The sequence below is a fragment of the Myotis yumanensis genome, unplaced genomic scaffold, assembly GCF_028538775.1.
Source record: "Myotis yumanensis isolate MYYU_CA2020_CCGP unplaced genomic scaffold, mMyoYum1.0.hap1 SCAF_7, whole genome shotgun sequence".
NCBI lineage: Eukaryota > Metazoa > Chordata > Mammalia > Chiroptera > Vespertilionidae > Myotis > Myotis yumanensis.
Genome location: NW_027223758.1, coordinates 66,009,403 through 66,072,748, shown reverse-complemented (window position 1 = coordinate 66,072,748; position 63,346 = coordinate 66,009,403). Strand labels below are relative to the sequence as shown.

The 63,346-nt window shown below is 45.5% G+C and overlaps 2 protein-coding genes and 1 pseudogene across 2 annotated transcripts in view; 1 reads left to right on the top strand and 2 right to left on the bottom strand.

The window, feature by feature from the left end:
• Positions 1-4,140: 4,140 nt before the first annotated feature.
• Positions 4,141-40,838, top strand: RUVBL1 (RuvB like AAA ATPase 1). Its single transcript, XM_070421585.1, has 11 exons — positions 4,141-4,363; positions 7,748-7,834; positions 10,172-10,304; positions 16,783-16,934; positions 20,534-20,623; positions 21,391-21,540; positions 23,736-23,799; positions 25,122-25,320; positions 34,808-34,910; positions 39,208-39,299; positions 40,454-40,838. Exons 1-11 carry the CDS (start codon positions 4,223-4,225, stop codon positions 40,611-40,613), a joined length of 1,371 nt encoding a protein of 456 aa, XP_070277686.1. The 5' UTR covers positions 4,141-4,222; the 3' UTR covers positions 40,614-40,838.
• A 1,196-nt stretch (positions 40,839-42,034) lies between these two features.
• On the bottom strand, positions 42,035-43,677 carry LOC139013502 (non-POU domain-containing octamer-binding protein-like; annotated as a pseudogene).
• An 11,334-nt stretch (positions 43,678-55,011) lies between these two features.
• SEC61A1 (SEC61 translocon subunit alpha 1) overlaps positions 55,012-63,346 on the bottom strand; it is a 16,420-nt gene continuing 8,085 nt past the window's right edge. The window contains exons 6-12 of the mRNA XM_070420752.1: positions 62,591-62,700; positions 62,149-62,302; positions 60,443-60,603; positions 58,568-58,765; positions 58,102-58,293; positions 57,680-57,756; positions 55,012-56,999 (exon numbers count right to left, since the gene is read on the bottom strand). Coding sequence (XP_070276853.1) covers positions 56,813-56,999; positions 57,680-57,756; positions 58,102-58,293; positions 58,568-58,765; positions 60,443-60,603; positions 62,149-62,302; positions 62,591-62,700 — 1,079 coding nt within the window. The 3' untranslated portion in view covers positions 55,012-56,812. The remainder of the gene's footprint in view (positions 57,000-57,679; positions 57,757-58,101; positions 58,294-58,567; positions 58,766-60,442; positions 60,604-62,148; positions 62,303-62,590; positions 62,701-63,346) is intronic.

The following is a 63,346-nucleotide window of genomic DNA, read 5'->3' as shown; positions in this document are numbered from 1 at the left end:
TTTTGCCTACTTTGCCATGTAATCTTTGTCCTACCTAATATAAGCAGCAGGCGTATGGGGGGTTGGAGAGCAGATTTTTTGTGGATCACCTGCTGCTCTCCCATACAGCAAGCATTATTGGAATAAACACTCATATATGATTCAACCCTATCTCTGCTTAATTGGCTCAAGTAGTGACAGGCAGCCCAGACCCATTGGTTGTCTGGTTACAATATAATCACAAAGGTCCTTATAAGAGGAAGGCAAGAGCGTCAGAACCAGAGAAATGACATCAGGAGAAAGACTCTAGTAGCCATTCCTCTTTTTGAAGATGGAAGGTCATGAACCCAGGAATGTGGACAGCTTGTAGAACCTGGGGCGGCAGTGGGTGGGGCTGGGAGAACAGGTGCAGGGTGGAGGGATGAATGGGAGAAAATAAGGGGACGTCTGTAATACTTTCAACAATAAAGATACATTTAAAAAATTATGTTATCTAAGAAGAGAGCTAGTTTGACTTCTTGCTTTCCAATTTGGGTGCCTTTATTTTATTTTTTTCTTGCCTAATTGCTCTAGCTAGAACTTCCACTACTGTGTTAAATAGTAGTGGCAAAAGCAGGCATCCTTGTCTTGTTCCTGATCTTAGGAGGAAAAAAATTCAGTGTTTCAACATTGAATATAATGTGTCTTAAGATGGAAAGGGTTTAGTAAGTTTATATCCTGTGGGGAATTATCAGGGAGAACAGATGAAATACAAGAAAAGGAGGATAATAGGTATATTGAGGCCTCTGAGAGATGAAGTGGGGCCCAGATTGTTATCTGAAAGCCAGTTAGTAGAGTTACCTTGACTAGGAGGAAGACATGTCTGTACTTAAATCAGTATACAAGAATAATCCAGCAGTTTAGGATAGAGATTAAGAATTGTTTCCCGCCGAAACCGGTTTGGCTCAGTGGATAGAGCGTCGGCCTGCGGACTGAAAGGTCCCAGGTTCGATTCCGGTCAAGGGCATGTACCTGGGTTGCGGGCACATCCCCAGTAGGAGATGTGCAGGAGGCAGCTGGTCGATGTTTCTCTCTCATTGATGTTTCTGACTCTCTATCTCTCTCCCTTCCTCTCTGCAAAAAATCAATAAAATATATTTAAAAAAAAAAAAAAAGAATTGTTTCCCAATCTAGCTTCTCCCTCTTTTTACACGGGAAAAGAATTTTCAGTGGGGCACATATCTTTCCAGCTAAAGACTACATTTCCCAGACTCCCTTGCAGTTATCTGATTAAGTCTGACCATTGGGATATAAGTAGAAATGATGGTGCAACTTGAGGTCAAGGTTAAAGGGAAGGAGCATACCTTCCCTTCCCCCTTTTCTCCTTGCTCGTTCAAACATAGCCTTTTAGGAGAAGCTAAAGCAGACATCCTGGACCATGGGATAGAAGGTATGTGTGGGAATATCCTAACTAAACAACACTTAATCATTAGTTGGCCAGCTCTGAGTGCTCAGCTCAAGCTGGAGACCATAACTGTGTAATGGGCCATTGAATAATTACCTGCTGACATGCACAGCAGCCTTCATGAGGCAGTGGAGAAGGCAGAGGTAGGTTTGACCTGGGACTGTGGGTTCAAAGATCAGGTGTGAAAGAAGTCAAGTCCAGGAGGGAACAAAGGGTTGGAAACCAAGTGGCTGAAATGAACTTACTTGGACTGGAGAAAAGAAAGATGGATGGATTGGAGGTGAAAGAGCAAGGATCATGGGAGTGAGAGAGTTGGTAGTCCTGGGGTTTTCACACAGCACGATTCTGGAATGTAGCAGTCCACATCATTACTTGCATATGTACCATTGTACTAATACGGATTTTCAGTACCCAGATAAAAACCTAATTCAGACTATTTTAAGCCCCAATTTCAGTGTCGTATTACATTGTAAGTAGGACAAGGCTGGATAAGGGAATGTAAAGAATTTCATCAGAAATCTCTTTTCAGCTTTCCTCCTCTGTGTTGGCTGCATTTTCAGGCAGAGTCTTCTCATGAAGTAGCAAAGATCACTTGGACACCCATGAACCAATATATAAAAAATATGAAAGTGTCAGGACTGTCATTGGATTGCCCACTCACATTCTCAAACCCATCTCCATGTCCAGGAGGATGGGATACGTTGATAGGCCAGGCCAGGGTTCTGTGTCTATTCCTGAAACAATCCTGGGGGGTAGGGTCAACCCATCCAAACCACTTAGAGTCAAAGGATGTGGTTCTCTAAAAAAATTAGTGATGAGAGCCAGAGGAAGTTGGTTGGATTCTGAGTAGGCAAAATAACCCATGTCCACTACTGCAGGCCTCACCTGCCCTTCATTCAGCTTGTGTATCTCAGACACTGGCCCACCATATAGACATCTGTCTAAATAAAAGGCACTATCGGGATCTGCAACCAGGTCTAGCTTTTTTTTTTTTTTTATTGATTTCAGAGAGGACAAGAGAGAAAGAGAGATAGCAACATCAGTGATGAGAGAGAATCATTGATCGGCTGCCTCCTGCACACCACACACTGGGGATCAAGCCCGAAATCCAGGCATGTGCCCTGACCGGGAATCGAATTGTGACCTCCTGGTTCATAGGCTGATGCTCAACCATGGAGCCACTCTGGCCACCCAGGTCCAGCTTCTTTGCACCCCAGATCTGGGGTTTGGGACTGTCAGACAATTGATCAATTTGTGACGTTGGACAGTTTCCATCCCCTTTTAGGGCCTCAGTTTCCTTACCTGTAAAGTGAGAATGCTAAGTCAGATTGGTGATTTTTTAAAAATACATTTTTATTGATTTTAGAGAGGAAGGGAGAGGGAGAGAGAGATAGAAACATCAATGATGAGAGAGAATAATTGATTGGCTGCCTCTTGCACGCCCCCCACTAGGGATCAAGCCGCAACCGGGGCATGTGCCCCCAACTGGAATCAAACCCAGAACCCTTCAGTCTGCAGGCTGACGCTCTATCCACTGAGACAAACCAGCTAGGGCCAGATCAGTGATTTTTGAACTGTTCTTTAGCAGTAAAAAAATGGAAAGAGCTTTGGTGGAAGGGAAGGTAGGGGCTTGGAATTAGTATCCTATACTCTCAGCCTTCCCCCTTCCCATTCATACTGGCCATGAAAGAATTCTACAACTCTAGGAAATGTGGTTTGAAAACCACTGCACCAAGTGCTCCTACGGATTCCTCTGAGCTCCAAAGTCCTTATCCTACCACCTCCTTATATGGCTGAAAGAAAATCTTTCTCTTTACTTTGTGCCAAAGTTTGGGGCTTAAAATAATAAATGTATAGTGGTCTTCTCTCCTAACTGGATAATATGTAAAGAAGTTAGTTTCTCAGAGTGCCTCATTGTGACTACTAGATGAAAGACTCCCTCCTCCACAAGGTAAAAGCAATTACTATTCACCTCTGAATGACTAGGAATGTCAATGAAATGTTAAGTGATCTTTTGGAGTGGCCTAGAGGTGATAACTATAGGGTTAATGAATCACAGGCCACCAGTAACAACCTCAGCTTTCCAAGACCTTGCTTCTGCTTTTTCAGGCTCTAAAAATGCCAAAGGTTCCATTCGCTGACAGAAACCACTACCAAGTCCCTTAATATCCAGTGTGTAAAATACATGCAGCAAAACTGCATGACTTCCAGCCGGGCCGGTGTGACTCCGTGGTTGAGTGTCAACCCATGAACCAGGAGGTCATGGGTTCGATTACCGGTGAGGACACATGCCCGGGTTGCAGGGTGGGAGTGATTGGCTGGCTGAGTTGGGCCTCCCTAGAGAGACACCAAAGTGTGGAAGTCAGAAAACTAGGCAAAAGTCAAAGCTTGTTTCTCCAAATCCAAAACGGAGGTAATTACCTGAGCTTCTCTGAAGGATATGACGTTGCAATACGAAATGTATCGGATAGCACGATTATGACCCTGACCTCCTGGCAATGCCTCAGCCCCAGATCAAACCACAGGCGCGGCTGGCCAGTCTGTGTTGCACCGGCGTCTCTACCCCGCCCAAGCGCCGGCTGTGGGGAATGGTAATCCGTGGACACAGACGGAAGTAGGTGGGCGGAGCCAGCCACGAGCCAATGAAGAGCGGAGGCGTTTCCGTCTCCGCCAATAGAGCGCCGAACAAGGCGGGCCCTGACAAACCGCCTAGTTACGGCCGCATGGTAACCGGGGTTCCGGGCGTGGGTTACTCCCTGCTGGTTTTCCACGCTGGTCTTGGCTCCCGACCTGTGCAAGATGAAGATTGAGGAAGTAAAGAGCACCACGAAGACGCAGCGCATCGCCTCCCACAGCCACGTGAAGGGGCTGGGGCTGGACGAGAGCGGCTTGGCCAAGCAGGCGGCCGCAGGGCTCGTGGGCCAGGAGAACGCGCGAGAGGTGGGCTGGCGGGCGGCCCGGGGTTGGGGCGCTGAGCAGGGCCGCAGCGGCGAGGAGCCGGCGTGTCCCGCTGCAGTTTCCTCAGGGCAGTGAAAGTCGACCTTGGGGGGCGGCGAGGAGGCACCTCGCTGGGACGGGAGCGGGGCCGGTCCAGCGGAGCAGGTGACAGAGGTTGACTGCTTGCTTCACCTCCTTGACCACAAATCTTGAGTGAACCCCCCTCCCTGCCATGCTCTGTTCGCGGGGAGCAAGATAAATCAGGTCTCTGCTCTCGTGGAGCTTCCATTTTAGTGTGGTAAGAGACAGACGATAAACATTTACTAGTAAACCAGTAAAGAAAATAATGATCACATTTTGTTGGGGCCACTTCCTGCGGGGCTTTGCCGGCGGTGATAAGAAATTTGGATTTTTGTCAGTGCAGTAGGGGGCTGTGATTATTTTAAAGTAGGGGAGTGATCAGCCTTAAAAAGCTTACTGTGATTCCCAGGCCCTGGGAGCCGAAGGAGGGAAGTGAGAGTTACAGGGAGGAGCAGTCTGTTTACCTACACTCCCAGCATCCTTTTGACCATTCCAATTCAATCCACTTTTTTTTAAGTGGCAGTGACGTCAAGTTCTGTCACCTACATTATAATCACAGAACTGTTTGAGCTCTTTGTATTATTATTTTTGAAGATTAAAAAAATTGAGGGTAAGAGAGAGGTCACTTCACCTATCCACTTGCCACTCAGTTTAGCAAGTGTCATGCTGGGGTTTGAAACTACGTGTCATTCTGACTCCCAGTTTAGTACTGTCTATGTCAGTGATGGCGAACCTTTTGAGCTCAGCATGTCAGCATTTTGAAAAACCCTAACTTAACTCTGGTGCTGTGTCACATATAGAAATTTTTTGATATTTGCAACCATAGTAAAACAAAGACTTACATTTTTGATATTTATTTTATATATTTAAATGCCATTTAACAAAGAAAAGTCAACCAAAAGATTGAGTTCGCGTGTCACCTCTGACACTCGTGTCCTAGGTTCGCCATCACTGGTATGTCATTACATCCACCTGTCAGTTTGCTGTGCTCTAGGGTCAGATTCATGCCCCTTGGCCGTGCTGTGGTTTAGCAGCTACAGAAACCTTAATATGAGATTGAGATTGTTTCCTCCTAGCCTGATTGTGCTAATCGAAAGGGCCAAAGAAAAGCCGCTGGTTTCCTTTTTGAGCATCGTCTTTTCAAAAAGGCAATGTTGACATGATCAAGGTGCTTTTCAGATTTCTCTTTGTACAGCTTCTGCTTACTAAGGGCCTGCTACTGCAAATGGCTAACATTGGTTGAGTTAGCCAAGCACTGTACTAAACAGCTTTATCTCCATTGTCTTGTTTTCCCCTCCACCCTAATAATTGTCTCTCCCCCACTTTACCATGACGCCTTTCAGATATACAAAAAAGTTGTAAGACTTGTATAGTGAATACCTGTGTGCCTAAATTCTACAATTAACATTTTATTCTGTTGCTTTATCATATATCCGTTCATTTATCAATCTACCAATCCACTTTTGCATTTCAAAGTAAGTTGCAGACAATAGCACACTTTACCCTTAAATCGTTTAGCATGTGTGCCGCTGTTATGAACTCTGTTGTCAGATAAGGAAATTGTGGTTCACAGAGGTTAGGTAGGTAGGCCCAATGTCACTCGGCTGGTAGTGGTAGAGCCAGGGTTTAAACCCAGATCTATTGAATCTAGAATCGGTGCTCTTAACTTTGATGCTGTAAGCCTCTGTACAACTATGAGCTTCCTGAGGCTAGAGACCAGTAATATTATTAAGTACTCATTATAGGGGCCCAGTATTTATTGAATTAATAGGCATCCCAACTCAGCTACCAGATTCTTGTATGCCTGGTCACCTCAGCCTTCTTGCAGGTGCTTAATATCCTCATCTGAAAAAAAAGGAGAGAGTTTAACTAGGTATCTTTTAAAGGCCCTTCCAATTTTTACTTTTTAAATTTTAGTATTCACTGAGCATACCTTACTGGAGAGAAGTTGGAACTTAAGCTGAGGAAGAGTAAATAGAAGAGGTCCTAGTCTGTGAATAAGAGTACATATCCAAGGTTTGGAAAGTCTCTTCTACCTCTTTTGAGTTTCCCAAAGGCTTTTAATGCTGAGGATTATGATATAAAGCTCTATAGAAAGACCATAATGGTTCTGTTTCTTATAGAGATGCAACATCTGAAGAATAGCTTGTAGGCTCTATTAAGAGCACTGTGCTTTCCAGGTGAGTCAGAAATGGAATATAGTACATCTACACACATTCTTGAATCCACAGTTTTGAGGGGCTGTCTTAAGTGTGGTACCAAGGTACTCTCCACAGTCTAAGGGGAATAGTGGTACAGAAGATAAAATGTAGTCACAAGACCCTGTCAATAGTGTACAGTGTTGTCACTGCCCAGAGAAGCGCTAAGGCAAGGAACTTGATCTTGAGAATTTGAAGGCATTCAGTAAATCTTATGATGCCACAGGTTTAACCTCACCTGCAGCATTTTTTGCAGGATACTGGGATAGTTAACTGATACCAACTAGTAGTGTATGTCATTGATTCTTAACCCTTAGTGGGTTAATTAGGGAATCTGATCAAAGCTGTGAATCAAAAAATGCACATGTGAACATATAAGCATAATTTTGTTTCCAATTTAATTTTCAATTTCAGGAAGTGTGTGGGCTCCTGGAGTCTATATCTGGTCCCCAGGCTAAATGTCACTGCTCCCATTTGCACTGCTACTGTCTATTCTCTACACAGCAACCATGAAAATCTTTTAAAAACTAATCATCGTAACATGACACATAGCCCAAGACCTTTTCAGTAGCTTCCCATTACAAGTAGTATAAGATCCAAACTTTAATGTGGACACTAGAATTCTGTTCTGCGTTCTGGCCCCTGCCTGCCTCTTCAACCTCATCTACCCATGCTCCTTACTCCCTGTACTTTGGTCACTGTAGCCTTTCTGTCCCGTGGGCATGCTGTTTGCTTTGAATGCAACACTGACTCCTGCCCAGATATGCCTAGAACTTTGCAATATATCAAATATATTGTCATCAAAGAGGCCTTCCCAGATCACTCTGTAACCTGTGCCTCAGACACTGGCTCTGTCATTACCCTTTTTTCTTCATGGTAGTGATCTACAATGTTTTTGTGATGGTCTCTGCCCCTGGAATAGGAGCTCCATGAGCACAGGGTTTTTCTGTTTTGCCCTCCATTGCCTCCAGCACCTAGAACAGCGCCTGCAGTGTATTGGCTCTCAGTGTTAGTTGAATGAGTATGTGAATTGTTTGGACTAGAGACTGGACTTTTCCCCTCGTGGAACATTTTAATGCTGATTTATTATTTCCATTGTGGTGTCTAGGCATGTGGTGTGATAGTAGAATTAATCAAAAGCAAGAAAATGGCTGGAAGAGCTGTCTTGTTGGCAGGACCTCCTGGAACTGGCAAGGTACTCATTTTCTCTCATTTTTTTTTAATCTACCCAAGAGAATGAACTTAGTGTCTAAGCCAAATTAATCTTTTGTCTTAACTAGCCTTTTTTAGCTAATTTGGTTAGATGTATGTTTTTAAAAACTAATGTGCAATAATACAATTGAGTTTCTAAAATCCAGATTATCCTGGACTACCTCCAGAGAAGAGAGAATGAAGTCCGTGGAGGGGTCTCATTGTCTCTGGAATTTGTCTCCTATCTCTTTCGAGGCTCCTTTGCTTTGGAAATACATTTCTGTTTGCCTAGGGCTTCATAGAATCTTCACAGTGACATCTTACTTGAGGAGGGCAGAAAACCACTCAGCAAGCATTTTTCTGAATGCTAACTTTACCTAGTACTCCTCTGGCTGTGTGAGAGATTTGGGGGGGGGGGGGGGGGAGGGGAGGTAGAATATAGGAATTGGAGACATGATTTTTATCTTCAAGAGGCTTTCAGGGCAGAGAGAGGAAACCATGACAGCACAAAATGCTTTAGTTGAACACTAAGCTGCATGGTATTGATTGATCTTAAATGCAGCTGGAAGGTGAGTAGGAGGCAGCACTGAGGGCTGGTAAAGCTGGAAGGGTTGATCTTGACATTTGCCCTGCAGAGTGGGGAGAAGATTGACTTTGCCGGGAAGAAAGGGGCCTTTCAGTCAGAGGAGGCAGTATGGCTTGTTGGAATCCATAAAGGGACTGGCTAGATATTTGAAACACCCCAGAGTCCCCAGTCAGCCCTGGCTCTTTGAAAGGACCTCTTGGTAGAGGAAAATAGGCTGCTCGGGCCAGTGCTTTATGGGCTACACTGTACGCTGATTCTCTAGAGCAGTGGTTCTCAACCTTCCTAATGCCGCGACCCTTTAATACAGTTCCTCGTGTTGTGGTGACCCCCAATTTCATTGTTACAAATTGAACATAATTAAAGCATAGTGATTAATCACAAAAACAATATGTAATTATATATGTGTTTTCCGATGGTCTTAGGCGACCCCTGTGAAAGGGTCGTTCGACCCCCAGAGGGGTCGCGACCCACAGGTTGAGAAACGCTACTCTAGAGGATTCTAGTGTCTCAAAAACTATCACCAAAGGAGTATTGAAAAGAAAATCTAAGCAGAACTTTCACTGGGACAATTTTATAACACTGTCTCAGAGAGCCACTTTGTTGCCCTGGCCAGTTTTGCTCAGTGGATAGAGCGTTGGCCTGCAGACTGAAGGGTCCTGGGTTCAATTCCAGTCAAGGGCACATGCCCAGGTTGTGGGCTCAATCCCCAGTAGGGGGTGTGCAGGAGACAGCTAATCAGTGATTATCTCTCATCATTGATGTTTCTATCTCGCTTCCTCTCTGAAATCAATAAAAAAAAATTCTTTTTTTTTTAAAAAAAAGGAGAGATCGAGTCACTTTGTTGTTCTTCAACACCAAGCTTGTTTTCTTCCTTAGCCCATACACCTTGGGAACTGACCTTACTCAGACTCTTGTTGAGGAAAGATGAAATGGCATTAAAAGGTCACGGCACTTCTCAGTCCTGTACCAGCTTTAGAAGACTGGCTTTTGCTGCTTGATGTTTGACCATACATCTGTTAAGTCTGCTTCTGTTCAGCATCTCACAGCTGTGGTTATCTGGCTAAAAATCAACCTGTAGTTTTACTAGGGCATGTTCACGGATAATTTAAGACCTGTTCATAGCTTCAGAACCTGACCTCGTGTTCATTATGTGTGGGCCACTTAATATAAAGTGAACATCATGTAATTTATTGATTTCCGGTGGGTTGTCTTCCTGTACCTGTATAAACAGGCAGCAGTTATCTCAAAGATCCAGTATGGTGTTCTGAGTGATTAGGTCAGGACCCTGTTTTAATACTGAGGGAACAGTTTTGGAAGACTATACTAATTATGATGGGAATATGATCTCTGTAACCCTGCTACCAGCATTTAAGTGCCCCCTCCTCCATTTTCTAAATTATGGTACCTAGGATATGTTATTTAATCTCTCTGTATTTCAGTTTCCTCATTTGTAAAGTGGTGGTAGTAGTAGTATCTAATTCATAGGGTGAGTGGGAGGTCATGTGAAGTACTTAGAGTTGGGCCTGCACTGGGTCTCAATGAATGATAACTAGTAATTATAGGGATGATTAAAAATGCCATTTAGATTATAAATACAGAAGAGTCATCAAACATTTATTGTGTGAAACATACCTATTGATGTTAAGACTAGACTAGATTTTCATTTTCTGGTTATAACTTTTTTAAATAAAGTATGTCTCTGAATGATCATATTTTCAAGAAGTAAAACAAGTACATTTTCATTTTTTTCTGTAGACAGCTCTAGCTCTCGCTATTGCTCAGGAGCTGGGTAGTAAGGTACCTTTCTGCCCCATGGTGGGGAGTGAAGTTTACTCTACGGAGATCAAGAAGACAGAAGTGCTGATGGAGAACTTCCGCAGGGCCATTGGTGAGTATCATGTTTGTGGGAGGAGGAGTTCTCACATGCACGGTGCACTAAAGCCTCCTGGTTGTGAAAAAGACTTCATGATTTGTATTTGTTGTACTGCTCTTTTTCTTTTGACACCATTAGTGTTATCTTGCAAATAAAACAAAAACCCAACTTTCTAATTGAGGTGCTTTAACAAGCAACAAACGTGGGCCCTAGCTATGGGGTTGGGGTTTTTAGCCTGACAAAATAAATGTGGCTATAAAGTGATTTTTAAGAAACAAGTCAGGCCCTGGCCGGTGTGGCTCAGTTGGTTGAGCATAGTCCCGTACACCGAAAGGTCGCCAGTTTGATTGCCAGTCAGGGTACAAGCCCAGGTTATGATATCGGTCCCCAGTTGGGATGTGTATGGGAGGCAACCAATCAATGTTTCTGTCTCTCTTACATGTATGTTTCTTTCTCTCCCTTCCTCTCTCTCTAAAAAATCAATAAAAACATATTTAAAGAAAAAAGTACTTAAAAAAAAAAAGAAAGAAACCAGTCAGATTTTCCTAGAAGCCTTTTTATGTTTTTAGAGATGACTTTCCACTGGAAAGGTTTTGGACTTAAGCCAAAAGAATTGTGTGTCATGCTGCCAGAAAGCCCCTGGTTCTGGATGTTGAGCCAGAAGAACTGTGGCCTGTCAGAGAGTGATGATACTATTTGGTCACTGGCAGAGCTTTGAGGCTGGTAGTGCCAATCTCATAGGGCTTGGAGCTACCATGTGGAGTGTTTGTTATGTGCCAGGCCCCTGCATTGACGAGAGCCTTTCCCCCTGCCGAGAGGAAGCTCTCCGTCTCATTTAGCATCTTATAAAACAGACTCAGGAAGTTCAATAGCTTGTCCATAGTGACCCAGCTAGGAAGAAGCAGAGCTCTAGTTTTAACCTCATTTGTCTGATTCTAGGGCCCATGCTTTGAAGAGCTGCTGTGAGGAGAGAATGACCTCTCTCCCGAATGTTTCCCTCTTGCCAGCTAGGACTTGTGGGGCAGGCTCCTGTCCTTATTTCTTCTGGCCTACCTCTGGGAAAATCTCAGCTTCTCTCACATCTACTTGTAGAAATAGTTTATTCCTTTTAAACTGTTAAGAAATATTTAATGTTTCTGCAAATGTGGGAGTCTGTCTCTAGGATATAGTTAGTTGCTGAGTCGTCATGGGTTATGAACACTTGTCAGTGCCTGCACCATTTTTCAGTCCTTTTGCTTGTCAAAGATAAATATTCTGAAGAAGGAAGTTTACTAATTTAAAAAAATTCAAGGAGCCCTGGCTGGTGTGGTTCAGTTGGTTGAGCATCTTCCCGTGTACCAAAAGTTCCCCAGTTTGATTGACAGTAAGGGCACATGCCCAGGTTGCAGGTTCAATCCCTGGTCAGGGTGTCTGTAGGAGGCAACCGATTGATGTTTCTCTCTGATATTGATATTTCTCTCTCCCTCTCTCTAAAGTTAGTAAAAATATGTTTTTTAAAACAAGAAATTATTTTTTAAAATTTCAAGGAAAATATGAAAGTTTAAGCAAGAATAGATTTGTCTAGCCCAGGATCCTTACCTCAGAACAGCTAAAGTCTGGTTTGGGGGTAAGATCCTATAGGGCCTTAGGCCATGGTTAGGGCTTTGGCTTTTTTGCTGAGTGAAAGGAGAAGTAATTGGAGAATAGTTTTGGTTTTATAAGAATCTCTGGCTGGGGTATAGAGAGTAGACAGTAAAGAGGGCGAGGGTACAAGTAGATCATAAGTCGTCTGAGAAAGAGATGGTGATAGCTTTCAGCAAGGGTGGTGATGGTAGAGGTGATAAATGGTTGGATTTGGGGTATAGCTGGATGATAGAGCTGACAGGATTTCCTGAAGGATTAGGTGTTGGGGCTGAAAGAAAGAGGCAAGGTTGTCACCTCTTCTCCCAGCTTTGTCATTTTGGGAGTTGGGAAGTTATGGGAAGGAACGGATTGGACATTCATTAAATGTCTACTATAGATATAGGGGGCACCAAAGGTTGCCCCAGTTGCTGACACACAGTAGGTGCTCAGTGAAGTATTTGTGAGTGAAAGAAGGGGGTGGACTTAAACAGAGAGAAGACAGCCGTTAGCTAAAGTAAGATAGCCCTTGGTCTGTGTCTGGCAATAGACATATTCTGTTTGATTTATACAGTGTTTTTAAAAATAAAATTTGAGTTAGGTAGTTGCCAGTATTTAGAGATTGAGAGATGTCATATTAAATCCTTCTTTCTGGCTTGAAAGAAGCTTTCATTTCCACCAGGAGCAGTCGGTCAAAGCTAAGTGGGTCCTCTCCTGTTCAGAGCAGGCTTGCACTCCAGCTTGCCCCAGGCTCTGTGAGGCTTGCTCTGCTTCTTAATGGTCCTTGCCAGGTCTAAGTAAGCCTGGAGTTTGGGACTCTTGCTTTAGACCAGAGACACTGTGAACTGTATCTGTAGGCTGCTTTGTGTTATTTGGAATATGGACCTTTTTTTTTTTCAATCCTCACCCAAAGATACGTTTTTATTGATTTTAGAGAGAAAGGAAGGAAGAGGGGGAGAGAGAAACATCAATGTAAGAGAGAAACATTGATTGGTTGCCTTGAATAGGCACCCTGACCAGGGATTGAACCCGCAGCTTTTTGGGTGTACAGAATGATGCTCCAACCAAGTGAGCCACGTGGCCAGGGTGGAATGTGGACTTTTTAATTATTCATTTATTTACTTATTTAATATATATTTTTTTATTTCAGAGAGGAAGGGAGAGGAAGAGAGAGAGAGAAAACATCAATGATGAGAGAGAATCATTGATCGCTGCCTCCTGCACGCCCCACACTAGGGATCGAGCCCACAACTTGGGCATGTGCCCTGACCAGGAATCAAACCGTGACCACCTGATTCATAGGTTTTCACTCAACCACTGAGCCACACCAGCCGGGTGTGTCTGGCTTTTTTAGCAACATTTGTATTTGTAAGGTTTAGCTTGTGTTATTACATGAAGTGTTGAAAGGCATTCAGTGAATCTTATGATGCCATAGGTTTCAAATCTTTTGAGAACTTTTAAAGAATTTAATGAACATGTGTCATAGATTTTATTTAACTCATTAATTAATGAGATAATCTGTAAGATTTTACAACTGGTTCAAATATGTGTACTAATAAAATGCATTTTTACAAATTTGAAAAATATTTTACTGACATTGATAAAATCTGACAAAACTGACCTTTACGTGAGTGTGTGTGTTTAGGTTGCTTAAAGGTAATTTAAATGCTTTAACTTTGAAAAGATAAATTTTCTAGGCATCAGTTTTGTGATTTGCCCTTTTTTGGGGGGAGGAGAGCAACACCGTTCTTTTGATGGCAGCCAAGTGAAGAGAAATTTCTTGATCCTGCCACTGAATAAAAAGGCAGGTCATTGACAATCTTCAAAAAGGAACTCTGCCCATCTTTCTCTGCCTTTGAGTTTCTGTGATGTTGACAGTGGGGGTGGGAGAAAGCTGTAAGCTGACCAGAAATAAAAAGCAAGGAGTCTGTGCTATTTCCTTGATGTGATGAAGGTCCCTGTCAGGGATTTAGAAACCTGAGCCAGCAGATGAAACCTGTGTCATTTGCGTTGTTGTTGCCAGAGATAGTGCCAGCTCAGTCCCTTTCCTGGCTAACAGCCTGTTTCATTGTCTGTCAACCATATCCCCTGTCTGCTTGTCAGCACAGAGCAACTTCTAAACAAATATGGAACTAGTGAGAGATGGGAATGCCTTTTCCCCCACTTGAGGAATTTCATGTCATAGTCGTCTAACCGTAAATATAGGAAAACATTCCATTTGGAGGACTTTATCTCTGGGATGTAAAAGTTTTGAATTAAAAAATCAAAGTTCAACCCTGGCCAAGTGACTCGGTTGATTAGATCATCATCCAGTGCACCAAAAGGTTGAGTTTGATTCCCAGTCAGGGCACATACCTAGGTTGTAGGTTCGATCCCCAGTCAGGGCACGTATGGGAGGTGACCAATCACTATTTCTCTTTTACATCTCTCTCTCTCTCTTTCTCTCTCTCTCTCTCTCTCTCTCTCCCTTTCTCCCTCTCTCTCTCCTCTCTCTCCTCTCTCTTCCTCTCTCTCTGAAATCAATAAAAAAATCATGTCCTCCATGAGGATTAAAAAAAAAAAATCAAAATTTTATTTAAAAAGTACAGAATTTTCCAAGTTTGTCACAATTTTTTTTTTTAGTAAAGGTGGAATTTTATTGAAGAACAAGTACAGACTCCCACATGGGGAGGGGGAAAGAATCTTACTGCACAGACTCCTACGTGGGGAGGAGGAAAGAGTCCCCTGTCACAATCTTCTGATGCATTCATTTTATTTAGAAAATTTTGTCATGGTGTTCAGGAACTAAGAATTTGGTGAGGCAAAAATGAAATGCAACCTCTATTTTGGGGCTATTCCAAAACTTCCATTTGTAGGCTATCAGATTGAGTGAAGGTAGAATAAAACGTTTCCTTACTTGAATATCTGAGAGAGTTTTTGCCCAAATTGGGTTTCTAGGGAAAGAAGTCAGCGGACCCAATGTTAAGATAATGACCACATTTAAAAGTGGGAAGTAATTGACACCATTGGCAGTGTTGTTGTTTTTGCCATTGGGTATTCCCATATCAGAACAGAGGTGGCTCCATGGTGAGGACACCCAGATCATATCAGGGCTTCCTGCCATCAGAAGTAGTTTATGTCTCACATTTTGAGTAGAACAGAGTTCATTATTCTTTAGATGAGTGGTTCTCAGCTGTGGCTATACATTGGGATCATCTGGGGAGCTTTAAACTAATAATAATGGCAGGGTCCCAACCCCTGAGATTCGTAGGTAAGTGCTCTGAGTGTGGCCAGGGTATAAGGAATTGTAGAAGCTCGTCAGGTGATTCTAAAAGGTAAGAGCCATGACTGTAGATTCCAGCTAAGGCTTAGAGCAGTGTTTCCTAAACTTAAGCCATCAGTGTTGTTCCTTTACCAGGTCCCACTAATAGAATATTATTTATTTAAGTATTTTAAGGTGACTTGATAATTTTGTGCAGACATACAGAAAAGTACATGTATCATAGATATAGAGCTCAGTGGGTTATCATAAATTAACAACCCACCCAGTCAAGAAAAATAATATTGCCAATACCCTAAAGTATAGTTTGTGTCCTCCTCTATCTCCATCCTTTCTTTCCTTGTCAAATTAATGACTGCCTTGAATCTAACATTACAGTGTAGTTTTACGTGTTTTTAAACCTCGAATGCAATTTTGCAGTATATATTCTGCCACATTTGGCTTCTTTCCCACAAAGTTATGTTTGAGATTCATCCATGTTGTTGCATGTGGTCATAATTCTTTTTCATTGCGTTGTGATATTCTGTTGTATGAGTAAACCACAATTCAGTTGTCTCTTCCACTGTTTACAGACAGTGGATTTTTCTCAGGGTTTGGCAAGTAAGAACAATGCTTTTATGACTACTACTGGCTGTATCCTTTGGTGCACACGTGCACTCATGTCTAGTGAGTATAGGAGTTGAATTGCAGAATCATAGGATATTCAACTTTAAGAGATAATACCAGCCCTGACCAGTTTGGCTCAGCGGATAGAGCGTCGGCCTGCGGACTGAAGGGTCCCGGGTTCGATTCCACTCAAGGGCATGTTACCTGGGTTGCGAGCATATCCCCAGCAGGAGGCATGCAGGAGGCAGCTGATCGATGTTTCTCTCTCATCGATGTTTCTAACTATCCCTCTCTCTTCCTTTCTGTAAAAAATCAATAAAATATATATATTTTTAAAAAGAGATAATACCATGTTGTTGTTGTTGTTGTTGTTTTTAAATATATTTTATTGATTTTTTACAGAGAGGAAGGGAGAGGGATAGAGAGTTAGAAACATCGACGAGAGAGAAACATCGATCAGCTGCCTCCTGCACACTCCCTACTGGGGATGTGCCCGCAACCAAGGTACATGCCCTTGACCGGAATCGAACCTGGGACCCTTGAGTCCGCAGGCTGACGCTCTATCCACTGAGCCAAACCGGTTAGGGCTACCATGTTGTTCTTAAAGTATTTATACCAATTTACACTCCCAGTAGCAGTGTAACCTTCCTGTTGTTCTGCATCCTCACCAACTCTTGGTATTACCAGCCTTTAATTTTAGTGATTCTGGAGGTTATAGAGTAGTATTTCATTGTTGTCACCCCTTGAACATGTAGCAGATATCTGAAACAATTTTGAGAATTATAGCTTGTCTGTTTAGTTCTAGATTAGAATCGAGGAAGTCCCTCTGAAAGGCTGAAATACAGTTGTTTTTCTGCGTTCTGTTATATTTGTGTTTGTGGTGCTTTTCTACCCAGGAGTACACCCTTGAATGTACGTCAGTAAGGTTGACTAGTCAATTCTTGTGACATGGAAGTTTTGTGGCAATAGAAGTTGTTAGGGAGTAAGAAAATTCTGCTCTGACCAGAGTTCCTCTGCCATCTCTTCCAGGGCTGCGGATAAAGGAAACCAAGGAGGTTTATGAAGGTGAAGTCACAGAGCTAACTCCGTGTGAGACAGAGAACCCCATGGGAGGGTATGGTAAAACCATTAGTCATGTAATCATAGGACTCAAAACAGCCAAAGGAACCAAACAACTGAAAGTGAGTACATGTTTGTGGACTCTTTTTCTCTTGCCTTAGAATCTCTCAGCACTGTGTGGCCTTGGGCAAGTGGTATAACCTGTGTTCCAGTTCCCTTGTCTGTGCACTGTGGTGATGATTATCACAGGGCCATCTGAAGATGTCATGTATATAGAGCAGTAACAAGTATAGGGCCAGTACACAGGGGACTTAATAAAGATAGCTTTTTCTTATTTACTCTAAGGAAATTGTATATGTTGAAACATGAGCTGCGTGGCTGGTCGAGTATACCTTCTCCACCTATTTATGTTATGACCATTTGTCAGAGCCCTGGGCTACTCTCTGTACCTGGGCATTACTTTTTCAGTTACCGTGTTCATGCTTACAAAAAGCAATGGTATTAAGTAATTTGGTAAGAGTTGGAGAATGGATGATGAGTTGCCTTCAAGAGACCAAATACTGTAGGTATATGTCAGGACCTAGAAACCTGGGGTACTTCAGTGGTTGGTTCTGCTTAGGCCAGGGCTTCGTAGAGAAGCCATAGTGCTGGCACTGTGGGAGGCCCTAGAAGGCCCTCAGACCCCTATCCTATAAACCTTGAGGATGCTGGCAACAGGGGTGCCTGGTGGGAAGAGCAAGGATTTTGGAGTTAGTCTGAAAGGGAATTTTGGCTCTGCTGCTGATAATGGTATGACCTTTGGGAAGTGACTTTATCTGTTAAATGGGAATAAAAAATTGCCTATCTCACGGAGTTCTTTTAAGGATAAAAGTTGTAGCTTTGGATGTGGCACTTAGTTACCTAAGAAGTGGTAGCTTTTGATGTTATTGTCAGAGCTTTCAGTTAGAGAAATGGAGCAATTTAGATTGTAGGCTTTGCTTTATTATTATTATTATTATTATTATTATTATTATTTTGTTGTTGTTAATCCTCACCTGAGGATATTTTTTCCATTGATTTTTAGAGAGAGTGAAAAGGAGGGATGGGGGGAGAGGAGAGAGAAACATCGATGTGAGAAAGACACATTGATTGGTTGCCTCCCGCATGCGCCCCAACCAGGGCCAGAGATTGAACCTGCAACCCAGGTATGTGCCCTTGACTGGGAATCAAACCCTCAACCAACTCTTTGGTGCGTAGGCCAATGCTCTAACCACTAAGCAATGCTGGCCAGAGTGGCTTGCTTTATTAATAATAATAATATAACATTATCATCATAGCTCTTACTTATTGTATGTACCGGGCCCTGTGCTACATGCTCCAACAAATATTTATTAACACTTGGAGTGGGGGAAACGAGTTAAGTCGGCTCGCGTGAATTGCGCGTACTCCGCGGGAGCCGTCTTAACTCGGTTCATATAGATTTGCGGTGGAGTGCGGGAAACGTGTAAACTCGGGCCGATTGTAACTGCGTATTACCAAATATTTGTTTGTTTGCCGTTCACAAAGATACCTACCTGCGTATGCGAACCGTTTCATACCCATTGGGGTAATAGGTATCATAAAAATCCCTGATTTTGCGCGGGAAACCTAAATAATTGCCCGCGCCATCTTATATTTTGGCGGGAAATTCACCCCACACCGGAGTGTTAATATTTATGATGTGTGTATTTGTTTGTATAATTTCCCACCGATAAAGGAACTGAGTCTCATAAAGAGGTTAAGCGGTTATCTTAGGATCATACAACTAGTTAAGTGGTAGAGTACCCTCCAACCTACTATGTGACCTTTTGAAATCAGTTGAGCTCTCTGGGCCTTCATTTTCCCATCTGCAGTAGATAGATCTACTGCAGTAGATTGATCACAATTTGCAGTATAATTTCTCCATCTTTGTTCCTGTCTGTGATTTCATGGTTCTTTGATTCTGTGAGGTGGTTTCTTGGTCACTGCTTTATGGAGATCATAAAAATGTCTCTTCTTCAAAGAGCCATTTTTCTTTTTCCTAACAGGGTTTCCATCTTAGGGGCATGCCTCTGCAAATAATCTCTTTTAAACCTGCCCTTCATCTCTCCCATTCTGTATTAATTAGATTTCTTAGTAGGACCTGCCACCTTGCAATAATTACATCTTCAGTCAATTCATTTGGGAAATTAACCAATATAAAAATGCTTAAGGCAAAAAAGTAGTGTGTGCTCTTCAATGTATGATAGATAAAATAAGGCATGCAACTTAGATTTCAGCTATCCATAAGGCTGCTTTGCACAGTTTCCTTAAGAAAATGACATAGAGGAGAGGTGAAATTTTTCTTCTAAAATGAGTACTTCCAGCTACTTTGAGTGTAAGGTATTTGGTTAGATGGAGCTTAAATACTCATGGATATTTAAGTGTGAAGGAGAATACCATACTTGCAATCAGTATCGAGTGCTTCCCTCATCCCAAGCCCAGTGTCAGAGGCCGACCAACCACTGTCCCTCCTGCCCATGGCAGTGCTCCAGGAGGCCATCAGGCCCCACCCAGCCAGAGAGACAGAGCTTTGTTTTTGTGGTTACCATTTGCAGGAGCTTTATTGAGATATGGTTTCAAATAAACTCACCCATCTTAAATGTACAACTCAAGGAATTTAGGTCTATTTACAGAGTTGTACAACCATTACAACCAACCAGTTTTAGACCATTTTCATCACCCCAAGAAACCTCATGCCCGGTTACAATAGCTTCCCATTCTCACCCACAGCCCCTGGCAACTACCAATCTACGTTCTGTTTCTATATACTATTTGCCTTTTCTGAACATTTCGTACTAATGGAATCATACAATATGTATTCTTTTGTGTCTGGGTTCTTTTGAATCCCGGGTTTTTACTCTTTAATATTATTTGAGACAAAGCCCAAGTGTTTTTCACATTATAAAATGAAGTTTAATTGAGAGAAACTTATTTCTAAATGCTAACTCCTTACAAAAGTTGCTGTCCTAGAATATTGATCATCAGGGGTAGCCTGAATCTGGACGATCTGGAGAAAAGCAGCAGTTCCCCAAATATGCTACTTTCCTGGAGATATAAACAGGCAGGCAAGTAGGGAGCAAAAACTGGGATTTCAATCAAAAGGCTTGGGAAAGATCCTGGTTTATGTTTCCCTTTGAATTTTAAACATCTGTGATCACATCTGGGTGCTGTTATATAGCTGAAGAAACTGATAGCCTTGTCCAAAGTCGTAGGCCCACAAAATGCTACTTACAGAAAGAAAGCTTTAGTTGCAGAAGGTTCTATCAGTACCCAAGGTGAGAGGAATGTGAAGGATTGAACCTGCGACAGCAATCTTTAAAGGAGTTCCTACTCCCAGGAATAGTGTAGGCCACCTAAAAGTAGTCAGAGCCATATTTGCCAGTCTGCAACTTTAGGAGTAAAGGGGAAAAGGAGACTAGGTTTCCCTTATGTCCCTCTCTGCCTGGAACACAGGTACACTCACTCTTGCTTTCTCTCTATGACACTCAAACCCTCAGAGCCAGCCTCACACATTCTAATACACACACATATGCACACATACACATACACACAAATACACTTTCTCCATACAGTCATTAGCTACCTCAAATCCCTTATGGAAAGATATCTTACAGTTTGTCAGAAATAAATATAATATGTATTACAGTTCTCTGATTCACATATTTTTTTTTTTTATTTTAAGCTGGACCCCAGCATTTTTGAAAGTTTGCAGAAAGAGCGAGTAGAGGCTGGAGATGTGATTTACATTGAAGCCAACAGTGGAGCCGTGAAGGTAATGCATGATTTGTCTGCCATGAGGAGGCCTGGGTGACCAGGAAGTTGCTTTTTTTGGGGATGGGGATGGAGTGTCTGGTGCGATGCTGACAGAAGGTCAGCAGTTGCCCCTTTGTGTTTAATAAAGTTTGCTTTCCCTTTATCTTCATTCTAAAAAGTCTGTTAGAAAAATACTAAAACCTGTTTAAAGGGGGCATACAGGATGAGAAAGCAAAACAACTGTAGTCATTTTTAAATTGAAATGTGCAGTGTATTTAATCTTCCTTTTATCTCTTTGGTATTTTCTTCTCAAGATATATGTGTGTGGAAAGGAATGCTGCATTAGTTGGCATTCCTTTTATATCTGATTTTCAGTGTCCTGTACAGTGTTCCTCACTGTTTAATGGATGCGCATAATACTTCATATCATACAATAAATCACCCACCTACAAAAGAGTCTGAACAACTCCCTCCGGCTCCAGTTAATCTGTTGGATTTGCCCTTTATCGGGAATTGCATACAGTTAAAAGAGAGGAGGAAAAATATTCTTGGAGAAAGTATCAGGTGTTTTTCAACTGGGTTTTTGGAGCCCAGCGATGAGCAGATAGCTTCCTTCTCTTGGCAGCAGAAGAGTGGGGGATGCTTGGAGTTGGTCGAGTATGAGTTAGTCGAGTATGCTGTCAGGCCCACACTTGGGAACTGAGACTTTATCTCACTTAGCAGTGTGCCATTTGGGGACTTGGCAGTGAAAACTCACCAGGCACTCAGGTTTCTCTCCCTTTGCAGAGGCAGGGCAGGTGTGATACCTATGCCACAGAATTCGACCTTGAAGCTGAAGAGTATGTCCCCTTGCCAAAGGGGGATGTGCACAAGAAGAAAGAAATCATCCAGGATGTGACCTTGCATGACTTGGACGTGGCTAACGCCCGGCCCCAGGTAACTGCCTGTACCCGGGCATGAACTGGCACACAAGCCCTTTCGCATGTGCACAGAAGCTCTGCGAGTGAATTGTCAGTCTTGCTGCTGCCCTTTCTTAGGGAAACAAGTCCTTTTGTGTCTGTAATGTTTAGCAGTGAACAGCGACATGAGCCTTTGTTCCAATTCAAATGCTCTAGTCACAGATGATTTCACATGCATTGTTCCTTCTCCCAGCCAGGCCTCTGGCCCTGAGTATACAGCTTCTGTGGCTTCTCTCCAGCAGCGGCTCACACCTGGGATTCTCTGGGTGTTAATGGTGGGGGAACAGGAGTGTTCTTGAAGCCCTTTGCAGGAGTTTAGAAAGCCTGACAAGGCTGTGTCTTTCCCCCTGCTTAGCAAAATCCACAGTTTTATAGCTTTGGATGGGATCTGTATGTGCTGCTCATGCTGAGTAGAAGATGGATACTTTGTGGGAAAATACAGTATGACTTTATGACAGCTCTGGGAAATGTGCAATTTTAAAATCCCAACTCTTTCCTGCTGGTAGTCTTTCAGTTTGCTTTCTTCATCCCAAGAGAGGCCACCTCTTCCCTAGCAGGGGATAGGCTTTTGAAATTGAAATTGGATCCTTGGGTGTTTTGTCCCTTGGAGCCTTGGCCAAGAGATTGCTGAAGAATCACATTGTGGACCAACAGGTTCGCTCTGCTTGTGGAATGGCTGTCCCCAAACTGACCTCCTAGGAGCTTTTGACTTGGAGAGAGTGCAGGGCTGAGAATTGCAAGTCAGGGTTTGTGTTGCTGTGATGCTAATGAGCTTGGCTAATTAGTCACTTTGGGTCTCCAGGTTTTCTGTGACTTAGGACTCTGATTTTGAGTTTCTTCCTCTGTGAAAAGGGTATAATAGTTCCTGCCTGCAGGGCTGTTTTAAGGATCAAATGTTGTAAGTCCTCAGGAAACATTTGCTACCGTTTTGTTTTTTTAATATATTTCTTTATTGATTTCAGAGAGGAAGGGAGAAGGAGAGAGAGATAGAAACATCAATGATGAGAGAGAATCATTGACCGGCTGCCTCCTGCACAACCCCTACTGGGGATCGAGCCCGCAACCTAGGCATGTGCCCTTGGCCGGAATCGAACCTGGGACCCTTCAGTCCACAGGCTGATGCTCTATCCACTGAGCCAAGCCGGCTAGGGCCATTTGCTACCTTTTACTAGTGAACACTTAGTGAGTGCCTCTGTGTACCAGGGTCTGGTAACCAACAGGTTATCATGAATTGCTGGGTAAATGACAAAACAGCAGCTTCTTGCTGACTGCACCCCAAGGAGCTAGTGGGGAGGGTTCAGGCAGGGGGTGAGCCTATTAGGAGCCAGCGATTATGCAGGGATGGGCTCATGGACTCTGAGCAGCTCCAGGTTAGGACTAGGTTAATGTGACTGTGTCTCTGAGTTTAATGAAAGGAAATACAGCAACATAATTAAGTACACCTTATACCTACTTGAACAGTGTCCCCAAGGGAGCTAGAGCACCAGGAGCGGGTCAGACACCCCCCAGAGGACCTTTGACCTGAACTTTAATGGATAACTGGGAGCTTCCCAGGAAAGAGAATGTGGTTCCTGGCAGATAGACTAGAAAACAAAAGCATCTGTATCATAAAAGCCCTGTGGTCGACACGCTGTAACACCGTCCTAACCAAACGAGCAGTAGCTCTCGCAGCGGGCAGGGTGAGCTACTAGCAGTGGAGAGCTATGAGCAGCGGAGGGCGGGGCAGCGAGCTTAGAGCTGCGATGGCGGGGCGGCCAGCTGAGGCAAGCGGAAGCGAGCTACTCTCGCACAATTTAGTGCGTGCTGGGCCTCTAGTTGAGTCATAAAAGAACTTGGGTGTTTGGGGAACGGTTAGGAGTCCTATGTGGCTAATCAAGGGGTATGGGATTGGAAAATGATAGGACTGGAGATGGAGGTTGGGCCAGGCCCCACAGAGCTTGTACTTCCCATGAAGGGATTTAATTTTATTCTTACAGGTCAGGGGGAACCCCTTAAGATTTCCTGTTTTAGAAGCTTCTTAAGCTTTCCACTGGAGCTGTTCAGGATCTGTACACCTCAGGACCCTGTCAAGTTGACATTGGGAACGGGTGGGATGAGGGATTGGGGATGGGTGCGGCTTTTGCAGCTGCCTTAGGAAGAAGGACTGATTCTGTTAAGTCTTCTCTTACACAGGGAGGACAAGACATCCTGTCTATGATGGGCCAGTTAATGAAGCCAAAGAAGACAGAAATCACAGGTAAGAGCAACAGCAAGGCCTGTGAGCCAGAAGCAGAGCTGGAGGGCCCTGGATTCTGATATCCTTCTTGTGTGAGGCTCTGTGAGTGACTCTTCCCAAAACTGAGGAAGAGCCTGACTCCATGCTAATAGTCTGTGGCTGATTTAGAGAGCCAAAAGCATACCGTGTGCCCTCTGGCCCTGCTTGCTAGCACACCCTCTTAACTGCATTCAGTATCCTTGCATTCATCTTTGGAGATGGAAACTGTCACAGATTCTGGTCTGTTGAGGTTCCAGAAATGTGGATTGTGTCACCCCAGCTCTGTAGGGTAGCTCCGACCAGAGCACACCTGAGCACAGCAAGCTCTGCTGTCTGGGTGCCAGGGGTCCCCGTTCCACCCGCTCAGCCTCCTGAGCACTTCCCAGAGCTTGGTAGGAATGTTGCTGGTCCCTTGTGGACTTTTAGTTTCCCTTGCTTCTCTTCCCAACGGGTACGTCTCTTCACTTATTTTACCCCCTATAGCTTTGTCACTGTAAAGTGTTAAACATTAAAGCATCTTATTTTCTTTAACATTTTAGCCAGTGGAGTGATCTGAGGCCTTTCTGTTAGACTTACCAAGAGCAGTTTCTGTATTTTAACATGATTTTGACCATGCCTGCGTCATGGCTTTGGTGGGAAATGCTGTATCAAATCTTCATGTTCTGTTTATGAGTAGCTCTCTCCAGATGATAGCACAGGATCTGGTTTGGAAAATGAGAACTGACTTTAGATGGGTTCTTTAACTTTTGAGAGACTCATCCATCTTGGAACTCTGAGATTGGACCTTTTCTCAGAACCTTTCACTCCTCTCAGGTTTCCTTCCCGAGAGGATTCTACACATGCTTTCTATTCATTTCTTTGTCCAGCCACTTGAATGAAAGTTAATTAACCTAAGCTTTGTCATACAGGGCCAAAAGAAAGGGTCATTTACCAGTGCAGAACAGGATAATTTGCATATGGAAACTCATATCATCCAGGGCTCCCAAACTCCAGGATCTATGGGATCAGGCAGGGAGCTAAGTTTGGGTGGGTGTGAGTAATAAGGTCTGGTGGGGAGAGTGACTTAAAGCACATCTTTAGGGGAAGCTGCCTATTTTGTGACTTCTAGTGTGATTATTCCTACTTTCAGATGATAAAACCAAAGCCTGGAATAGGGACATAACTTGCCTGGGATCACATAGCGAACAGCAAAACCAGGATCCAAACTTGGGTTTGGGTTGAATTCAGGTGTGGGGAGAAGAGAAAAGGTGACAGTTTTCCCCACCTGGTACTGACCTTGCATGTCTACCCTTGCTGTCTCCTAGACAAACTTCGGGGGGAGATTAACAAGGTGGTGAACAAGTACATTGATCAGGGCATTGCCGAGCTGGTTCCAGGTGTGCTCTTTGTTGATGAGGTCCACATGCTGGACATCGAGTGCTTCACCTACCTGCACCGGGCCCTGGAGTCTTCTATCGCCCCCATCGTCATCTTTGCATCTAACCGAGGCAACTGTGTGATCAGGTAGGGGGCTGTCTGCCAGCCATGAGTGTTGTCCACCTTCCATCTGGGTTAACTTGTTCCTCTGGGATCACTTTAAACATTATTACATCATGAGTTGGGCTGGGGATGAGGGAGCTCATGTTCATTTTGAGAGAAACATGCCAAAGTGGCTTGCCTTCAAAGGTAGTTCATGTGTCAGCCTCAATCTGTCATGGTCACCAAAGCCAACAGTCACCCTGTTACTGAATATGAGGGCCTCCTATGGGATGTCTGGGGTTAGTGTGGTATGATTTGGTCATTCAGTTAGAGTGGGCAAAGATCAGATTAGACAGGGTGGTCTTGGATGATATTATATATGTTAACTTCTATCCTTACTCTAGCTCTGGGAGTAAGTATTCTTGGCTTCATTTTTCAGATGAGAAAACAGAATGGCAGCTTAACTTGCTTGTGGTCATAAAGATAGAATGAGAACCCAGGTCTTTCTCATAGTGAAACCAGTAACAAAACCAGAATTTTCTCTCTACTCCAGAACTTTTTGGAGCCACACTGGTGCCTTTCCTTACCCCTATTCCTATAATTCTGCCTTTGAAAAGGGGAGGTGTTAACACCTGGAAGGCAAATGCTCATATGATGCTTACCCTGCCAAGATGGGCCCAGAGCTGGAACAGGGACTTGTTTGATAAACTATTTTCTCCTGAGTATTCTGTAGGCCTGTGAGCCCCAGAGGACACACTTCTTCCCAGCTCATAAGCCTAAATGTCAGTATCCCATACTTGGTACTTTTTTTGCTGTTTTGGTTTTCTGTCCTCCTGTTTGAAAGTTGAGGCCTGCTAGTGGCATGAAGGGGATGGTGAGGAGCCCCTTTTTAAGTCCAGCAGAATAGTGAGAGCAACAGAGCCTTGGAGGCTCCGTGCTCCTGGCAGCAAGGGTGCTAGGAATCCTGAAAGAGACCTGAAGGCCCATGAGTATTAGCGCAGAGCTGGAGCCGCACTATGTTAGGAATCCAGATTGCTGATTCACCTGGAGTTGGCTCCTGAGTGGCAGTGGGTCATGTGCAGTTTAGCTGGCTCTTGATGGAGCAGCTTTGTCTCCTCCATTGAAGTTGTCCAGAAGCTGTGATGTTGGCACTGGGTTAGGACCCCCTTAGGTTCCCTCTCAGTTGACTAGGAATTAGAACGTGTGTTTATGATTCAAGTTTATATAGTAACTAGTGGCCCGGTGCACAAAATTCATGCACCAGTTGGGGGGGCGGGGAGGGGGGTTCCCTCAGCCCAGCCTGCACCCTCTCCAATAGGGGACCTCTTGGGGGATGTCTGACTGCCGGTTTAGGCCCCCTGTGGGATCGGGCCTAACACGGCAGTCAGACATCCCTCTCACAATCTGGAACCACTGGCTCCTAACCGCTCACCTGCCTGCCTGCCTGATTGCCCCTAACTGCTCTCCCCTGCCTGTCTGATCGCTCCTAACTGCCTCTGCCTGCCTGATCACCCCTAACTGCCCTCCCCTGCTGGCCTGATTGTCCCTAACCCCCTGCCGGCCGGATCTCACCCCCAACTGCCCCCCCCCTACTGGCCTGATCGCCCCTAACTGCCTCTGCCTCAACCCCCACCACCATGGCTTTGTCTAGAAGGAAGTTGGACGTCCAGAAGATGGCCGGTCAACCCGGTGTAATTAGCATATTACCCTTTTATTAGTATAGATATCTTGTAGTCACTTTGAATCCCTGAAATATGCTGTCTGGACAGCATCGTTGTCCCAGGTTTTTTCTGCCATCTTGGAGAGAAGGTAGCTTGTACAGGTCCAGGACAGCTGTTGGTGAGAGGAGCCTGGCTACCTAGGCAGCTTCTGGAAACCAGATATGTGGTCTGGTGTCCATTGAGCCTGGTGTCCCTGCCACACAGATCCTGCAGATTTACTGCACTTGCCGTGGCTACAGTGAGACAGCTGGTGAAAGGGCTCAGCCTGGACAGATGGCACCCCCTGCAGAACTCTGCTAACAGGCTTCCTTCCCTCACAGTGGATAACCCAGCCCAGTAGAGCCTGGTAGCTTCTGGCAGGAGCAAGATCTCTTGGACTTAGAGTATCTCTTTCAGTCCTGTCCCATCCAGGAAAAAGGTGCATAGGAAGGTGGCTTTGATCTCAGAACTTCCCAGTAGGGACAGAGCTCTGGTCAGTCTGCAGCCTGGGAGACATGGCCCAACCTTGTCCTGACTGATTTGATCAAGGGCTCCTTGAGGCTGTGGCTGCTCACTGCTGTCAGACTGCAATCATCCAAGTGGAGGGAAAATGTTCAGAGTGTGGGTCTTGTGCAGGCCACTGAGGTAACCAAAATTGGGGTGTGTGCTCTACAAGAGGATTTTAATGCCAAGCACTAGTGGGAAATTTGTTTAGTGATGATGATAATGTCAAAATATCAATAAAAAAATATCCAACATGTATAAGGAGCTCTTTCTGTGTACCAGGCACACTGCTGCTCTCACCTCCGCTTAGTGAGGAAGGGACTGCTGTTCTCGTTCAGATGAGGACACCGAGGTTGCACCAGGAGGGGCACTTGGCTAGGGTCACACAGCTCAGAAGCACAGCTGGGAATTGACCGGAGCATTGTGCTTCAGAGCCATGCTCTGAGATGTGAGATGTGAAATGATGGAATTTCTGGAATATATGTATAGTTTTGGCCTCATCTGACTTGCCGCCCATCAGACTCTACCCCTGGAGGTAGAGTTTGAGCTTCCTTGCCTTCAGACCCATATCTGACCTTTAGAGCCCAGCCCTAAAGGAAAGGGAGAGGAAAGGAAACTCACAGTAATTGAGGGCTTCCTCTGTGCCAGAAACTGTCCAGAGTAATCCACACAGGCCTTCTCTTGTAATCTCAAGGCACCCTGACCACCCTACCTCCAGATTCACACGGGAGGTGAACTGCGAGGACCATCTGACTCCAAAGTCCATGCCATTCCTGCTTCCCTGCACTGCTTTCCGTAGTTGCCCGGTCAGTGAGTGAGGAGGGTTGAGTTTTGATGTTGTTTGGTGGTGTGGGGAGCGTCTGTACCTGATGGAGAGGTGTGGCTGTGAAAGTGCAGACAACTACTAAATCCTCTGGGTCACCTCTCCTTGTACATAGTGGGAGTCATTCCTGGAGGAGCACATGGCCCTGGGCTTCTTCCATGGGCGCCTCCCTCTCCCATGGGAAGAGATAACATTCACAGACACAGTGGGAGGTGAAGCTGCACTGGCTCCACTCCTTTTACCTTGAGAAGTCTTTTCCCTTTCAGGCTGCAGGATCCTCAGGTGTAAAGGAGCCTGGCCTGATCCCAGCTCTAACACTTGGGAGGCCTTCTTTTCCTGTGGAGAATAGCTCCCTGGGATCAAGTAGTCTTTGTGGGAGTTTTTCTTCACAAGCCACTGTTGCATTAAAGCATGGAGACTTAAGAAACAATCAGGTCGGAATTTAGTGTACCCCTGTGGCAGAACACCCCAAGTGGCACTTTCGTTAAAAACCAGCTTTGTCCTGGCCTTGTGGCTCGGTTGGAATATTGTCCTGATGCATCAAGTAAATAAGTGGAACAATAAATTGATCTCTCTCTCTCTCTCAACCTCTCAACAATAAATAAAAATAGAACAGCTTTGTGGAGATGTAATTCACACATAATACAATTCACCCAGTTAAAATGTAAAATTCAGGGTTGTTTTTTTTAACATATTCACAAAGTTGTGTAATCATCACCATAGTCTATTTTAGAATGTTTTCATCACCCACAAAATAAATGCTATACCTATCAACAGCTACCCTGCCACTTCCACCCATACTCCTCCCTGCCACACACACCTATTTTTTCCATAGCTCTTCGCAACCATTAACCTACTTTCTGTCTCTATGCATTTAATGCCTTTTCGGGACATCTATATATATAAAAGCCCAAGTGACCATTACGACCCGTCCCTATGACACACACTGCCACCCTCTTGCGTCAGGCCAACCTCCCACAATCCCTCCCCCCGGCCGGCCAGCCCCGATTGGCCCTGATTGGGACTGGGCGAGATGGCCTCGATTGGCCCCGATCGCCGGCCAGACCAAGGGACTCCACCCATGCACTAATTCATGCACCAGGCTTCTATTTTCATATAAATGGTACCATACAATCTTGTGTGTTTTTTATGTCTGGCTTTTTCCACTTAATGTAATGTCAAGGTTCACCCATGTTATGGCATGCATCAGTACTTACTTGTTTTTAAGACTGACTAAATAGTATTTTAAAATATGGAAAATTTAGTAGCCCATTTTTCTATTCATCATTTGATGGGCTTTGGGATACATACCTGGGAGTGGAATTGCTGCATCAAATGGTATCTCTACTTAACCTTGCAAGGAATTGCCAGACTGTTTTCCACAGTGACTTCGTCACTCTCATCAGCAGTGTGTGAGGGTTCCAATTTCTCCACATCCTCAACAATTGTTATTATTGTCTGTCTTTTTTATTCTAGCCATCTAGTGGGTATGAAGTGGTATTGATTTGCATTTCCCTGATGGCTAGTGATGTTGAACATCTTTTCATGTGCCTGTTGGCCATTTGTATATCTTTGTGGGAAAATTATCTGTTTATGATCCTTTGCCCATTTTTTTATGAAGGTTATATTTTTTTATTGTTTTTATTCTTTATGTATTCTGGATACTAGTCCCTTACCAAATATATTATTTACAAATATTTTTCTCACATTCTGTTGGTTGTCTTTTTTGTTGTTGTTAAGCCTCACCTGAGGATAGTTTTTTCATCGATTTTTAGAGAGAGTGGAAGGGAAGAGGAGAGACAGAGAGAGAGAGAAACATTGATGTAAGAGAGACACATTGATTGATTGCCTCCCATATGAACCCCCACCATGGCCAGGGATGGAGCCTGCAACTGAGGTATGTGCCCTTGACCAGAATTGAACCCGGGACCCTTCAGTCCGCAGGGCAACGCTCTATCCACTGAGCCAAAATAGCTAGGGCTCAATGTCTTCTAGATTATGTCTTTGTTTTGACACAAGTTTTAAATTTTGATGTCCAATTGATCTGTTTTTTTCTTTTGTTGCCTGTGTTTTAGTCTCATGTCTAAGAAAACCATCCTGTATCCTATATAATAAAAGCCTAATATGCTAAGTGTCCGGTCAACTGGTCGGTCGTTCAACCAATCAAAGCGTAATATGCTAATCGCTCAGTATTATGTGCACTGACCACCAGGGGTAGACAGTCGACCATTCGCTATGATGTGCATTGACCACCAGGGGGTAGATGCTCCGACTGGTAGATTAGCTTGCTGCTGGGGTCTGGCTGATTGGGATTGAGCAGGACAGGCCAGACATGCCCTGGAGCCCTCCTGCAGTCCCTCCCTGGCTGGCCAGCCTCCTGTGTCCCTCCCCGGCCCTGATCGTTCACCACCTGGCCTGCGCCCTCTCGCAATCCGGGACCTCTCGGGGGATGTCAAAGAGCCGGTTTCAGCCCTATCCCGCAGGCCAGGCCTAGGGACCTCACTGGTGCACGAATTCGTGCACTGGGCCTCTAGTTTATACATAATCCAAGGTCACAAAGATTTATACTCTATGATTTCTTAGTAAGAGTTTTCTAATGTAGCTTTGACATTTAAGTTTCTGATCACTTAGAGTTAATTTTTGTGTGTGGCATAAGGAATAGGTCTGTCCAACTTCATTCTTTTGCATGTGGATACCCAGTTGTCCCAGGGCCATTTATTGAAAAGACTATTCTTACTTTATTGAATTGTCTTGTCAGCCTCATCAAAAAATCAAATGGCTTTCTCTTAGGGCTCAGTGGACTTATGGGAGTTACCCTTCATCTTACCCAGAGAAGTATTCTTTACTGTGCTTCCTGTCATCATAGAAGCTTTAAGCTTTGTGTTATCTGTGTCCCTGCAGTTACAAGGTTATATAAACAACCATCAGGCAGTGATTCAGAGCCAGGGAAATTTTTTTATTTGTCTTGCCTGGAGGTGCTGCTGGCATCTAGTGGGTAGAGCAATGATGGCGAACCTTTTGAGCTCGGCGTGTCACCATTTTGAAAAACCCTAACTTAATTCTGGTGCCGTGTCACATATAGAAGTTTTTTGATATTTGCAACCATAGTAAAACAAAGACTTATATTTTTGATATTTATTTTATATATTTAAATGGGAGTCATCACTAGGGTAGACGCTAGGGGGCACTGCTGAGCATCCTACAATGCACAGGATAGTCCTCTACAAAAAAATTATTTGGTCCAAAATGTCAAAATGTGACAGTTGAGGAACCCTTGCGTTATAATTTTTGCACCCATATAAGTGTGTCTATAGGATAATTTTTTAAAAATATATTTTATTGATTTTTTACAGAGAGGAAGGGAGAGGAGGTATAGAGAGTTAGAAACATCTATGAGAGAGAAACATCGATCAGCTGCCTCCTGCACACCCCACTGGGGATGTGCCCGCAACCAAGGTACATGCCCTTGACCAGAATCGAACCCGGGACCCTTCAGTCCGCAGGCCGACGCTCCATCCACTGAGCCAAACCGGTTAGGGCTATAGGAAAATTTTTTAGATGCACAATTCCTTGTTCCTACAGATATACCATATTGGATTCCAAGGAGAATTCCGTCTGTGGCCTCACACCCATCTGGAAGAGGCACACCATTGACATAGTTTGAATAGTTGTTGAATGGCATAATGATGAAATCAGTATTAGGCTGAGGCCAGAGTCAGTAATGAACTTCCAGGTACAAGAATAAATCTGCACTTTCAGCCAAAATATAATTATTACTGCAGTTTGTTGTTATCAATTTTATAATGTAATATGGCTATTATGGCTACCCTGTCAAACAATGATTGCTCCACACTGAGAGCTCCTCCTGGAGTTGCTGCAGACTGAAGAGTCCCAGGTTCAATTCCGGTCAAGGGCACATGCCCAAGTTGCAGGCTCGATCCCCCGTAGAGGGTGTGCAGGAAGCAGCCGATCAACGATTTCCATCATTGATGTTTCTATCTCTCTCTCCCTCTTCCTTCCTCTCTGAAATCAATAAAAATATTTTTTAAAAGCAGTAATAATAATAATATTTGTATTTGCTATTCTATTTCCCCATTCATTTTGAAAGGTCTTAACTATAATAATAAAAGTGTAATATGCTAATTAGATCACACATCCTTCTGGATGACCTTCTGGATGAAGCCAGGGCTGTGAAGGAAGCCCGGGTCCCGGGTGCCTACTGGTGGCCAGAGGGAAGCCCGGGTCCCAGGTGCCAGAGGGAAGCCAGTGCTGGCAGCTGGGAGAAGGAAGGCCTACTCTTGCACAAATTCCGTACATCAGGCCTTTAGTTTTTTTATATTTAACAGTTGTTCATTAATATGGCATTTTATTCTTTTTTGGATTGTTTTTATTGTAGTAAAATGTATATAACATGGAGTTTGCCATTTAGGTATACAACTCAGTGGTATTAATTATATTCAGTGTTTTACAACCATTACCACCATCCATCTCCAAAGCTTCTCCATCACCCCAGACAGAAACTCTGTACCCCTTAAGTAGTAATTCCCATTTCCCCCTTACCCCATCCCTAGTAACCTTTATTCTACTGTATTTACGAATTGCCTTTTTTAGATATTTTCTATAAATGGAATCATGCAATATTTGCCCCTTTATAATTAGCTTCTTTGACTTAGCATAATGTTTTCAAGGTCCATGCTGTTGTATACCAAAACAGCATTTATTCTTGCAGTAATAAATATACATTACACTCTAACTGACCACATAGAATTTCAACAGATTTTTTTTTACTGAAGTTTTATTTCTACAATGATTACTTATATTAGAATCATTGTATCAAGTATTCTGATATTTGTCGTAAGTGTTTCCCTCCACGTCCTGCGTGGTTCAGGGTTCGGGTCTGGAAGTGGAGCCGCACACAAATGAAATAGAAAAGACACAAGATAATTTGGGAATATGGGGGACCAGGCGAGCAAGTCCAACTCAAGAGGAAGGACTTCCACTGTGCTCAGGCCTCACCAAGCTTTTATAGTGAGAGGTAAACAAGGTAGTGGTTACCATAGTTACACAGTTCTTGTGAGTTTCACTTGTTTTGACCATGGTTACACTTCCTGCACTTCCTCATCCCATTAGCTTCCCAGATAAGATCTAGGGAGTGTTATAAGATCAAGCTTAATTATGCTAAGAGGACTGTGCCCTTTAAGGTAGGACTTGTTTGTGACTTTGCCAGCAGGTCAGTCCGAGGCTTAACCCTATATCAGTTTCCTACAGTTATTAACCATTAAATTCAGATGACCTATTCTTGTTCTTTGTTATATTGATAAGTTATGACCGTAGACTTTAATCTGGCACCAGATATGGTGCAGAGGTAGACCTGCTGTTGTGACTCTCAAAGATTGAGGCTTCCAGACACTGTGGCTGAAGCCTGGCCCCGTGGGCTGCCAGGTCTGCCCAACACGCTTCCTGCCAGGTAGACAGCTGGTACCTGAAGGCCTGGTGGGTTTAACAGGGCTCCTCTCCTGGACTGTTCTTCCTATGGCTTGGTTAAGAATCCGAAGGTGCCGAAACCGGTTTGGCTCAGTGGATAGAGCGTCAGCCTGCGGACTGAGAGGTCCCGGGTTCGATTCCGGTCAAGGGCATGTGCCTGGGTTGCGGGCACATCCCCGGTGGGGGATGTGCAAGAGGCAGCTGATCAATGTTTCTAACTCTCTCTCTCTCTCCCTTCCTCTCTGTGAAAAATCAATAAAATATATTAAAAAAAAAAAATCCGAAGGAAAATAGGAAAAGGGCATGACTGGACAGTTCCCCAAAAGAAATAAAATAACTAGTGCATATAAGGGAAAGCATTCAAATGAATAAAGGAAATGCAAATTCAAACAAGGTATTACCCTTCTATTTTCTAAACCATTTGCTGTCAAAGCAGCAAAATATTTAAAAAATTAGAATACCTAGTGTTGGCTATAATGCAATGAGATCAGATCACTGTGTAGCTTTGTAAATTAGGACATTCATTCATCCATTCAAATAGATATTCAGGATTGTATCAGGCACTACTAGAATTTCTAAGGAAATGTTCGTGACTGACTGTATAAAACTGTTTATCAAAGCATCATTAGTAAAAATAACAGTTGGAACTACCTAAATGCCCAACAGTTTTGGGTTTTATAAAATACCTGATGGATTAAAACTAAAGTGACATAGACAAAAGTGAAAAGAAAAAAAATCTACATACTTAGTGTAGTTTATAAAAATCTATATATATGAAAATGTGCTCTTTGTTTTTTGGGTGGCCTTTTCTTCCTCTTTCCCAAGTTTCCTATGGTATTGATATTTTCTCAAATAGAGAAGTTGCTTTTGGTGATACCTGAATGTTAGTCTGTTACCCTGGCTCTGACTCTTAGGACGTAAGCTAGCTGTGTTGTCATGGTGAGCACCTCAACCATGTTTTCAATGTCCAGAGTCTGGTCTCAAAGAGCAGGGGGTGATGTGATCATTCTGGCTCTTGCAGGGGTACTGAGGATATCACCTCTCCTCATGGCATCCCCCTCGACCTTCTGGACCGAGTGATGATCATCCGGACCATGCTGTACACGCCACAGGAAATGAAACAGGTGAGTCTGCCTTCCCACCTCCTTGCTCTCTTCCCTCATTTGCTCCCAGCATTCCCTGATGCCATGCAGAAAGGCTCCATAGAATGGACCTAGCTCTCACCACCGTCTGCCACTTAGCTGCTGCCCTGGGCAAGTCACAATGCTCCAGAGCCTCAATCCCCCCATCAGAGGGACAGATGGGCCAACTAGACATTGCCTGAAGTGTCACAAAACCTTAGGAAAGGGATGATGAAAAATATTGACTTGATGATGGTCATTAGGGAGGCCACTGGCTCGAGGAAAGAGGCAATGAAATATGACTTGGCAATAGCCTCTTGGACCCAGGCCAGGCCCTGTCCAAGGTCTCTTTGCTCAGTGGGCAAAGCTAGGCACTCTGTCCCATCAGAACCCACAGCAGGCCAGCTCCAGCAGAGCACAGAAGCTGGAGAGGGTAAGCACTTGAGTCTTAGCAGAGCCTGGCTGCCGTAAAGAGCCCGACTAGTGGTGGGTTTTTGGGGGGTGGTGCATAGTTTTGTTGCTTTGGCTGTAGAGATGATGGTGAAGCAGGGTCACAGAGCTTAGAGGGGCACGTGGAATGGGGGTCATAAAACTGACCTTATAATGAGAGGCTTGAAGGAAATGTACATAAAAGCATCTAACTTAGTCCCTGACACAGAGTACATGCTCAAAATTCCACGTGAGCTGAATTTGGGTTAGATTTGCGGGTGGGTGGGAGTGCTGGGATATATGAGATTGGGCCTTACCCCAAGGGGCACAGTCTTAGTTTTTTCCCACAGGAACGGCCTCTTGTTTGATCTGGAGCAGGAATACCAACTGTGTGCTAAACAGTGCCTAGGCACTGCACACTTAGAATTTCGAGTCCCCTTACTGGTACTTCAGTAGTTGTTACGGTCATAATCTCTTTTCCTTTTGATGTCTGAGTCATGAAGTGGCAAGTCAAGGGTGCAAGCCAGTCTGTGCCCTGCAGAGCCCAGGCCATCTACTCATTGTCATAGGTTGCTGACCCACTGGGACAGCAAGGGCTGTACTATTTTCCCTACTCTGCCCCCCTGTGCCCCAGATGGTCTTGCTGCCAGCGTGTAGGTCTGTCACTTTGAGGTCTACATACAGCCAAGGCTGGGACATAGAGTGGACCAGGGCAGCACTGACATCTTGACGGCTCTGCCTAGACCCTCTCTTCTCACCAGAGAACAGGCACTGTTTGTTGGACATTGTACTAAACCCATGGACATGATTAGCCAGCATGATTGCATTTGATCCCAGAACTATGAGGCAGGGAGAACTGTTATCCTTGTCATTCTTAAAGATGAGGACACCGAGATTTAGGCTAATTTAAGGCCCAAGTTCATAAAGCTTGTCACTGTTTAATAGGTGACAGGCCTGACTAACTGGAATCCAGGCTATCTGATCCTGAAGCCCATGTTCCTAAGCACTATGCCACCAGCTTCCCATCTGCTAGAAATACCTCAGTTCAGGCTGGAGTCCCTCTGGCAGTTCATCGGCGGGGCCTTTCCTTTTGGAGCTCTGAGGGCCTCTCCTGCGCACTCCCTGGCTGTCCCTTGCTTATGTATGGCCTATCCTGCTTGGCCCTGCCAGCATTTCTTGTTGACCAGTACCCAGGAGTGCCAGAGTGAGCATGGAGCAGAGGTCTCCCTCCATATCCAGCATTGACAGAATACCTGAAACAGTTGTAGTTCATGGCAGCAACTGTATAATTCCATGACTGGAGGCCATGTCACCAGATAATGGTCTTTTGCTCTTGGATGAATGCTAGGTTGAAGTCAAGGTATTCATGGAATAGAAGCAGAAGCAAAAGCAAAGGATAAATTGGTCCCTTCCCCATCCTTTCCGTGGGACTGGAGCTTGCTGGGAGAGGCAGCCCTGCACACTCAGAGCACTTCTTGGCTGAGTTGACATGAGCAATTTGGTGCACCTCTATGAGCCTTGGCCTTCCTGGTTCACTGGGAGATCTGTTCCCTCCTTTCAAGGTTGTCATGAAGACTAAGCGAGATAGTGGTAATAACTTAGAGAAGTAGGAAGGGCCGGCCACCCGTTCCTACTGCAATAATTATTATTGTTACTATCAGCTTGCAGGTGCTTCACAGGCATCCACTGGGATCCGTACAACAGCTTTCAATAAACCAGGTTTTGGGACTCGGGAACAATAGGGCCCCGTGGTCACAGAGAATAAGCTGCAGAGCTAGGACCCACTCAGAGCCAGTTCACATTTGTTTCCTCCATTTGACCCTGGAGCACACAGTCTGATCTCCCCTGGAATGTTCTGCAACTGTGCCTCCAGAGCAGTAACTGCTGGCAGGCTCCCAGCCTGATTCCATCTTGGCTCAGCCAGGCTTCCTCTGGGGTTAGCAGAGGACCGACTAACTGCCAGCATGGGCATTGCCTTGTTCTTGCGGGTTCAAGGGAGAACTTCAGCGTCTTTATTGGATGGAGCCTGGGGTAGGTTTTTAAAAAACAGAGCAAATGTAACTTGTGTACTCTGCCATCAGTGCTGACACCCTCATAAACTATCCCAGCAGGTTATTAAATGATTAAAGATCTAATTTATGAACTGTCCATTTCCAAGTAGTCTGAAACAGGAGCTCTTGGGATAGCTCTGACCTGCTCTAGAGAGAGAGTAGTGTCCCTGACATTCCTGAAGCCCAACTTCCAAATCAGTGCAGTTCGCTAAAGATGAAATCCCCAGGGCTGAAGCTTTCCCCTGGAGCAGGCTCCAGGATTAAATATTTGCATCGCCCTAAAGTTTCTGAAGGCTGCAGGGGACATTTTTCTTGATAGGACCTGGAGGTTCCCTTGGTCCCCAGCTGGCAATGAGAAGCCCTTTTTTGTATTGGAGCACAAACCTGTCCGGATCTGACTGTGTGGTCAGAGGGGAGTCCTGTGGAGGGAGCAGGGATCTCCCTCCCTGCTCCAGTTCTGCCTGCCCTTTGTCCATCGAGGACCTTCCCTGCTCAGCTGCATTTAGCTTTGGACCCCAGGTGGTGGAACCCCTCATGCACAAGCTTAGATTCTTTTGATGGAGGTCATACCCTGGCTGAACAGGTAGGTTCAATGTGGCCGGTGCAGTGTGAAATATTTGAACAAGTTGCCAACATTTAGAAATCAGAACATTTCATACAAAAATCTGAGTTCAGAGTCTGTTGACAGAATAAAAGACTTTCCTGTCAGCACCTGACCACCTCCCCCGATGTGTGCTGCTGGCCTAGCCACCTCAGCCACAGCCCTGGCCCTGAGCCTGGCTTTCTTACTGAGCAGTACCTTCCCCATTCAAAGCAGGTAACATCCTGGGCCCCTTATCAGAGCCACCAGACACTGAACTCCCTCCCCCTGCAGCTCCTGTCCTCAGGGTCTGCCTGAGAGCTGAAAGGCCAGTTTTGAAATGTCTATATCCTAAACCTCTGCTCCTGCTCTTCCCCTTGGAAGGCTTCAGCTGGGGGCTCAGTCTCTTCCACTTTCTGCGCCTCTACTCGGGTGTGTTTTTATGGCTTTAATTTAAACAAGGGCTTCTTGATATCTTGTTTACGAAGCTGCCAAAGTGAAAAATTCCTGTATTATATGAGGCTCAAAGTCTTCGAGTTATCTCGGCTTCACAACACACAACATCATTATCCCAGCTGCCCCTTATCACTCAGTGCTGGTGCGCCTGCCGGATCCCGGTGCCACTTGTGTTACTGCGTCCGCACTGCCAGCTTATTTCCCATCCAACTTTACTGGGATCTTCAAACTGAAGCAAGCGTCAGCCTCCTCTTGATAGATTAGATATCTTTGGGTGATGTTATGAGGGCTGGTAAATCTTTAAAAGTAACTTTTTTTGATTTATTCAACCATCGTATTTATCAAGCAAACAAAGAATCATTCTTCTTACCTGAGTGCTTATAGGTGGTGGTGTCCACACTGGAGAGGAAGGGTAGAGCCTGTGCAGGAGCCGGGGCAGGTTTTGGAGAGGCCTCAGTTTTCTGGTTCTGAGGATTGAGTGGGAAGGACCGGGAGGCAAGAGCTGAGCTACCCTGGTTGACTCCTCCAGGGGTACCAGCTGCTTTTCAGTCAGTATGAATGTAACACCCTGGCTGAAAAGCCATGCACAGTGTGGATGGCACTGCAGAGGTGGGTGAGTGCAGTCCTAAGGAGAGGTCGGCTCTCTGCCCCACCAGCCCAGGGTTGGGCTTCTGCTGCTCTAATGATGGGATGAGAAACACTTAACCAGGTTGTTTTTAAAGCACTTTATGAATGAGAGACTTGAGGTTGGTTACTGTTGATCATGGTTTTTCTCCTTCAAAAGATCATTAAAATCCGTGCCCAGACAGAGGGAATCAACATCAGTGAGGAGGCACTGAACCACCTCGGGGAGATCGGCACCAAGACCACTTTGAGGTGAGCCACTTCCCCTGGCGCTGCTCCAGACCCCACTGGTGCCTTCTCAGCAAGGCCTGTGGGGACATAAAGGCAGGCCCCTCCTCAGAGCATAGGACCATGTCTGTTCTTATTGGGATGATGGATCTTCTCCCAGGACACTGTGATGTGGAATGCAGAATAGTTAGATGATGGTGTTTTAAAAGCTAGAGTAACAGGTGAAGTCCCCTTGTCCTGTAGCAGGTGCACTCCTGTGGTAGAGAGCTGGCTCTGACCCCAGGTCAGTCCCCTTGCAGTGGTTCTCAACCTTCCTAATGCCGCGACCCTTTAATACAGTTCCTCATGTTGTGGTGACCCCCAACCATAAAGTTATTTTCGTTGCTACTTCATGACTGTAATTTTGCTACTGTTCGTGACCCACAGGTTGAGAACCGCTGCCTTAGAGGTAAAGGACAGACCAGAGACCAGGGTCCAGAGCAGGGAGTTAATTAGCTGGGCCCTACCTCGCCTCCTTACCCCTCGCCCTGCTGGCTCTGTCCCCCAGGCGTGTCTCGGGTAGGAGTGGCGGGTGTAGGCGAGCGTGAGGAGGAGTGCAGACATGGACTGCTTCCCTGACTGTTCATTGGCTCAAAGCCATTGCCTATGGAGGATGTCCCTCCTAAGTGTTCTGGCTCCTTGTGAAATCATGACGTCGCTCCTGTCCCTATTTCTTCCACTCCTAAGGTTGAAGCAGAATTGCAAGCTGCTTTGTTCGGGTGGAGTGGTGCTTTTTAAATCTCCCGGATGTTCGTACCTTTGGATAGGGCATGTGCTTACAGTGGCTGTGTTCATTTCCCTGCCATTGTCACAGTCTTGATCTGGACCTTGGATTACCTGCCACTAGGTTTGCGCTCCCTTTCAAGCAGCAGTGGAATCCCCTCCTGTTGGAGAACTTTCAGACTGAAAGAGATTTGGGGAGCAGGACTTGGTCATGTTGGTGACCTCTGACCCCTCCATGAGATCTTGCAGGTCTTTGAGAAAGGACAGTTCTCACGCCTCCTTGTCTGCTGTGTCTGCAGCAGCTCTCACAAGCCCAGCGTTGGGCTCAGCCCCTGGTGCCAGTGCTCCTGTGGGTGTGGAAGGGCTCCTATCTGTGGCCACCATTTCACTCCTGCCCTGGCTCCTGTCCACTCTAGGTACTCGGTGCAACTGCTGACCCCGGCCAACTTGCTTGCTAAGATCAACGGGAAGGACAGCATTGAGAAAGAGCACGTTGAGGAGATCAGTGAGCTCTTCTATGACGCCAAGTCATCGGCCAAAATCCTGGCTGACCAGCAGGATAAGTACATGAAGTGAGTCTTTCTGCAAAGAGACACTCCCAGCATGCCTGGGCCTGGGTACAGCCTGCAGATACAAGGCTCACCCCTGGCTTCGGATTCTGTTCCCCCTCGGGCGTGGTTAATGGCAAGTTCAGTGTACTGTTTTCTTTTTAAGTTATACTTTCTCCCATTGTTGCTTTGAAGGAACCCTGCCTCACCTGGCATGTTTTCTAATAAATCCTTATAGGATATTTTGATGACATCTCTTTCGCTTCTTTTAATTAAAAAACAACAACAACACTTTGTATTTTAGAACAGTTTTAGATGCACAGCATTGTTGTAAAGTACAGGGCGTCCCACATACTTCACACCCAGTTTCCCTACTGTTAACATCTTATGGTAGTAGTATGTGATACATTTGTCACAATTAATGAACCAACACTGATGCATTATTATACGTTATTCACATTTTCTGTCCCAGGATCCCATCAGAATTCCACATTACATTTAGTTGTCGTTTTCCTTTAGACTCCTTGTGGCTATGACAGTTCCTCACACTTTCCTTGTTTATAATGACCTTCACAATGCTGATCAGGTAGTGTTCTGTCTAATGTACCTCAGTGGGTTTTTTTTTAAGGATTAAAATGTATTTTAATAAATTGATGCTGCATTATTGCTCCACTTTTTCCCCCAGAAAAATTCTAAAGGTATCAGGGACAAATCAAACATGGTACACCAATAATAAAGAAAAAAAGCATAGCATAACTAACTAAGATATGTAGGCAAGGCTAAGAGCTACTGTCTGACATCCAGCATACAGCAACCCTGTTCCCAAGGTTGTACTAGGCCTATCAAGAAAAACTGAACAGAAACATCAGACACAGAAGGGCCATTCCTGGATGATCTTTAACTCCCCTGCCCCCCCCCCCCCCCCCCCCCCCCGCCAAAATGGAGGCAAGTTAACACAAGGTTTTTTTAAAGATATACTAAAATGAAAATCTCTAAAGAGAAAATGTCTCCTTTAGGACATGAAGGAATAATCTGTGGGCTATAATAAAACCGTATGTATGTTATCTGTGACCTCTGCAGTCATTTGCCTGAATTCCCACCTGGGAGTTCATGGAATGATGGGGCTAAGGTCATTGGGGGATGTTAGTGGTACATATGGCAGTGTCTCGGGTTGGGGAATTTAAGAATGAGAACACAAATAGAACAGGATAAACAAAGAATGGAATGATCAAGATTAATGGGGGCTCTAACTGGATCCACTTTGCTATTGTTCCCACCTTCCCAGGCCTTCAATAATTACGACACTTCAGGAATGCACCAGGCAGATATGATTAAACAATATACCACCCAGAAATGATTTGTTCAATATTGCCTCTCCCTTGCTCTCTGCCTCCAGCATACTCCCCAGAGTAGTACAGGCAGGGAAGACCTAACTATTGGGAGGAATCCCTAACACGTTTCCAGACTAGAATTCCGGCTAGTCCAAAAAGGTCCTTCTCTTAAGGGTTTAGGGAAACTAAAGACTGCAATTTTATTAGTATCATTGATGTTTGGAGCAAATTCAGCTCCAGGAGCTGCATGGTTGAATTACCCCCTCTTCCTTCCATGGTAGCAGCATGGTCAAAGAGTTCAGTAGTTGGTGGGGTCAATCCCAAGGTTCCATCTGGCATCATAGTGGCAGATCCTGGAGGAGCTGGGATACCGGCAGGCACAGAGCAGGGGCCATGGCACCTCTGTTGTTTATGCACCTTCCATAGCCATCTGGCCTATCTTGTATCTCCTGCTCACACATCAGGGAAGGTTCCCTTCCCTTGAGTCCTTCCTGCTGTCGCCGCATGTCTTCGTCACTGTGCCTGCGCTCCTCCTGCCTGAGCTTCAGTTGCTTTCGTTTTTGCACTTCTTGGTTGTGTAGCTCTTCCATCCTCCGAAGTTTTTATTGATGCCTCATCAAATCCTGCCTCATTAGCATGGCAGCAGCCTTCATCTCCATCTCCAGTTTCTCACAAGCTGCCCTGATGCAGTCCACTTGGTCCTGCTGCTGTTTCTCCATCTCAGTGGCATACTCATACTCAAAGGAGCCAACCTGTGCAAATCTAGGTGGCTGCTCCCACTCCTTGTGAAATTGCTAGTTCCTTATAACCAGCTTCTCTGGAAGTCCCTCTTCATCATCTAACTGGTCCATGGGCTCCACAGTCACAAACTGAGGAAATGTGGTTAGCAGGAAGGAGCCTGCTGTCCAGAGCATCTGTCTCGAGCTTTCTGAGCAGCTGGTTTCCCTGAGAATTCAACAATGCCTTTTCCATGTTTAGCCAGCATGGCTCAGTGGTTGAGCGTCAACCTATGAACCAGGAGGTCACAGTTTGATTCCTGGTCAGGTCATACGCCTGGGTTGTGGGCTTGATCTGCAGTGAGGGGCATGCAGGAGGTAGCCAATCAGCGATTCTCATCATTGACGTTTCTACCTCCCTCTCCCTTCCTCTCTGAAATCAGTACAAACATAATAAAATAAAAATGCCTTTTCCTGAAGGCCTTTCTCTTCCTCGATCATCCACAATGACTCTGGTCCTCTTACTTGGCTGAACACAAGAAAGGCTTCCTCCAGCAGTTCATTGAACACATACTGAGGAAGGTTTTGGTTCATAAGAGATGCACTATGGCAGGCACAGCGCACATGCAGCTGCTTTCCATGGAGTGGCATGTTGTCCAGTTCCACGTTAGCAGTATCCACTAGAGTTCATACTTCCAAGTGGATAATGCCAAAGCCCTTATCCTTATGAATGAAGACTTCGCCTGCTTTCCCATGTTTATCAAATAGCTTCCTCATTTCCTCCTCAGTGATGTGAAGGGGAAGATTGTCCACAAAGAGCTGGCTACCTTGGATGAAGGTCTTCTGGTTTCCTAGAATTCTACAGGTCAATAGTCAAGCCTCCATTTTTGGCTGCTGTCTTGTTGCCCATTTGCAAGTATTGGTGACAGCGGTGGCAGCTGCTATTGCTGCTGCTGCTGCTGCTGCTGTTTCCTTGGAGCATGGTTTTGCTTCTCCAAGTTACAGGTTTTATTGCTCTGCATTTTTTGCACCCCTCTACTGACTGTTCTCTCCTCACAGTAACAGCAGCCTTTTTTTCAAATCCTTACCTGAGGACATGCTTATTGATTTTTAGAGAGAGAGGAAGGGAAAGAGAGAAACATTGATGTGAGAGAAACATCGATTGGTTGCCTCCCATAAGCGCTCCACTGGAGATCAAACCCGCAACTTAGGTATGTGCCCTGACAAGGAATCAAACCCACCTTTTGGTGCATGGGATGATGTTCCAAACAACTGAGCCACACCGGCCAGGGTTTGTGTGTGTTTGTTGTTTTTCTCATGATTAACCCAGGGTTGCAGGTTATTGGGAGTAAGATCAGACAGGTAAAGTGCCATTTTTTAAAAAATATATTTTATTGATTTTTTACAGAGAGGAAGGGAGAGAGATAGAGAGTTAGAAACATCGATCAGCTGCCTCCTGCACATCTCCTACTGGGGATGTGCCCGCAACCCAAGTACATGCCCTTGACCGGAATCGAACCTGGGACCTTTCAGTCCGCAGGCTAACGCTCTATCCACTGAGCCAAACCGGTTTCGGCGTAAAGTGCCATTTTTATCACAGATCACTATTTGTGTTGAGCTATGTTCCATAACTGAGGTCATATTTGTTAGATTTCTCCACTGTAAAGTTACCCTTTCCCCTTCCACACTGTTCTCTTTGGAAGAAGTCTCTGAGCATACATAGTCCACACTTAAATGGTGGGGAATTTTGCTCCACCTCCTTGAGGGCTGAGCATTTACATAAATTATTTGGAATTCTTCTGCATGGGAGATTGTCTCTTCTCACCATTTGTTTATTCAATCATTTATCTCGGTATGGAATCATGGATATTTACTATATATTTTGGGTTATCATACAGTACTATTTATTTTGTTGCTCATATTAGTCCAGCTTTGACCATTGAGAGTTCTTTCAATTGGTTTCTGTGTCTCTTTGACATGGGGATCACTGGTATTACATCTCTTTGTTAGTTCACTAAAGTGGGACTTTCAGCCCCTTGAGAGGAAGGAGAAATGGCAGTGCCTGACAGATACGGTACTCGGACATTCGCACCTGGTAGGATGAGCTCCCATTCTTTCTACCAGGCTGCCTGCTGTCTGCTAGCTCTGCGCTGCCTGAGGCAGGGCTTAGGCACAGAAGCAATGCCTTGGTACAGGCTGGTTGTTTGGGTTCTCTGCCCTCATGAGCAGGATCTCCATGCTGCTGTCTGTGCAGGAGAAGGGACTAACCAAGATGGCCATTTGATCCGATTGTTGCTCTGATCTAAGTTAACCACTAAGTCCTTGGGCAAGCACAACTGTTCTCCCATTAGTGATGATTATTTGAGCATGTCCAGAAGACTGCGGGGACAGGAGATAATGCTGTGGGATTCCATCCAGCCCTCAGGCCATACTCAGACCCTAAGAGCCCAGGTAGTCCCTGTTGCCAGAATGGACCTACTTCTGGCCTGGCCCTTGAAGAAGAATCGCAGCATGGGGTTCTTGGTGGGGGAAGAGATACATCTGAAGTCAGGGCTGAGCCCTGTGGCCTGTCCTGTGTGTTCATATCCTGTGTATCTGACCTCCCTACTTAAGCCACATCAGAAAAAAACAGAATAGTGTTACCTCTGATATCAGTATAGCAAGAGATGATTATGGGCTAGGGCGTGTGTTAATGCTTCATATTTCCTTTTATATTCTCACATCAGCCTGTGGTATTGTGCCAGTTATGTCACTTGCCCAGCTACTTTGGAATCAGTGGTTGGAGTCACCCAATCCCCTATGGCTATAACACCTTCCTCAGTGTGCTGAGTTGTTGGAGGGGCCTTCAAGATCTAACTCCATCCCAGCCAGGTGAGGCAAGCAGGGGCAGATATGAGGAAGGTGACTTTCCTAAGGTGTGACCCCAGAGGACAAGGACCAGGCTCTGCCCACCTGGACCTCTTCCTCCAGCCCCCAAACCTTCCACAGTGCTTGGGGAGCAGTAGAGAGGCAGCGGTGATGGCTAACCTCTCAAGTGACGTTTGGACAGAGTCCCCCAGCTGCTCAGGAAACCCTGATGTCCAGAGCAGTTGGTGGGGAGGGGTGTGTGTATGTGTGTGCGTGCGGTCACAGCCCCAGTACCTGATCCTCAGGAATCCTGCTCCTTCGTGCTCACCTCACTCATCTGGCCTCCAAAGTGAGGGAGATGGTTCTGGATAAGTGGGACAGTTGGGTTATTTTAATTTTCCTCCTATTTTTTCCAGCAAGGCCTGTGATTATTACATTAATCTTCCATGCGAAGTTTTTACGACCGATCCCTCACTGACTATGAGAAGTTTCTCCATCCATTACCAAGAGGGAAACAGACCCTGTGGGGAGGAAAATATTTGTTACATCTTATCAGGCTGACACACAATCTACCAACAATTATAGCAGCTCCATTTTTTGCACTATTTCAGGTCTGGCATGAAAAATTGTTGTAATATTAAAGTGAGGCAGGGTGGGGGTTGATCATAGGAAAGGGCTGATATTCCAAGCTCTGGACCCAAGCTCTTGGGTGCCTCCCCACAAGCTGATTGGGCAAGCTGATTGGGTGGGCTGAGAGGGAGTGTTTGCATGTAAATCCCAGCCTGTACTAATGGCCCCTGTGAAAGCCGGAAGGGCTCACGGACACACCTCTTCCGTTGCACCCCCTAGATGGGCTCATAGGATATCTTGATTTTTAGGACTAAACAGATGGTGGTATCACACCAGAAAGTGACTTCTTGGTTAGCAGATCTTTTTCAACCATTTTTCTAATAAAACGGAGCTGCACAATGATGGGAGTCACTCCCTGTTGGCCTCTATGTCTCAGACCCCAGGGCCAGCAGGGTTCTTTCTGCCCGGAAAGCAGTAGACATTAGTCACCCATCATCCTCTTTCCCTCCCAGTATCAGCATAGAGGGGCCTGAGCAGTCCCTGATCTCCGGGGGCCCTGGGCAGAGGCAACCAGGCTCCGGGGGCATGGTAGGTAGGGACGTGGTCCTGATGAGGCTAGTCCCTTCTGGTCCTGAGCCTTGGTTTCCTCATCCATAAGATGGGGCAATTATCCCTCATACCCAGGTGAGAACATGGTGAGGTGCTATGTGGCTGTCCAGAGTACTCAAGATACTGGAACTCAGTGAAGAGTTCCTAATCCCTACCCGCTTGGAAGAAGAGGCCTCTATTTGTCCGATAGGAGCCAGAGGCCTGCTAGGCTCCACCCTTCCCCATCCCAGGCAGATGGCCCTTGCAAAGACCTAGAAAAGGCCCTTAGAGAAATACCTCTTGGCTTGACCCTTCCCCTTAGGCCGAGGAACAAGGGCAGGCTCAGGGTCACACAAGCTTGGGAGCAGAAAGAAGAGAACCTGCAAAGGGATCGGCTTTATCCTCAGTGTTTACAACTGACTTTGGAGAAGAGGACAGACCCCTCCCTGGGCCCCTGGGATCCCATCCTCAGTGAGGCCCAGCCAGGGCTGGTGCAGCCAGAGGGGAGAAATGGCTGTCTCCTCCCAGCCAAGCAGTCCGTCTGGAAAACAGCGCTACTGAGAGGTTAGAACAGTGTTCACCTCAATCCACCTGCTGCTCACCCTTCCATTCCCCACCCTTCCCGCTCCTGCAGTATGGGGCCACGCCCCCTCCCGTTTATTCCTGGGACAGCAGGCCCTGTGGGGACGAGGGTAGGCCTGCTCAGGGTGACTGGGCCCCTGGGGAAGGAGGCGGGGGCAGGAGAACCTTGCAGCAGGACTCGCGAGTGGGGGTAGGGATGGACCAGAAGCAGGGGTTGGCTGTCAGCCGGCTGACCCTGTCGCCCCTCCCTGTCACTCCCCGGCAGGTGCGGTGATTAATGGCCAGGCCTCGCTGCCTGTTCTGCCATCAGCATGCGTCTGGGCGGCGATGGATGTGGCTGTCAGGCCGGCCCGGCCGGCGCTGACCCTCGGCCCCTGTCCGACGCGATCAATGGGCAGCACACGGCAGGCAGCGGCTGGGCCGGCGCGATAAGATGGGCCGATGAGCGCCCGCCGATTACCCGCTCCGTCACCCGCAGTTACCGACACGCCGCCTGTGCGCAGATCTGTGCCGTCTGCGCCGCGTGATTAATGGGGACGCGGGAAGCTGCCGGGAGGGCGCTGGCGCGCGGACTCCGCACCAAAGGGACACGGTGGCGTCAGGCCCTGGGGGTGCGTGTTGGCCAGCGGGCGCGGTGTGCTCGGCGCAGGGGACACAGGGTGGCCAGTGCAAGTCCGGACCATACGCGTACAGCACTTGTGCACGGACCGGCAGGACCCAGGACCCTGGTGTGTAGGACACAGGCGTGGGGGCATGTGCACGGACAGCGCGCACAGGAATGTCACTAAGGTGCCCTCGGGCGTACCTGAGCAGTCACCAAGGGCCTGCGTGACCCGGGCTGACCGTGAACCGGCAGTCGCTGGGGTGGGGACAGCTACTATGACCTCCCCACCTTGACCCCTGCTTGGCCCGGGCTTCTGCTCGCCCGTTGCAGGGCCCCTCCCCACGGCCCCAGTCAGGCCTCTGCTCAAGACTCCTTTCTAGGTTCCCATGGCCCACGGGACAGATCACAGTGCCCCCTGAGCGACGCCCGCCTTCAGCTCACAGTCCCCGGCGGTGCCCGATGCTCTCACTGACGCGCCAGCTTGGCTTGCGCGACACCATTGGCTGCAAAGAAGCAGCGGTGGGCTCTGCCAGCGCCGAAGCACACAAACGCCGAGGTGACCGCGCCCCCAGGCCTCTCCTCGGGGAAAAGAGCCTGCCACAGGCCCCGCCACTGACAGACCGGGAGAAACCTTGCGCCAGGTGATAAAGGAGGGGCCAGGAGGGCTTCCCCGAGGTGGTGACCAGAGCCCAGGGAAGGCCGGCCGCTCCAGGACTAGGACAGGGAGAGGAGCTGGCGGGACGGGCTGGCAGGGAGCCCGAGTGGCCAGAGTGGCCGAGGGGTCTTGGGCAAGGTCAATGCGGTGGGCGGTGGGGGATCGAAGGCTATCCGATGCAGGCCCACGGCCACTCCCTCGCCGGTTCCAATCCCTTAGGTCTCCGTTGTCTCTTCCCCGCCTCCTCCCCACTCCCATCCCCTACTGGCCTGGCGGCAGCACTGCTCTGCTGATTGCGAGGCCACAGCGCCCCCTTGCGGAAAGAGGCGTACAACTCGGCCCCATCACGCGCCTGGGGACCTGCCGGGCCACACCTCCGGGCCTGGGGGCGTGACCAAACCTGGAGTGCAGTCTGGCGTCCCAGCCACAGCCCTGGCTCCCTGCCCTGCAAACCAGGCTGCCAAGGTGGGCAGGGAGGGAGCCAACGTGCCCCAACATACCTATAGGAAAAGAGCGGTCAGGGAAAGCTTCCTGAGCTGGGAGTTTAATTTTAAAAAAGAAGAAAAATGTTATGGATAATTTACATCATGGTTCAAAATGTAAAAGTACAGTGAATCTCCATTTCAAAGTTGCAGATATCAATACCTAAATTTTTTTTTAAATATATGTTTATTGGTTTCAGAGAGGAAGGGAGGAGAGGGAGATAGAAACATCAATGAGAGAATCATCGATCGGCTGTCTCCTGCATACCCCCACTAGGGACCTAGCCTGAAACCTGGGCATATGCCCTGACCATGAAGGAACTGTGACCTCCTGGGTCATAGGTGGACGCTCAACCATTGAGCTATGCCAACTGGGCTACATCCCTAAATATTTAAGCAAATATTCAATTACTTAGAGTTCAATATTTGTTTGTAATATTTTAAATTTTTTATTTTCTAATTACAGTTGACATTCAATATTATTTTATATTAGTTTCAGGTGTACGGCATAGTGATTAGACAATCATATAATTTATGAAGTGATCCCCTCAAAAATTCTAGTACCACCTGGCACCATACATAGTTATTATAATACTATTGACTATTTACCTATAGTATATTGACTTTACATCCTTGTGCCTACTTTGTAACTACCAATTAGTACTTCTCCATCTGGCAACACTCAGTTTGTTCTCTGTATTTATGAAGCTGTGTCTGTTTTATTTTGTTCTTTAAATTACACGTGTAAGTGAAATCATATGGCATTTGTCTTTCTCTGTCTGACATGTCACTTGACATAATACCCTCTAGGTCCATCTAGGTTGTCACAAATGGTAAGATTTCATTCTTTTTTTAAGGCTGAGTAGTATTTTATTGTATATATGTACCACTTCTTATCCAATTGTTTATTATGAGCACTTGGGTTGCTTCCATATCTTGGCCATGGTAAATAACACTGCAATGAACATAGGGGTGCAAATATCTTAACAAATTACTGTTTTGGATTTCTTTGGATATATACCCAGAAGTAGAATTGCTGGGTCATAAGGTAGTTCTATTTTTAATTTATTGAGGAACCTCCACACTGTTTTCTACAGTGGCTCCAATTTGGACTCCCACCAACAGTGCAGGAGGGTTCCATATTCTCCACATCCTTGTCAACACTTGTTTGTTGATTTATTGATGATAGCCGTTCTGACAAGTGTGAGGTGGTATCTCATTGTAGTTTTAATTTGCATTTCTCTGATGATTACCTTGAGCATCTTTTCATATTTCCATTTGATTGCTTGTTATTTTGGTGTTGAGTTGTATGAGTTCTTTATAAATTTTGGATATGAACCTCTTATCAGATGTATCATTGGCAAATGTTCTTCCATTGAGTAGGTTGTCTTTTTGTTTTGTTGAGGGTTTTCTTTGCTATGCAAACCCTTTTTAGTTTGATTTATTCCTGTTTAGTTTTTTTTTCTTTTGTTTCTCCTTCCCTAAGAGAAATATCAGGAAAAAATATTACTAAGAGCAATGTTAGAGTTTACTGCCTATGGTTTTTGTTTTGTTTGTTTGTTTTATACAAAATAAACCATTTTAAGTTTATTTTTGTATATGGTGTAAGAAAGTGGTCTAGTTTCATTTTTTTGCATGTATCTGTCCAATTTTCTCAACACCATTTATTGAAGAGACTGTCTTTACTCCATTGTATATTCTTGCCTCCTTAGTCAAATATTAATTGACCATATAGGCATGGGTTTATTTCTGGGCTCTCTATTCTGTTCCATTGCCCTATATGTCTTTTTTTATGCAAATAATGACAATTTTACTTTTACTTTCCAATTTGGATGCCTTTTATTTCTTTTTCGTGTCTGACTGCGGTGGCTAGGACTTCTAATACTAAATTAATAAAAGTGGTTAAGTGGACAACACTAACTTATTCCAGATCTTAAAGAAAACATTTTTAGCCCAGCTGGTGTGGCTCAGCGGTTGAGCGTCAACCCAGGAATCAAGAGGTCACCGGTTCAGTTCCTGGTCAGGGCACAGGCCCAGGTTGCAGGATCGATCCCCAGATCCCCAGTACGGGGCATGCAGGAAGTAGTTGATTGTTGATGTTTTTCTCTCATCGATGTTTCTCATGTGTATCATGTTAATTGACTTACAGATATTGAACCAATCTTGCATCCCACTTGATCATGGTGTATGATCTTTTTAATTATTGCTGAATTTGTTTGGTAATATTTTGTTGAGGATTATTGCATCTATGTTCCTTATGGATAATGGCCTGTAATTTTCTTTTTTTGTAATGTTTTTGTCTGGTTTTGGAATCAGGATATTGGTGGCCTCATATAATGCGCTTGGGAGCCTTCCCTCCTTTTGAATTTCTTGGAATAGTTTGAGGATAGGTGTTAATTCTTCTTTGAATGCTTGTTAAAATTCACTTGTGAAACCATCTGGTCCTGGACTTTGTTGGGAGTTTTTTGATTACTGATTTTATTTCATTGATAGTAATCAGTCTGTACAGATTTGTTTATTCTTAAATCAGTTTGGAAAAAAATGTATGTTTCTAGGTATTTATTAATTTCTTCCAAGTTGTTCAAGTTGTAGTCATATAATTGTTCATAATATTTTCTTATAATTGTTTGCATCTTTGTGGTGTCAGTTGTCACTTCTTTATCATGTCTAATTTTATTTATTTGGGTCCTCACTATTATTTATTTTTTCATGATGAGTCTGGTTAAAAGTTCATTAATCGTGTTTATTTTTTCAAGGAACCAGCTCTTGGTTTTATTTATCTTTCTTTTGTATTTTTTTTTAACAATTCTATTTTACTTATTTCAGTTCTGCTCTTTATTATTTCCTTCTACTTACTTTGGTTTTTGTTTGTTGTTCATTTTTAGTTGCTTTAGTTTTAAGGTTAGGTTGCTTATTTGAGATATTTTCTTGTTTATAGGCCTGTATTGCTGTGAATCTCCCTCTTAGGACTGTTTTCATTGTATCCCATAGATTTTGGGTTGTTGTGTTTTCATTTTAATTTGTCTCAAGTTATCTTTTGATTTCCTTCTTTTCTCATTGCTAACCCATGCATTGTTTAATAACATACTAGTCTCCATGTGTTTGTGTTTTTCCATTTTCTTCTTGTAATTGATTTCTAGTTTTATGCTGTTATGGTCAGATAAGATGCTAGATATGATTTCAATCTTATTAAATTTATTAGGACTTGTTATGTAACCTAACTTATAGTCTATCCAGGAAAATGTTCCATGTGAACTTGAAAAGAATGTATATTCTGCAGCTTTGTGGTGAAATGTTCTAAAAATATTACATTCATCTGGTCTAATGTGTCAATTAAGACTGCTGTTTCCTTGTTGATTTTCTGATGTCAATGGAGTGTTAAATTTTTTACTATGACAGTATTACTGTCGCTCTTCCCCTTTATGTCCATCAATATCTGCCTTATATATTTAGGTGCTCTTACTGGTATGTGGGATGTATAATTGCTTACAAGGATTATATCCTCTTGTTGAATTTTTTTCTTATCATTATGTAATGTGCTTATATTTTATTATAGCCTTTAAAGTCTATTTTGTCTAGTATGTCATTTTGTTTTTTTCATTTTCGTTTGCACGAAATCTTTTTCCATTCTTTTTCTTATAGTTTGTGTGTCTTTTGATTCAAATAGCTTCTCATGTAGGTAGCATATGAATGCGTCTTGTTTTCTTATCCATTCAGCTATCCTATGTCTTTTGATTGGTGCATTTAATCCACTTATATTTAAAGTGATTATTTTTAGGTACATAGTTATTGCCATTTTATTATTCATATTTACATTTTTCCCCTTCTTCTTAAAGGTTCTTTTTATCAAATATATATTTTTATTGACTTCAGAGAGGAAGGAAGAGGGAGAGCTACAAACATCAATGATGAGAGAGAATCATCGATCGGTTGCCTCCTGCACGTTCCCCACTGAGGATCAGTCCGCAACCTAGGAATGTGCTCTGACTGGGAATCAAACTGTAACCTCTTGGTTCATAGGCTGATGCTCAACCATCGATCCACGCCAGTCAGGCTTAAAGATTCTTTAACATTTCTTAATTTCTTTATTGATTAAGGTATTACATATGTGTCCTCATCCCCCCAGTTAACATTTCTTATAATACTGGTTTGGTGGTGATGAACTCATTTAACTTTTCATTGTCTGGGAAATTCTTTATCTTACCTTTAATTTTAAATGATAGCCTTGTTGGGGAGGGACATGGGGAGTGGGTGTCAGCAGGTAGAGGAAGGTGGTGGGACTGGAGCAGGGACCCCAAGCTAAAGCAGTTTCCCTGCAGGGACCCAGCCACAGGCAGCATGGGGTGGCTCCTAGGAATGGACCATGTTCCCCGAGCCCCTCATTCCTTTCCCAGCCAGGCCCATAGCAAAGGTACCAGCAGACAGGCCCAGCAGCCAAGCAGGATCTTGGAGTAGAGGAAGAGGGCCTTGGGCATTTTGTCCTGGCTCTGCTGCTACGTGGTTGTGTGACTTCTGGCCATATTCTATTTCTGTTCCTATAAAACCAGAACAAGAGGTTTCCTCCCAAGGCCTCCAGCAGCCAGGGCATGGGAGTGGTAGATGAGATCATGTTTCGGTAGCTATCACAGTGCCTGCCCCACAGAATCATCACTCCCATGACGATTAGGAGTCACTGCTCAACTTCTCGTGCACAGGTGGGAAGTGAGGTGCAGAGGGGCCAGCCAGGTGTCACAGTGAGCCAAGACAGAGCCTGGCACCAAAACCATATATGTGGCTGCTCACATGTGGGTTCCGCTGACTCTGTTCCCAGGTGAGGCTGGTCTGGCCACAGGCATAGGCAAGAGAAGATGTAGTGCTTCCCTGGGAGCAGGAGGTTTTCTGAGTTTCTGTAGGTCCAAACAGATACCCGGCCTGTCTCCACGTTTTGCAGTGCTTGCTTGCTGGCTCCTGCCCTGCATCTGAGCCCATCCCTTTGGCCGGCAAGTGTAGAGGGAGCACAGGGCAGCCTGGCTGCACATCTTGTCCTGCTGCGGTCTCACAGCACATGGCCTCCATAGGGCATGCCCCAACACCTTCCCTCAAGTGGCCCCAGAGGGACAGCCTGCCCTGGCCAGCACCGCCTGACCGAGCACTGTGACAGGTGGGCAGGACTCCTCCTTAGCTGGGCTCCAGCATCAGGGCTTCCATCATGGATCACCGAGGAAACATGATGGCGGAGGACAAGCATATCAGCTTTGAAATCTGGGTGAATGGGAAGTTTTTTCTCCCTTTACCTTGGAACAGCCTGTCATTTGGCTCAGTGAAAACCACTGGAAGACTTTTCGGCATGGCACATGCTAGGGAGGCAGCCACCATGCCTGCCACTGTTGTCCACATGATGCTGTGGTCCTGGGGGCAGTGACACTCTCCTGGTCAGTGACTGGATGTGTATTGATGCCTATTGTCTCTGCCAAGGGCAACAGCACCCCTTGGTCTGGACTAAAAGGGCTGGGAGGCCTGGGGCCATCGGCTTCTGCTGGGAGGATTCTGCACCTCAGGACACATTTCCGAAGTCCTAGGAGAGGCTCAAGCAGTCTGCACACCGGCCCAGAATCAGGATTTCTGCTTAATCACCTGTATTTCAAACTACCAAAATCCCGAGCATGTGATTGATACTACCACAAGAAAGTTTTCCAGGCAAAATGTCTTTCTGAGGAGGAACTTGCACCTAGGGGAGACCTTGGACACCTTCTAAAAAATAGGACCCGCCCTAGCCAGTTTGGCTCAGTGGATAGAGCGTTGGCCTGCACACTGAAAGGTCCCGGGTTCAATTCCAGTCAAGGCACTTGCCTGGGTTTCGGGCTCAATCCCCGGTGGGGTGCATGCAGGAGGCAGCCAATCAATGATTCTCTCTCATCACTGATGTCTCTATCTCTCCCTCTCCCTTCCTCTCTGAAGTCAATAAAAATGTATTAAAAAAAAAAATCAGGACCCAACCAAGCCTCAGCTGTCTTCTCTCACAGGCCTTCTGGGGGAATAAAGGGTATTGAAAACCAAAAGAGCATGAACAAATGGCTTGTAAAACGTTGGCTTTATTTGTTACTTTTTCACCTTATCTCAGTTAGGCCGTTTTGGCATCCACAGTGACAGTCCCTGGAAGCTGAGGTCAGCCCTGACCCACTGTGGTCATTAACCAGAGCCTGAGCCTGAGCCCCACAGGGCCCCACTGATGATTACAGGCTGCAGGCAGGGCTGCGGGGCTCCTGCTCGAGGCTGCAGGACTCCTATGGGTGGGGCCGAGGAGACCAAGTGTAGCGGAGGTCTCAGCTCAGGACTGGGTCTGACAAGGCCACGTGTGACATGGTGGTATGCCCTGGACTGGGGGTGGTGGACAGGCCCATCATGGTTCTGTGGCTGACTTGCCGGGTAGTTTTAAGCAAGTTACTTCTTGTCCCTTGGTCAGTCTGGTTTTTGGTTGCACTGCCAGTGAGAACTCCTGGGAGCCCTCCTGACTCGGGTGTTGAGTTTGCCACATCTACTGACTCATGACCACCTCTCTGTGCTTCAGAAGCCAGTGTGGACCTGCTGCTGGAGGGACACTGCTCTCCACAGGCTGGTGCTCCCCTCTGCGAAGTGGGGCGCCCTCCAGCAAGAATCCCACAGGCCTGCAGTGCCTTACTCGCTGTCCCTGCTGCCAAACACCGCCAGGCACTTGTCCTTGAGAGGGACCTTAAAAAATGCCTTAAAAAATGCTCCAATTCCTAAGATCTCGATCCCCTGTTATTGCAAACAAAACTTATTTTACACATAATAGTGAGTCTTTTATCAAACATTAAAGCAACGTACAGCTCTCTGACCCTAACCACATCACAGACCTCAGGTCTAAGCCCTTCTTTCCTGGGAAGCTGAGGGAGAAGAGTGGTGCCTGTGAACACCACGGAAGTCACTGTCTCTCCACGTCTGAGCACCTGCCACAGTACCCCTGCCTAGGGCTGAGTGGGGAGTGAAGGAACCACGAGGGACCAGGTCCAGTGACAACTGGAAGAACTGGACAGGCATCACTTCAGGGATCCACCACACAATGTGTGCCTAGGTTGGCCACGCACAACTTTATAAGCTGAAGAATCCCAGCTGGTGGCTCAGTAGGTTGGAGCATTGTCCCGTACATCAAATAGGTTGTGGGTTTGATACCCAGTTGGAGCATTTACGGGAGGCAACAGATGGATGTTTCTCTCTCTAAAAATCAATAAACATATCCTCAGGTGAGGATAAGAAGATAGCCCAAAAGTGTCTGCCAGGAAATTCATCCCTCTTTTAAAAACTACTTTTAAAAGAGAAGACAATTGTGTCATCTAGAGAACAAGTTTTAAGTAGCTGTTCTTACCCCTGACCATGAGGGGACATGCTAATGAGTCTCCCACATCTACCAGAAAACACACTGTCTGCTCCCAGCCTCACACCTACTACCACAGTGAAATGTAGTCCTTTCAACAATGTTTGTGCTTCTAACCAATAAGTTATTCCCTTGTAGGGAACAGCTGGGACCACTGCAGCCGCCTACGGCACTGAGAAGGTGCAAAGGTTAAAACAAAGGTTACATGGACACATGAGTACAGTCATTTATCCTCCCAACCTCTGGCCATCAGGTGAATAAAACCTCACTTCTATGGTTATTTTGCCAATGCCAGAATAGAAAGCAAAATTTCAAATTGGAAATTTCTAGCACTTTACAAAGTGGAATGAAAGAATATGAAATTAAAAAAAAAAAATTAAAGGTCCACATGCCATAGCAGTACCCCGTGCTGGATTCGTTGCTCCTTTCCTTGGCAAGTCCAGAGCATGGCTCCTCTTCCTGGTCCAGGGGAGACATGGCTCAGAACAGAAGGGCCCCCATGCTGCCAACCTCGCTCTGCTCCTTTACAAAGATTTCAAAGTACTGGTAGATGATTGTGACCGCAAGCAGGATCCCAGTTCCAGATCCGATGGCACCCAGGAAGTCAGCCAGGACGGAGAGGGCCCCAATACACAGCCCCCCAAAAGCAGCAGCAGTGGGGATGTACCTGGGAGGAGGAGATGAGTCAGCAAGGTGTCACCACATAAAAACCTGTAGTGTGGCCCACTCCTGACGCAGGCTACCTGCCTACTTACCTCTGATTTAGGAACCCAACTCTTGTAGAGGTCATTCCGCTACCTCCTTGAAACTTTGTATCAAACTTTATAACTGCTCACATACCATTAGGTCTAGACTAGGGCTGCTGTCCAGTAAGTGGACACTCAAGCCACATGTGGCTAGTGAAATATGACTAGTCCAAGTTGAGATATTAAAGTTGTCACACTAGATTTTGAAGACAAGAACACAAAATATCTAATGATTTTCCTTACATTAATTACAAATTTTTACTTTTTAAATGTGACTACTAGAAAATTTAAGAGTTCCTATGTGGCTTGCATTTTATTTCTCCTGAACAATGTGCTGTAAATCTGGAGTCTTCAGAGAATTCTCATTAAGAGAGTGAACAACAACAACAAAAAAAGAGAGTGAACAAAATTGTCTACTGTCCCTGCTAGGGATCGAAAGACAATCTGAAATTGGCAATGCTGATTTTCTTGTGGACACAGGGACCTTTTCTAACCTGGATAAGATTTAATTAACCAGAAATCTCTAAGCCCTATCAATATGCTTGATGTGAAAGAAAACTACAATTATGAGAAAACCACTAGGACCGAGGGCCAGCCTCACCGATTGAGCTCATGGACCATGGAAGTCTCTCGGTGGCCCCTCATCACCATCTGCTGCTCCTTCAGCTGCTTTGCAACCTGCATGATGCCCGAAGAGAAGACAATGTTCAATTTTAAGTTTGAAATCGAGAGGCAGGTAGACATTTCATAGTGGCTCTAAACACAGGTTTCCTTCTTTAGCATCCTGGTAACATTTATACAGATAATTTAAAAACTGCTCCAGAGAAGCCGTATGATGAAGTCTAGTTTTAGTTTGGCTCCACCTCCCCAAGTGAGCATTAATTTACCCCTGGGCTCGTCTATGGCCATAAACACTTCGGCCTGATGAGGAGGAAGCGGCTGCAGGTATTCACAGACCACTGACACCAGGGACATGCGAGAGCTCCTGTTTCCTGGTTTAATTAAATTGTAACTTATACTTACATCTTTGGCAGAGGATCCTGAGACCTCGATCCATGTTTTGGAGAAGAATGCACACGAGCCCAGCATGAACACTATGTATACAACGGCATGGACGGGGTCTTCTAACACGGAGCCAAAAGATTCTGGAGGGGACAGGTAATAGCAAAGGCCACCGACCGGATAAGCACGTGCTGGGCCCCCAGAAGACGTATCCTGGAAGAACACACAGAAAGCCTGTGAGTGCTGTTTCTTTATACCTTAGCGTAAGGACAAAAATAGCTCTGAGCAGATGAAAAGGAACACAATTTTCCTCAAGTGTCCACAGTGCCATTTTCTTACTGAAAAGAAAAGTTACTGTGCTGGATTGGTAAAAGGCATGGTTAGAAAATATCTTTGGGTATAATGTTTGGTCACAAGGAAGACACATGGATGCACCCACTGTAACTACCACAGCATTCAAACGATTTCTTCAAGCAGCCATACTTACAGACCAGGTGCCCAGCAGGCTGACCAGCAGGTTGCCACTGAAGCGGGCTGACAACATCTGGGAGATGACGTATAGGTTGGACACCAGGGCGGACTGCAGGATGATGGGGATGTTGGAGGTGTAGAAAAGCTTGATAGGGTAGGTGTTGTACTGGCCTCGGTAACGAGCTGACTTGATGGGCAGGTCCACTCGGAAGCCCTGAGAAGCCAAACAAAGCAGAGCACCCTCACTGCCTCATTCCAGTGTCTGCACAGACACAGCCCAGCTGGGGGTGGCTGGACCTACGTTGGTTCCAGGGCTCACATGTCCTTTCCTGACCCATCACTGCACTTGGGGCCACGTTAACTGAGGGTCCACAGAAAGAACGGCTTAAAAAATGCACCAAAGCCCAACACAGTGGGATAATCCCATTTCTGTCAAAAACAAACACACAAACAAGCAACCCAAAGTCCATCACATTCCATCTGCATCAACGTGGACCATAAAACAGCTGAAGGACACATGCCCAGTAAGTCCGAACAGTGGTTCTCTTGGTGTTACCTCTCCTGTGCTCTTACAGGGGCCTCACGACAAGGCCACCATGGCCTCCACCTCACACCCCAGAGCAGTCTTTTACAATGTTTTAAATCATAAGCAGAAAAGCTAAGCTTTTCTGTGAATATAGCTTCTCCCTCTGAAACCCTTGGAGCAGGGGTCCTCAAACTACGGCCCCCGCCAGGTGTTTTTGCCGCCGCTGTGTGCATAGGAATTTGTTCATAGTTTTTTTAAAACTATAGTTCGGCCCTCCAACGGTCTGAGGGACAGTGAACTGGCCCCCTGTTTAAAAAGTTTGAGGACCCCTGCCTTGGAGAATAGAAAGGTTTTCTTTTTTTAAAAAAATATATTTTATTGATTTTTTACAGAGAGGAAGGGAGAGGGATAGAGAGTTAGAAACATCAATCAGCTGCCTCCTGCACAACCCCTACTGGGGATGTGCCTGCAATCAAGGTACGTGCCCTTAACTGGAATCGAACCTGGGACCCTTCAGTCCCCAAGCTGACGCTCTATCCACTCAGCCAAACCAGTTAGGGCTAGAAAGGTTTTCTTTTATATCATTTTTACAAATTCCCAGTTCCCAGAACAGGATTCAGAATATAGAGGCTTTAAAATAAAATAAAAATTTAATGGCCTAACTACAAATATCCACACCAAGCTTATGGTGCACTAAAGCTTAGTAATCAGGCATCTGAGTAAGTCTTAGCCGAAGGAACAGACTGTCTGGTCCTCAGAAAAAGCACTTGGTGGTATAATGACCTCCCTGAAGCACTACGCTGTCTTTTCCACTGCCATCCCTCCTTTTCAGTAACTGTCAGAATATAAAGTGGCTGATGAAAAAATACAAAGACTAATCCAACTACAGAAAAGCAACTGACAGCTCAGGTCTCTTATTCACAAGCAAGTGGCACAGACTAATAATTTGAAAGGTTAGAGCTCTCAGAGGAAGGGCCTTTTCCAGAATGACACTACCTACAAACACTCTATAAACATTAGGTAAGATGGCGATGAAGCTTTAGAGCTTGAAGACTTTTCACTTCTCTTTGACTAGGAACTTAAAGATGTATCTTCTTTATCTGTTGCTGCGCCCAACCCAAAGGAGCATCATCTCAGAAACGTGGCATCTGCCTCAGTTTTGTCTAGTTCAGGCAGGTCCCCACGACTCAGTGGAACACACTTGTCCAGCTCCCATGGAAACCTGCTCCTTTCAGAGGCCATCCCACCACTTCAGTACTATACGGTGATGTACACCACCCTGGGTGCGGGTGAGGGCGCACACACCAAGACATTCCAAAACTTAAACCGGACCATCTGATCTCCCTGTGGTGGGTCTGGACGCACCTGGAAATAGATGACCACTGCAAAGACAAAGATGGTGGCAATCAGATTCATGAGGTTGGGGAGGTTCTGGCGGTAGAAGGCCTCTCGAAGGGCTCGGACCTTGTCAGTGCGTGTGGCCAGCAGATGAAACAGTGCAATGATGGCACCTTCAAACTCCATCCCTGTTGGTAAAGGAGGGACACACGTGGTAAGGAGACAAACAGCTTCTTAGAGAGGAAAACAGAATTAGTTTTAAGATCCATGGTGCCTATTCCATAACCACAGGGGTAGAGTGGCATTTTCTCCTCCCTCATTCCTATTTCTTCAGTAGAGATTTCAACCTGCAGAAAGGGGCTCGTCTACGCTTTTGAGTTCTCATTTCATTGGCATGTGAGTCAAAGGCCACCAGATGTGTGGAATGATGATCAATTATAAAACCACAAAAGCAGGACCGGCTGAACTCCAGCTGAAGAGGTCCTACATTGGAGTGGCTCGGAGCTGCCCATTCATTTCCCTGGAAAACCCCGGGCAGTAGAGCATCCCCAGCTTTGAAGTGCAGGCTGCCTCTGACAAAGGGGAGCGGGGGATGGGCTTGACTTCTCGGCTCCTTACATTGATGATCAAGCAGAAAGGACAACATGCTTGCCCACCACACAGCCTGATCCAGCCAGTATACACCCTATAGGAAAGGGCGCTGAAAGAGCCAGGAAGCAGAGCAGCTTACCGAGGGACTGAAGGAATCAAGAGCAAGAATGGGTACATGGCCTGAGGATTAGGCAGCAGACCCAAGTGAGGGGAAGTTGGGGAGCTGGGGTATTCATAAGGCTTAGAAAGCTTATAAAATTTTAAGAAACTTACTGAAGTTAAACCCCCAGCTAAAGTAAGAAGCAGGAGCACTGTATTACTCTATGTCCGTGGAGGACAGTGTAACTCTCCCACAATGAAAGTCTCGCCTCCTGCAGGGAGCCAGTGCCATGTCCAGAGCTGTGCCCTTTGGGCAGGTGGAAGGTCCTGATATCAGTACTGTGAAGGGCGCCTGCATACTGCCCCACGAGGGCACTTTCCTCGTGTTTCTAACACATGATGGTGGAACCATCTGCTGCTTCTCCTGCTGCCTATTCCTGGACCATTTCATGTTATTTCTCATTTCATCCTGGCAACTGAGTCTGGGAGGTAGAGGGATTTGCCCCAAACCACTTATCTACTCCTAATAGGAACAGCCAGGAAGTGAACGCCAAGTTCAGGCCTCTTACAGAAAGCTGCTTCCTGCATGACCAAGTGCGTTGGTTGGTTCAGTGATTTCATTTTTAGAAACGTATTCACTGAAAGCAACTGCCAAAATACAGAAACATGAATGTATGAGGCTGTTCACTATATCTGTTGCACCAACAACCCAAACTGGAAATGACCTACATGTCCATCAGAAGACTGCTTCAATCAATGCTGCTCATCCTTGCCAAGAAGTCCACACTTGGCTAGAAAGTAAGAGGCAAGATTCTGTACTCTGGTATGGTCAACAATTGTGCAATACTCTGACGTGGAATATGTAAGTTATGTATCATTAGGAGCAGAAGCCTGTCTGTGTTTAAAAATACACACAGAAGAATCAGAAGAAATGTACCAAAACAGAACTGCTTCTTCTTTGGAACGGGAACTTTGGTCTTCTGCTTTGCACATGTCCATACTTTTCACCGACCCCTGTCCCTAGGGAAGCCCAGGGTGCTTACCTCGGCCAGTGTTGACAGTGGTGGGGCTGAAGGCTTTCCACACGATGGTCTCACAGATGTTAGTGGCAATAAAGAGGGAGATTCCAGAGCCGAGGCCGTACCCTTTTTGCAGAAGTTCATCCAAAAGTAGGACAATTAAGCCAGCAACAAAGAGCTGTAAATTAAAAAATAAAAGTAAAGAAACCCAAATAGACTGCATTCCAGTTCCCTGCAGGTGTGGCTCTTTCCTCCCTTAGCAAGGGGCTTCTCTGATATAAATGCTGAAGGCCGAGTAGACAACAGACAGCAGGGCCTTCCTCTGTTGAGTTTAGAGAGGCCAACACAGGTGCATGGCTCCTTCTCCATAGAAGTTTATTTTAGGCATGGTTCAGGGTTGCTATTTGGGAAGTCTGAGTGAGTGTGAGGAGCTACTCAGAAGGGGAGAATGTCAGCATAACATTACCTGAATGGTGATTAACAGGCAGATTCCAGCACCCATTTCAGAAGGGTCCCCATACATTCCCGTCATCACATACACAATAGACTGGCCAATGGTAATGATCATGCCAAATACTAGAAATCAAAAGAAAACTATGTTCTCAAAGTGGGATATTACACAGTCATAGAGGAAACAGTTATTGAACACCTACTCTGTACAAAGCACAAAGAACAAAGATGAATCATACTGATACTGCCGCCCTGGCTGGTGTGGCTCAGTTGTTGTTGCTTTTTAAAATATATTTTATTGATTTTTTACAGAGAAGAGAGAGGGATAGAGAGTCAGAAACATCGATGAGAGAGAAACATTGATCAGCTGCCTCCTGCACGCCCCCCACTGGGGATGGGCCCGCAACCAAGGTACATGCCCTTCACCGGAATCGAACCTGGGACCCTTCAGTCCGCAGGCCGACACTCTATCCACTGAGCCAAACCGGTTAGGGCGTGGCTCAGTTGTTGAGTGTTGTCCTGAGCACCATAAGGTTGCCAGTTCAATTCCCAGTCGGGGCACATGCCCAGGTTTTGGGTTTGATCCCCAGTCAGGGTGCATGGGGGAGGCAACAGATGGATGTTTCTCTCTCACATCACTGTTTCTCTCTTTCTCTCAAACCAATAAAAACATCTATTTTTATCTGTATACTGATACTGCCGCAAGGAGCTCGGTCCAAGAAACACCCAAAAGTTACACTGTCAAAGCACACAATAACTCAAATGTCTATTA

Coding starts and splice junctions, on each gene's coding strand:
- RUVBL1 (XM_070421585.1), top strand. CDS start 4,223: ATGAAGATTGAGGAAGTAAAGAGCACCACGAAGACGCAGCGCATCGCC. Junction 7,835..10,171: donor GACCTCCTGGAACTGGCAAG/GTACTCATTTTC, acceptor TTTTTTCTGTAG/ACAGCTCTAGCTCTCGCTAT. Junction 34,911..39,207: donor CGCCACAGGAAATGAAACAG/GTGAGTCTGCCT, acceptor CTCCTTCAAAAG/ATCATTAAAATCCGTGCCCA.